Source organism: Eufriesea mexicana, unplaced genomic scaffold (genome assembly GCF_001483705.2).
Source record: "Eufriesea mexicana isolate 0111107269 unplaced genomic scaffold, ASM148370v2 scaffold9634, whole genome shotgun sequence".
Taxonomy (NCBI): Eukaryota; Metazoa; Arthropoda; class Insecta; order Hymenoptera; family Apidae; genus Eufriesea; species Eufriesea mexicana.
In genome coordinates this window covers 222,014-293,840 of record NW_016917345.1, presented here as the reverse complement: position 1 = coordinate 293,840, position 71,827 = coordinate 222,014, and the positions used below count along the sequence as shown (strand labels likewise).

The 71,827-nt window shown below is 44.6% G+C and overlaps 3 protein-coding genes across 3 annotated transcripts; 1 reads left to right on the top strand and 2 right to left on the bottom strand.

Moving 5' to 3' along the window:
* Positions 1-16,912: 16,912 nt before the first annotated feature.
* Positions 16,913-20,431, top strand: LOC108553252 (peptidyl-alpha-hydroxyglycine alpha-amidating lyase 1). The gene is made up of 6 exons (XM_017908078.1): positions 16,913-17,005; positions 17,242-17,422; positions 17,496-18,125; positions 18,206-18,616; positions 18,699-18,905; positions 20,223-20,431. The coding sequence occupies exons 1-6, from the start codon at positions 16,913-16,915 to the stop codon at positions 20,429-20,431; spliced, it is 1,731 nt and encodes a 576-aa protein (XP_017763567.1).
* Positions 20,432-25,142: 4,711 nt separating this feature from the next.
* otp (orthopedia homeobox) lies at positions 25,143-46,150 on the bottom strand. Its single transcript, XM_017908070.1, has 6 exons — positions 46,105-46,150; positions 41,116-41,256; positions 40,651-40,832; positions 28,993-29,173; positions 28,372-28,548; positions 25,143-25,468 (listed from the first exon to the last, which is right to left on the bottom strand). Exons 1-6 carry the CDS (start codon positions 46,148-46,150, stop codon positions 25,143-25,145), a joined length of 1,053 nt encoding a protein of 350 aa, XP_017763559.1.
* A 17,968-nt stretch (positions 46,151-64,118) lies between these two features.
* LOC108553247 (kynurenine/alpha-aminoadipate aminotransferase, mitochondrial) lies at positions 64,119-69,266 on the bottom strand. The gene is made up of 8 exons (XM_017908073.1): positions 68,842-69,266; positions 68,437-68,624; positions 67,639-67,809; positions 66,984-67,247; positions 66,206-66,385; positions 65,197-65,323; positions 64,743-64,951; positions 64,119-64,650 (listed from the first exon to the last, which is right to left on the bottom strand). The coding sequence occupies exons 1-8, from the start codon at positions 68,933-68,935 to the stop codon at positions 64,567-64,569; spliced, it is 1,317 nt and encodes a 438-aa protein (XP_017763562.1). The 5' UTR covers positions 68,936-69,266; the 3' UTR covers positions 64,119-64,566.
* Positions 69,267-71,827: the final 2,561 nt, after the last annotated feature.

The following is a 71,827-nucleotide window of genomic DNA, read 5'->3' as shown; positions in this document are numbered from 1 at the left end:
ACTTACATAATTTAAATATTTAATCATTTATTTATTGATTTATACTTAACTTTCAATTATTCATTTCATTTATTTATTTAATTATTTTCAATCTTGAATAATTCATTTCAATCATTTATTTTTAAATTTTAATAATTCATTTCAATCATTTATTTTTAACTTTTAATAATTCATTTCAATCATTTATTTTTAATTTTTAATAAAATTCATTTCATTTATTCATTTTCAACATTTAATAATTTACTTGCTTAATTTATTTACTTTAATTTTTAACTGTTCATTTAATTATTTCATCAATTTGTTATCTATTTAATACCGAAATTCGAATTTTATGTATAATTTTTTTAATATCATTACCGTGCGTGGACATTAAATATTACTATAAGAATTAAATTATTATCGTGCTTCTATTAAATCGTTTACGTTCGTATGCGTTTGCACGCGATATTTTTCCTCGATTCCGGCCGGAACAAGTTCGTACGTGGTCGCGACATCGCGAGTGTGTTTTGAAAGTGTTCCAAGAAGCGAAGAAGGAATTACAAGCAATGTTGACAACGCTACATTGACGACGTCGCGAGGGTAGGATACAGCGATGCTGATGCCAGGACGAAGGCGACAGTTAATCCAGAGCTGCTTTGATACGGAGAAGTGGTCAACGACCGGTGAGTCGCATGTTTACGATTCCTCTGGTTACCCATCATGTCGTAGGACGAATGGTCCGAAATGGCACGGGTGACTGGTTGTATTTTATTATTTTCTTAGCGAGCATAGTAACCACAAGTGCTAATGTACTAATGTACAATAGCACTTGTGCCATACACATTCCTTAATATATTTGTTGGATATCAGGCTAGGACTTTCTTGTACATCGCGTATTAGAGTTTCGATTGAACGAATTTCTAATTTCTATTTTAAATAGAAATTTAGAAATTTCTGGTTGTTCATTTCGTTCATTGCCATAATTATTTCACGCGACTTACGAAATACAAGTACAAGAAAGCCTTCCCCTTGGAGTAATTTCCAAAATCAAAGTAACAATTGCAATGTTTTGAAATTATTAGAGGTGTTACAATGATTTTGGAAACTACTCGTATTTTTAGTCCAATACAGTTTTTCCCCTTTCATTTCTATTTTTTTTTTATAAATTCATGCTCCTTCGTTGACATGAATTTTGGTCGAGTCAATCGAAAAGTAGAGTCACCCCCAGTATCTTAGCTACCATGTATCTCGATTTTTAATTAGGATTTTCAGAAGGTTACAAGTATTTCTTATATTATTTTCAATATTATTTTTGTTACTATGCTCGCTACTTTGTCTCATTATATCTTGTATGAATGTACTACTTTTGCACATTTGCACGGTATTACTGTGCATAATGCACATACTGTGCGCATAGTATTCGGGGGGTAGTTGAAATCTCTTAAAATTCCATATATGGGAATTAAAAATTTACCCCTTTTTAATATAACATCGAAGAAACCAAAGAAAGAAGCATCGCGAATAATATTATAATGCCGTATGTGACTGCCCGCGTGCATTTTTCCACTATTATAATTTTTAAAACGACACAAATGGCAGCGGATATACCGTTTTTAACAAAGTATTTACCATTTCATTATACTTATACTACTATCAATTCTCCCTCTTAATTTATTACTTCCGTGTCATTATTAATTGCCCTTCCTTTGTTACAGATGTTAAGCATTTTTCAATTTATTCAGAAATTTACTTTGTAATTTATTTTGTAACCAATTTTGTATTATATTCTGTATTCCTTTTAGCATTATATTTTCCAATTTATTTCCTATGTTATTTTATATTTCATTTTGCGGTTTATTTTCCTTGATATTTAATTCTACGTTTTGTTTCCTGCTTTGTACTACATGATTGTAGTATTTTCAGGTACGGGTCTCGATCGTGTAGCCACCTCCACGTGGTGAGACCTGGTAATTGACATCGTTTGTCAAAGATATATTTCCATATTCGTTTGAATAAATTTCATCTGGTAATTTTCGGAATATTCTATAAATTCATCTGTGACAAACGATGCCAAGCTAAGAGCTACGCAGTACTCGCGATTCCAGTCTAGCCTCTGAAAGGCTACCTTCTGGTACCTAGGAGGCTAGACTGAAATTGCGAGTACCACTTTATTTGCCCCCTCGCAAGGGGCACCGTGGGACATCGCTGGGCATTCTTGGACATTGTGGGTCATGGCAGGACACTATTGGACATGGTGGGCTGCGTGTACTTTAGGTTCAATTTATTCTACGTGCTAACATACCGTGTCTCATTAGAACGAAAATTTTACACGTTTCTTTCTCATTCGTCTTCTTGTTCCTTTCACGATTCGATTCGATAGGGTTCTGATAGTATAAAAATTCGAAAAACCCTTTGAATAATTTCAAAAACGCGACTGTAGTTTCACTCCTCTGCTTTCGTTGCAAATGAAACATGCCTTTGTTTGTTACAGGACGCTGCGAGTATGGTCGCCTTTATTGTTTAGTTTATTGCTGTAATTTCCTTTCTATTTTATTTTATCACATATGTTGTAACACATCCTTTATGCCTTTTTCTAATTCATACTGAAATTCCATTTGCAATTTAGAATTTGTTCAGGATTTTCAATAAATCCAACCGGATTTGCGCAAACACCATTTTATTTCATAAATGTCTCTTTACAATAGAATACAGGTTGCGAATATCGTTCCAAATTTGGCTTTCCAATTGGAGCACTCATAGGACTACGTTCATTATAATTGAACGGTGTATAATACAATGAAGTCCATCACCTAGTACTCCCTCAAATTCGGCAAAGCTTCAAATTCCTTTTTCGCGATATGTTTCTAGATAAAGCCACTTTTGAATACTTTGTTACCATTTATTCGAATGCCATTATCTACGAAATCTCACGGATTCTAGTAAATTTGATTTGCAAAATTTTATATCTTCAACTTAAACACCAATTTATTAACACGTTCCGTGCCACGTATACCATTTGTGGTACACGTTAAACTTGATCTGCAGGCCATAAATGGTACATGCAGACACATGTATTTAATCTGCTGAAGACATGTTTTATGACAAATTTAATTCTGAAAAAAATATACTTTTACTAAGAGAATGAGGCATTATACAAAATGGGGTATAGAACAAAGCACATAAATTTTTTTAATTGTTATATATAAAATAATTATTAATTATATGTAATGGTTGCTATTGCTGCAAATCGTCACGGACTCTTCTAATGCTTTCTATTAGTGGAAAATTTTCGAACTGACTGACTTTTACAGTAACCATAGTACACCATAAAAGGTAAACGATGTGATAACTACTCTAAACAAGCTAATTACATATGGATTAATGATGTAATAATATATTGTGCAATAATATGTCAATTTTTAGCCAAAACAACAAATGGCCTGAAGATGATGGGCAAAAATGGCTTGGCACGGAATGTGTTAACCCTTTGCACTCGAGGGGTGATCTTCAGTCACCATTTCATAAAATTTGCAAGATCGATATTAATTAATATATCAAATTTAATGTAATGTAACAGTGTGCGAGGTATCGAAATCAAATAATTCTACAATTCTATTATTACACAATTCTTTATTTACTGCTCAGAAAAGTATCCTCAATTTTTTAGTAAAGAATCTTTGAATTTCTACTCTTCTCTAGCCAAAAAGTCGTCGAGTGCAAAGGGTTAATAAAATTAATAGCTTTTATTAATAAAATTGATAAGGAGAAACTCGGAAACGATTTAAATGTTTATTTGAAATTTGTAAAATACTAGAATAAGGTACACACATGCGACGTCAGCTGAGAAACGTGTTTTGCCGCATTTGGCCGCATTGGCTCCACTGTGCGTCGGGACGAAGAAGATTTATTCATCGCAATGTCGATTCGTCGCGAAAACGCGAGTTTCTTCTAGACTTTTAATCACGAGCAGAGGGTCTATCGAGAAATTCAGGGGGTTGTTCGATGTATACCTATATTTTTCTTCCTTGTCTGGGTTGCAAATTCACGCGGATGGCCGGAAGAAAGTTGGGAAAACTCGGCGGGATACCGGGCCAAGACTAATTCGAACTTTCGCCAGAAGTCTCCGCTGACAAATTATCCCCCGACGAAAATGGAGTGTCGCTCAGGGTTCAACGAGAGATTTGATTACGTTACGTCAGTGCGTAAGTGCCGGGCCGGTGGTGAATCGGTCGGGGGTTGGGGTCGCGTGTACGCGTTACGTGGAACCGGTGGTGTTTGGATGAAAAATGAAAGCTTTAACGACGACACAGAAACGTCCTAACGTGCAAATGAATTTGCAGCAACGTAACAGCCAATAATGTCACGCGCAAACATCGTTACTTCGCGCTGCATTTGTCGTTACGCGACACTTTATGGAAGAGCGCGAACTGTTACACAAATATTTTCGTTTCAAATGAAAATTAATGTTTCCCCGTTAACGTTTCGTCGTTCATCGAACGCACAATTTCCCCATCCGTGCATATGTTTTTCTCTGTTTTATTTTTTTCCCCCGTTTTTCCCCTTTTTTCTTATGAATAGGAGCGAGAGGGCTGGGAGTAGCATTGAACGATTCGTTCATAACGCAAAATGCGATTATTGAATTTAACGCATGAAACATATCTCGGTACTGATGCAGGATTGTCGAATAAATTCTTTTTATCGTTCGTTCCCTACAATATCGCGATTATTCGAGGAATAGACCCGATTCTGAAGCGAAATAACGCCCGATAAGCCTGTTATAGGAATTTCATCCGGAACCGGAAGGTAGTTTGGAAGTTAAATTAATTTCGGTATAAATATGCAGGTCCGTGTTGTCGTATAACATTGTCGTATAACGTTGATTGGCGAACCGTCGAGTAATTTGTCGGAAACTTTTGCCAAATATCAGCGGCGTTATTCGTACCGTTAATTATACGGTTTGTAACTTTCGACCTTCTTCGACGGAGAGAGGAAGTCAGGGCAATTTTATTATCAAAGGCCTTTCAGCGGAGATATTTAATCTATAAGGGAGGTGAAACGAATTAACCGGCGGCTTTTTCTTCCGACCGCAACTCGTTCCTTCGCGGAAACTTTGCGAACAAAAGAATTACGATGTTCGTTTGCAAAGAAATGGAAATTCGAGCCGTGAAATATGAAAGAGACGATCGCGACACGGGTGTATCTTCGAGTGAAACCGGTTTCTACGAACCGCAGCCGGGAGTCGCGGCACGAAGCGATCACGGAGATCGGTAGAATCGAGTTCGGGACTGACAGTAACTGTCATCGCGAAATTCCGTAAATGAGCCGAGGCTGATAAGTCGTCGTCTGATCGAATACCTCGTTCGACATGCACATCTCGCGTCGAATCATATTCGCGACGCTTTTGACGTTTACTCGCATCCCTTGCGAGTAACCACTTTTCGCGGTGGTTGGTCTTCCGGTTAAATTGCAGGCAGAGAGCGAGGAAGGATGGACAGCGAGGAGGAAAAATGAATCGGGAGAGTGGCGGAATAATCGGAACAACAAGGCGAATCGATAAAGGCAGAGGTGAAAGAACGGAAAGAAAGTTAAAGAGCCAAAAGGATTGGGTCGTAGGGGTGGTCGAAACGGTGGGCGATCGCGATGGGAAAATCACTTGGCCGTTTGGAAACGAAAACTGGTCATGCCGCAGAGCAGTTTTCGGGTTAAAGATCTCGTTGGAACCGTGGCAAAAAGTCGTAGCGAGTGGTGGATCGATGCCACAGCAGCGACAGCGTGGCTCCAGCCAGCAGACGTCGTCGTCCCGTACCACCGCATATATACACCCGTACACACCCCCATACCCCCTATCCGCCCCATTGCCATTCCCATTCCAACGATCTCCTCATCTCCATCGCCATCTACGCTCATCCCCCTTTCACGTTCCACTCCTTTACCTCCGGGCTCTGAGGGCGTCCTCGTTGCCCTCTCTCGCTACCCTCCTCTCTCTCTCTCTTCAAACCATCCCCTTCCTCCTTTTCTAACCACTTCCTCTCCTCAACCCCCTCATCGTACGCCCGTGGGCGCTCTAATACGGCTACGAAGCGCCACGACTGTACTTATGAGAATGTAACCCACATTTCGACCTAACGTTACTTCCGGTTTGCTCGGCAAACCCATTGTGAGTTATACTCAATGCCGTTTCGATATCTGTCACCGATAATGACATCGCTGGAGATCGCGTTGCAACGGTCAAGCGAGAAAGTTCTCGGTACACCGGATAGAAAGAAAAAGCAACGCGTTGGACGTGATTTAAATTCAATTTGCGAATGTTACGAATAATTCTCGCGTTTGATCGTCTTTTTCAACCACGTCGCGATGTTATTCGTCGATGCGCGAATCAATGGGGTTCCTCGGCGACGACGCGTCTAGGTGACGGAGTTTCAAAGGATACGGGACGCGCGACGATTTCACAGCGTCGCTCCGTATAGTTCTGTAATCCGATCTACATTAGCCCGATGTCTGCACAGGCGTCGCTTAATTTCCCAACACGTAAACGTGTCCCACCTCAGAGTGATGGCTCCGAATACCGTTCGAAATTTCATCTCTTCCTGGCTACTCTATTACGACTCTATCGCGAACAGATAGAGAATGGCGTCGCAGTCCGCGTTCCGGAATATCGCATTCATCCTTCGCTTCACCTTCTTACGACCGGTGTTACCTTTCGCATGGTAATACGAAATTATGCGAAATTATGCGAAATTATACGAAATTATGAAATCGATCGGAAGCGAAAAAGCATCGCCGGAAGAGCAAATACTCTTCTCGTTTAATGGCGACCACCGAAGATTTATCGACCCCCCCGTAACACCACGTGTCAGGGAAATTATACACAGCTGTAACTACATTTAGGTTTCTTAAATTTTACGTTGAAAATAAGATACGTTTTATCGTATCGAATATACAAAAATTAATCCGTCAAGAGAAATTGATATATCTTTAAACTATGCGTCGAAGAGGTTCCGGGAATGAGTAAAGTGTTTATTTTACGCGTTAGATAAAAATTAGGGGACCGGGACGAGCTGCAATCGCATACCCCTTTGCGGATTTGGTTTTATTAGTGCGAATGCAAATGTGTGAGGTCGAGTAATGGCACGAATGTAGATATATATGTTTTTAGAAGTGCGAGTAGAAGATCTACAATGCGTGATGTTGTGCAGTTGCTATGGATCAGAGTTGATATGTTATAAGAAAGTTCAGTTTGTTAAAAGAAGCGTGAGAGTGAAGAATTACGTTATAAGAGGTGTATAATTTATAATTTTTTAATAAATATACGATTGTTATACAACAAACTCACACCCTTTTGTCCTCACTCTAGATTTGACTCTCTGCTAGAATAGACATACCTTTCTTGAGAGAAATAATAAAGAACATTATAATATAACATAACTATTTCTTTTACCCATAATCCCAATATTTTACTTGGTAACTTTATCACTAAACCGTTGCATTTCATCGATGCGTCGTTGTACAGAGATCAAACGATTTTTTCACGGCAATTATCCACTTTCGTGGCTGAGGAAATGCAACGAGGTTATGGAGATGGAGAAACAAGATCGTAAAGAATTTTGATCGAAAACTCGGCGAATTTCTCGGAGAAATCGAGGTAATAGAATGACGATACCAAAGGAGCCGTGACACAACGCGGCCATCTTGAACGAGAAATAAAACGCCGTGGAGATGACTCTCCGGCAATATATCGACAATCCATTTCTTAAATCTACGTGATTTGTTCCGCGAAAGAATACAACCTAATAGCGGGGGCATTTATCGAAGAATGCGGCTCGTTCCAAGGATCTTGTCTCCCCGTTTCTACTCGACCCATTCACGTCTCCCGCCACCCCCGCGACCTTTCTCCTTTTGTAACCAGCGTCTATGTCACTCACCCCTGCGTAATGCGGTCGTAGTACGTGTTAGGAAGTATTCCACGAAGAAAAATGTAACCCACATTCTGCTCGGGACGTTATTTCAGAGACCGATAGCGAGTGCCAGCGAAACGGGGGAGGGAAACGGGATTCGAAATTAACGAGCGAGGAATGACGACTGAATACGCAACGAGACAGTAGCCGATAAGTAAAATTCTCTGTCACGGACGAACGCGAATCGATCACTTTGTTTAACGCTCGAACGGTTAAACAATCGATTATACGTTTAAGCGCAACGAGCGCTAATTAGTACCAATCTCGTATCAACACAGAGATTCCACCCCTTCGTGCCGGATCGCGAAGGGCGGAGAAAAAGAGGAGAAGAAACGTATTTAATTAAAGTAAGAACAGCGGGAAGAAAAGTGGGAAGCTCCGAACGAAGAAAAATCCCGAAGCTCGTTTTACGTGCTTCGTTTAAAAGTCCGACGAGCTTTAGGCGACGTTTGCACTGCTGTAACGTTATTTCGGTAATTCTTCCCGGAGAATTAGAACCCCCTTTGAAGTTTAACGAACCCGTCGAGGACAAAAACTCGTCGGATCCTCGAGCCGTTCGATCCTTCCTCGGGCTAGAAATTTCTCGCGGACTAAGTATCACGAAAGTCTGCGAACCATAAGGTCTGCTATCCAAGATTATGAATCCTACGAGAGTACCCGCGAAACCCGAATCCTCCGGCCCCAAGTTCGCAGTCATTGCTATCGGATTTCGGGCGTGGGGGGCGAAGTTATCGAGTCAAAGTTCTGGCACGACGAGGGTTGCAGCGATGCGAAGAAGCCTTTAAGGTATCGCGGATGCGGAACAACTGCTTTAGAAGCGGCTGAAGATCTCGATGCGTCGTTTCGGAAAAAATTCGCTAACATTGGCTAGCTCGTAACAATGCCGTCCTCCGGCAACCCTTAGCGGCTATCGCCATTCGTACCACGTTAAGGATCTTTTTCCCGCGAACCTCGCGCACGTGTGGAGCAATTCGAGCGTTACTCGGATCTCGATTGCACGCACGTAACGGCAACGACCCGCGAAACGTTCCACGAGAGCGTAATACAACGCGTAAGACACGAGAGAGATTGTAATGGCGCTGTCTTCCACCCCTCGCTGCGCCATAAGTACGCCGGCTTCACGGCCTCGGTGTCCTGGCACGAACTTCATCGGCGTAAAGAGTTCCTTCGGTGCAACGATAATCTCTTTCGCAGCTCTCTTCCTTCTCTTTTTCCTTCTTCTTTTCCTCTTTTCCTCTTTTCCTCTTTTCCTCTTTTCTTTTCCCCTTGCCCGCTCTAAACGCGTGTTCCCTCGTCGCGGGGAGCAACGGGGAGTTCGTAATTAATTTTCACCGGCGGTGGCTACGTAATATCAACCCCTCCAGTCGAGAGTGTTCTTCGTTAATCTACCACGAGCGGAGGGAGAGAAATTTTTGACCTTCGCGTTTATCACGCTAACCCGTGTACCGAAAGTCCTCTCTCGCTTTATTACGTACAACCCGTTTAGAGAGCAAAGGAATTTACGTGTCTCGAGAGAAGTTGCCCGTGACCCGTCGATTTAACGATAGATTCGTTAAGAGGGAAATAGCTTCTTGAGTGCTTGCTGCGTCGATCGTGGCTAATTCGCGGAACTGGTTTAAAGCTACACCGGGGAAAAATGAAGTTATGCCCTGGATCCGCGAGCGTATCGGCGCGGGACGATTAACGGGGATTTTATTGCGAATTTTTCGTATCAAGCACACGAGGTACGCGGAATTTTGCCGGGGTACTTTATCGAACGAGAAAATAAATTATTATTTCCGTTGAATTATCGCGCGGCCTCTAATCGTGGAAAAAGAGTCGTTTAAATCGGGCACGACACGAGCTACAAAATGGATTCCTTTATCGGCACGTTCCCTTAAAATAATGAATGGAAGGGAGATTTAAAGAAGACGGAGGAGGTGAGAAGACGAGAAGCAAATAGAAATCCCACGGTAATCTTAGCATGTTCTAGCTCGGTGACGTTATCTAGCAGGATCGCTATTTCGCGCCTCGCTCACGGATAATTTATTATCGCAGCCCCTGTATAGCATGTGTTATCGATCGACGTTGCTGCATTTAACCTACGATCGAACGTAAGATTCCGTTCTCTCGATTCTTTTCACCTCCCTCGTTCCTTTCTTCCTTTTCGTCCTTTAATTTCCCTGCCGGATCGATTAGGGAGGAAATTTGGAATTTCCCGCGTGTCACCGCGAAAGTTCCGCGCGATTTATTCGCGAAGCGCGTGAAAGCGAGAAATGTATGGGGCAAGAAATCGATTAGCGTAACGCAGAAACGGTGCTGCACTTATCAGCGCGGCGAGAAACGAATTACGCCAAGTGCGTCGACGAGAATAGTTTAATTGGTCAGAATCACGCAAAGCTGAACATAGCGTTAGAACATAGTAAGATCGCACTAAGTAACCCCTTTTCTACGAGTTCGATCGCTGGATTGACGAAAGATACCTAATATACACGACGTGGAATTAGATTAACCCTGAATGAACACTGTCAACTCAACTCGCTGAACTTTGACGGAAGGCACCCCCTTTTTATAGTGATCAGCCTCGATTGTTCTTTGCCCGAACATACTAGTAGGTCCTGCATTTTCCTTTTTAGCAACCTTAGGAACGTGACAGTGCAGTTCCTTGCTAGGCCTCGCCGCCATATCAGTTTATACAAAATATATAATCAGCTGCATAAATATTCGTCCACCTATCACAATCGGTGTATGCATAGAGAAAAGAATGGAAAGATACGCGTAAAATTAAAATAAAAGATATACAAATTAATCTTTATTTTCTTATTTTAATTTTACGTGCACCTGCACTTTCTTTTCCCTATACATATACCGATAGCGATAAGTGAACGAATACTTATTACGCTTATTATGCAGCCGACTGTATATTCTTTTATTTGAAACCAGCCAAATTTATGTTTTCCCTTTTTTCTTTTTCCTATAATTTTTACAATTCCGGAAATTGCAAATCCCCGCTCAAATATTCTGCAAGATGCTGGATTACTATTTTCCGGAAGTTACAGTTCGCTCTTGTTACTGGTACAGGGTGGATATGAGACACTCGTGACAATATCTTGTATAAAATTGTACAAAAATTCAGCCAACACTCGCTCCGCTTTTGTCCATTAATCGATCATTTCCATCCAACGCCGATACTCGCTTTAGAGAGCTAAACTTTTGCTCTCCCTATTATCATTCACGAAGCACGTTTGCTTATCCTCCGACTCCACTTCTACCCCCTTGTTCGACACCCTTTCTCCATGGCGTGTACGCAAAAGCGTGAAATCGTCCTCCCGTTGTATTTCGTCGCAATCACGGACACGAATGCCCACGGTTCTTTTACGCGAATGTTTTAATGAACGCGGTTCCTCTGATGCGCGTGCTTTCCCTTTCTCGACCCCTTCGCCGCGCACCGCGCTTATTTTCCGCGTTTTTCGAGGAAGAAACGGGCAAACGTAGAGATGGAAGAGGGACAAAGAAAGAGGAACAGGCGGAAAAGAGGGGAAACAGCGACGATTCTTTCAGCAACCACGGCTGAAAGGTTAAAAAGCGCAAAACCAAAACTCGATAAGCGTGCAGGTAGCTGTGTGAACATCTGTCACAGATACGCGTCGAACGACGGACGAGATTAAAGAATCTCGTTGCATCGTTGCATCGTTTCCTCTTTTTTTTCCCTCTGTGGCACACTTTTCCCTGTTTCTACCCCTATACGCGTACACACGCAGATTCCCTTTATTTCTTTTATTTCGTCTTCTCGCCGGGTTTCACCTGACTGTGGAAAAATCGAGGGAACGAGCGGAGTGCCGCGGTTGAATATTCCTCGTCGATCCCAAAGTGGTAATAGCGAACGGTTGCCAAGGTTCGTCGCGGCTCGATCGTGCGGATTTATGGAATGTAAAAAAAGGAAGCGTCGCGACGTCGGAGGAGCAACGGGATCGCGGATTTCGATCGTGAAAGTCGCGGAGGATTATCGGCCGCGTTTCCCTTCGTTTCATAACGCCGGAAATTTCACGCGAAGCGAAATCGTCCCGCTGGAAAATTCGCGCGGAACGATACACGCTTGGCCTGTCAGCGCGTCGTCGACGGCGCCGATCGGAAAGTTTCGAACGAGCGGAGCGCGAAATTTTCGCGGGGGAAAATCTCGCGCGAAAACACGTCGGAAATCGGATCGAACTTTTTGCTAAAACGTCGTTCGCGTCGAATTTCCCGCTTATTCCTCCGGCCTCGATTTTACGGGATTATCCGCGGGAGAAATTCGTGGACATAGGCAAAGCAGTACGCGCGATCTCTCGACGAAAGAAAAATCGAAGAAGCACACGTCCGGGGTGTGAAGATAAAGGATTCTGCCGAGTGGGTGTCAACTCTTTTCCCTTGGACTACCTCGAGGAGGCCTCGCGACGTTCGACGTTAAGTACGATCCGCGTTGACTATACGTTACGCTGACTGGCGTTGGCTTTCGTTTATTTTCGTTCGGTAATTGTGCTCGTACAACAATACAGGAATCACTGTCGTCTGCAGCGTAAGACGAGAAGGAAGCTCGGGGAGAGGACGTGTCGATTAGAACAAAATCGAATACGCAACCCTTCCAGTCGAGGCAAAGGATAAGCACCATTGTCGAGCCTCGACGGTGCCGCTTGAGCCCCGTCAGGGCCGAATATAACGACAGGAGTGTCAAAATTCAAGGCTCCACGGCGACGAGTATATAATGGCACAATGACGAGGAAGGAGCCTGCCTTTGTACCAAACAGCTGGAAACCATCAATTTTTGTTGAACGAACCGAGAGGTTTATCGAATTCCTTCCGGCCCCGTGATTGGTATATTCATCGAACGAATATTTATTTTTATTGCAATTATGGGTTTTAACTGTAAAATAACTACGATATATATATACTGTATATATTATCTATTAAAGTCAATTAACCCTTTGCACTCGAGAGGTGATCTTCAGTCACCATTTCATAAAATTTGCAAGATCGATATCAATTAATATATCAAATTTTGAAGTAATGTAACAGTGTGCGAGATATCGAAATCAAATAATTCTACAATGCTTTATTTACTACTCAGAAAAGTATCGTCAATTTTTTAGTAGAGAATCTTTGAATTTCTACTCTTCTCTAGCCAAGAGGTCGTCGAGTGCAGAGGGTATATAACCTAACCATCGACTACTCGACCGATCGAGAAGTAGCATCAGAATTATTAGAACGTGACAGATATCAACGAGGATCGTTTTTCCATACGTTCCCTTAAATTCCCAAAGAGCCTTCCATATATAGAGCATTTTTCCATACGTTTCCTTAAATTCCCAAACATCCTTCAGAACCTTCGATCCAAATAACACTACCACTTTAACGAACCATTGGGATATATAGGTTCTAACTGTAAAATAAGTACGATATATATAGACCGTATATATTATCTATTAAAATCATTTATACCATGGACTACCCGACCGATCGAGAAGTAGGATCAGAATAATTAGATCGTGACAGATATCAACGAGGATTATTTTCGATATGTTCCCTTAAATTCCAAAAATTCCTCGGAACCTTTGTCCAGATAACGCTAGGTTAAAGAACCATTGGGATATACAGATTCTAATTGTAAAATAACTACGATATATATATACTGTATATATTCTGTATTAAAATCATTTATACCATCGGCTACCCGACCGATCGAGAAGTAAAATGAAAATTATTAGAACGTGACAGATATCAATGAGGATCATTTTCGATACGTTCCTTCAACACTAGAACTACCGATCTTTAATAGGTACCTAACTATAACGTGCACAGATTATAGTAATTTCAACGATACGATGAATATGAGTGAACATATTGATTACAGTTCTTTCTTAATCTGAGTTGATACCAATTTTATTCTTAAAGCAGGTGTGTGTTCGGTGATTGCAAAAAGGAAAATTCTGGGACCAGTCATTTTGACTGGATTACAATGAAGTTCTAGTGTTAAATTCCCAAAACTCCCTCGGAACCTTCGATCCAGATAACGCTAACTTAACGAACCATTGGAATATATAGATTCTAATTGTAAAATAAGTACCATATACATATTCTCTGTTAAAGTCTTTTATTACTCAAGGAAGGTATATGTGCCTCTGAGTGCTTCTCTAGAGAGGCTGACCGACTCGTGAGAGAATGTCAAGAGGGTACGTGACGCGGTTCGCCTAACCCCCAATTCTTATCCAATATTTATATAAACATTCTTCCTCGGAATATAGATTTTATACTCTATTTATTCATACCGTATATCCTAAATTAATTTTTATACGTGTACGACCAAACTTATCTTTTCAACAATTTTCACGATGACTCGAAAGAAGAGGAAATTACTAAGAGAAGTTCCAGGCAGGAATTACTATGTTCGAATGTTTGAAATAAAAAATAGAGCCAAAGAGAATAGCGTTTCACTTCTGAGCCAGTTCCGTGTCAATGGAAGGATTCTGACAACGCGATATATGATTTCGAGGAAGAGCATTTGAAGAATATTGTTATCTGATTACTCCAGCGAGTAGTTCATTCGTCAGCTCGCTCTAGGGATCCATTAGACGCTCGCGATGATTCACAGTTTCGGACAATAAAACTTGGCAACCCTTTTGGGCTACGTGGCTTTAAGAATGGAACATTTGATCGAAACGAGTCTCGTAGGTGCGTAATATATCTATGTCCGAGGCAACAATGTGATACGAACGGTGAAAAGCTACGCGTGTCGAATGCGTCGAGTCAAAATCTCTCCAAAGGTGAAAAGATATCGACGATATATAACGTTAAAGCGTTGTACGAAGAGGGAACCTTGCGAGTCTGTAACCGGTTAAAAAGATTTTCATCTATCTACGACAGGGGAGGTAATTGTTGAAGAAAGTAAAATACAAGCTAATCGGTTTTCGGTTTACATTAACCGCCCGCGGTTCTTAACAGGGCGGTAAGATCGTTTGCGCGTGTATTTAAGCGATGGGCAAGATTCATTTGTAAAACAGCGGGGATGTTATTTCAGTGGAAATTTTAAGACAACGTTACGTTCCACTTGCTAGATGAAATTAATTTCATCGACGAATTCAAATTCATCTGATAAAACAGATAGACAGTCAGACGTAATTGTTATAATAAAAAATGAAATTTGAAATTTGTTCGAATTTGAAACTAAAGGTACTCGTAGTGCCTTGCTGCGGCAAGCAGGTACAATACCTAGCGTCGAAATAACACGTCGATATAGTAGGAGCGGGACTTTATCGACACGCTTGAGTATGCAAAGCACAACACGTAAAAAATACTGGCCTGGAAAATAAAATGTAGAATACGAATTTGATGAAAGAACATAGCAATTTCGAAAGAATATACCAATTGTTTTGAAAAAGATTCGCGAGTGAATTTGAAGCTTGGCTCCTAGTTTGACATCGCTTTTCAAAGATCTTCCGAAGAAGAATATTTTTGGGAAAACGATATCGATTACCACGTCTCGCTGCGTAGAAGGAACTGTGGAATGAGACCAGGTCTTAAAGACCATAATACATTGATCGTCCCAGTGGCACTCTTTTGTATCAAAGATACGTTTCTCTAACTCGCGGATAGAGGAAGAAAATGGAGCAGACGTTTTATCAGAAATATAGCAATGCTTTGGTACTTTCGTCCAATTGGTCCCCGCCTAACTCGAGTCACTGATTATCTCGACATGACTCATACGAGAAGATGTAGAGATGTGATGATGTAACGATGTAACGCCTACGAATCAAAGATATTCGCGAAGACGAGCAATCCTGGCAAGACTGCAAGATCCTGCTGCCTCATGGGGTTGAAGCCAATAATGGACCATCCCGTGAGATCTAATCGCAGACACGTTATGCGCGTCCAAAGTACAAGACTATTACCCCAGTTTGCCCAAGGCCGCATAATCCTCGACTTGACATCGAATGCAACATCAGATGGCCTAATGAACGTCGCATGTCGGTGGTCAAGAGTGACTCGTCGAACAATCGCGAGAACGATTATGTTGCAATTTAATGAGCAAGAAAATGAAAGAAGCATAATTTATTTTTAATTCCAAATTAAGTAGAGTACTTCAATGTAGAAAGCTACTGCACAATAGGCTAACCGTAGACATAGCCTAGATACTTATCGTATTACGAAGAATTAAAATACATGCATCCAGCAACATCTAATTACGTTTGATACACAAAATTTTCGAGACAGATGCACTGTTTATTCCAATCAAATCTCGCACTCGGTAATTTTGCAAATTATAACTAAATTTGCACTCTCCCTGCATTGTTTTCCACGAAATATTAAATTCTTCTCTATTTTGTTATGCTTCTATGCTCTATGTGCTCCTTTCGCGTATCTATAATTTTTAGATATGCAGTAAAAATGCTATTATCTATGTTAGAGAGCTTTTCTTCATTTATACACTTATCTATTAATCAACGATAGGATATGTATTGAAATTAAGAGATACATTACTAATCTTCGTAGAAACTAATCAATACATTATGTACTGACGAAAAGAAAAGTTTCACGTTTTGGAAGCATATTTTACGGGTACGAATTGTTTTAATTTTTCAGTTATATAATATACATATCTTATATATATATTAGTATTACTTCTAAAATATGCATTTCAGAAGTGTCTTGTGCCGTGCAAAACACCATAAATGATAAGATAAGAGAAAATGTACATTAACAAATCTTTATAGACGTACAATCTAGTTTACGGTGTGTATTTCGATAAATTGCCATCAGATGGCCATTCACGTTCACTGTTGCATACGTCAGTGACCATACGCGTGGTGTGAAGAAGCTTTGTAAGTTCGAAATGGTACCTGTCTATTAAATCGCTGCTTTCTTAAAATTGTATTATGCGACGTAACCGATGCTTAAGCGCATAATAAATAATATTTTTATTCAAATACATTGAGAATACGAAAATCTAATGATCGCGTTGCCTAAGAATGATGCATCTACATGACATTGCCTGTTGCATTTCAGTTTTATTTATTTTAACTCCTATCAAAGCGGATTACCAGAATTATTTAAACCTCGAGGTAAGCGAAACAATTGAATGTGAACTATAAAAATTGATCGATAATATTGTTTGTTGTAATAACATAGAAAAATATGTAATAATTTAGAATCTAAGAAAATTAATATTTAATCCTTAATTATAGTAATTTTTTAAACCATTTTTGAAGTGAAGATAACATACATATCGATTAAATAGATTAGCATATACTCATACCCTTTACTTACTTTTATTTAATGATCATCTTTAATATTACAGCATAGACCAATACATCTACCTGATCAAAAGTTTAGCTTTAGTGAATATTCAGAGTATTCTGATAATGATGAAAGGGATAGAGGATCTATAGGGAATCAAATGCCAGTATTGTATTCCAATGAACATGCACCGAAGACTACAACTGATACAGAACGACATACCTCAGATACATTTGTCAAAAGTTGGTAAAATATTTTTGAAAGTTCAGTTTAAAATATGATACATTTGCTTATATGTATTTGTTTTTTAAATAGATATTATATGGGATTCTCAATGGGCCAAAAATATCAAATTTGGCCAGATATCGGCAGTGTCTATAGATCCAAATGGAAACATTGGAATATTTCATAGAGGGTCACGAACATGGGGTGCAACTACATTTGATAGAAATAATAGATTTGATAGAAATAAAGGACCAATTCGAGAAAACACTGTAATTCTCTTAGATAAATTTGGGAAAAAGTTATTTGAATGGGGTGCAAATATGTTTTATTTACCACATGGTTTAACAATAGACATGGATGGAAATTATTGGATTACAGATGTAGCCTTACATCAAGTATTTAAATTCAATAGTGAAGATATATCAAGAATGAAAGATCTAGCAAAAGTAAGAAAAAGGCAATACAATGAAGAAACAATGTTTATTAATAATCACAATCCTGATACTCTGATTGAAACTTATATACCTAAACCTTCATTGATTCTTGGAGAAGCTTTTGAACCTGGTAATGATGGACAACACTTTTGCAAACCAACAGCAGTTGCTGTAGAAAGTAATGGTGACTTTTTTGTCAGTGATGGTTACTGTAATTCTAGAATTCTTAAATTCAATGCTAAAGGAAACCAAATTTTACAATGGGGTCGACGCTGGAGAATGGATGGTATTTACATTTATATTTGATTCATTCTATTATATAATTTAAATTTAGTTAAACCTTAATCGATATACTTTATATTGTAGGAAGCATGTATCTGCAGAGTCCTCCAGAAAATGCATTTTATATACCTCATGCTTTAGCACTTGCTAGTGAACTAAATTTAATTTTTGTCGCTGACAGAGAGAATGGTAGAGTTTCATCTTTCTTTGTAACCAATGGAACATTCCATAAAGAATACAAGCATCCTATTATTGGTACAAAAGTATATAGCGTAGCATATGCCAAAAGAAAACTTTATCTGGTTAATGGTCCTGATGTAACTCCTAATAACCATGTCCGAGGATTTGTTCTCGATGTAGATACGGGAAATATATTATCTCAATTTGGTCCAGGACAAGATATGAAGAGACCACATGATATAGCCGTAACCGACGATGGATCAGAGATATACGTAGTAGAATTGGACTTACAGACTGCTTATAAATTTTTGCAGGGTAAGATGATAACTACTGATAATTAAGTAAAATATAAAACCTATCTACATTTAAAGAAACACCTATATCATTTTCTCCATAGATACAAATGCATCGATCCAAACTGGAAATTCTGTGGCACATGTAAACCCTCATCATGAACCAGCACCTTTAACGGGTAGTGATATTTACTATTCTTCTGGAGGTACTACAACAGCAACATTAGTCTTATCCCTTGTTACAGCAGCAGTCATTTTTATTGCCCTCTGTGTAGCAATTGCTGCAGTTGTAGCAAGATGTCAAAAAAGAGGTAGATTGTTTCAGTATGATGAATCCGCTGTCGAATTCTCAAAACTAGTCGAATAAGAATATTCATTTGACTGATTTTGGGTTGTTGAATAATAGCTGTGCACGCATGTCAAATTAGTTTTGCCGAGGTCAAACATTCAGTAGTGATTTTATAGAAAGTAGTTATCTAGTAAAATGCCACATAATATTTAGTAAAATACCATTTTGGTGATTAAAGAGTAAAATACCATTAGTTTTACAAATTTGACATCACAAATTTTTTATTTTATATTTAGTTGGTTTTTTTATTTTTTACATTAAACTTTTTACTGCATACAATTTAACAAACTTTTGTACTGGTGATGCATAACTTTCATTATATTGTTAAAAAAATTATACTTATAAGAAAAGGAAATAATATTTGTGTATCAAATTTGAACACTGTAGAAATGTTAGAATGTTATATTCGTGTTTTAAAACTACACCAGTACAAGAGAGCTGTATATAAATGTATAATTTAGATGACTGATTAAAGTTTTGATCATTATTTTTATTTCAATTGTATTTATGATTTTTAGAAGTATTATACAAATTATTATCGTGGTACTATATTGATATTTAACCCACCTATTCTACAAAGAAAGCGTTCCACTTTTTATATTTTATTAGTAGGATTCTCATAGCTTATAATTAGAAAGATAAATTTCATTCACTTAACATTCCATTAACATATCGCTTGACTTCTATAAGACTTCCATTTACACAATAGAATATTTAATAATTTATGTACTTATTGTGTAAATATTGTTTAAAACTTTCTGTGATTGCACAAATGTATAAATATCTTTGATTTATAGTCTTATTATTGAACTTTGTATTGTATCCGAAACTAAAGTATAGCGAACTCTCAACTGAATCTAAGGTTCTTTTTATGAATTATTTGCGCGTACCCAATTTTGAGAAATTACATTTTTTATTTTCTACCTCTTGTATATGATCATTTATTTATTTTAAATGTCCACATCTTGTAAAAGAAAATATATATGTTTTCATTTTAACAAAGTTTTTCGTTATTCCCCTACGCGTTATCCTATTTAACTTCAATAATTTTCGACAAATTATGTAAGTATCGAATAGTGCACGATGCTTAAAAATACGTAGCGATTAAATTTTGACGGTATTTTGTACTATTTACATAATCGCATTTTTGGTTAAGGTTATACAACATATTGGATTGGAAATGACAGTAAAAGATCGCGACGCCATTATTATCAAATACGAGTAAAAGATGTAATTGATTTTTCAGAAATTTTCTAATGTCGTATATTTTTATAAACAGGATGTTTGTTAATAATGCGCAAACGAATGCGCTGGGAAGCCGAGAGACGAGAAAACTTTAAACTCTCTAATCTCTTGGAAAACAGAAGAGGCAAAAATTTCAAGATAATGAAGAAACGACCAAATACGCGAGACTTTAGTAAATTGAACACAGAACCAGAAACCTCGGAGGATGAATATCCAGAGAACAGTTTTACAAATATCATTTAATAGTGCTTTAATCGATCAATTATATGATTTTAGGGCACTTACCTTTGTGAAGAAACGTGTCCTTCCTTCCATTTATGCTTCTTGCGTGTATATTTGAATCTGGGTCTCCATGACACGAATTTTACGAAGACCATATTCAAATTGCGAGATATTCCAATTAATGCCTCAGGATTGTTGCCTTCTCACATAAGATCACTTAATTATCACACACTGAGTTAAGTATATGTAATTACTTCACCGTATTGTTCAAAAAGGTGTCGAAATTATTACTTAGAAGTTCACCGTTAACGAACGTCGTTCCCGCCTATACGCAGTAACCGAACGTCGTTCCCGCCTATACGCAGAAACCGGAATTAACCGAAGAGAACCGAAGATACCCGAATATAAAGGATCACGCGATTATTTGAATCTAGTATCTCGTTAGTCGTGTATTTCAACTTGATCGATTTAATTTAATATAAACTACTATCCTATGTGTCTTAAATAATAATAACACTCGAAGAAAGTATTAAAATGTTTTATTTATATTTGAGAGACGAAATGCGATATATATTAATATAAATATCTGTGTTCGTGTGTGTGCGCGCGCATTATAATATGATATTTAAGATTGAACCGCGTTTAACCGATTAATCGAATATTGAATTCAATAGTATCTGTGTTCTCTTTGACTGCTGTGTAATCAGTGTTTCCAAATAACTGCAGACATTTTTAGATTTTTTGTTTTTTGAGTCAAAGTTTTGATTTAGTTCGAATAGTTACGATAGTTTATATATACATAGTAATAAGTTTGTGAATGGTGAAAATAATTCCTACAAAATATGCAACAGACGAAGAGTAGCCATCGGACGCTTTAAAGGTTAGAAATTTTATTATTCCGAACACATTTGATTTTACGTTAAATTATTTCTTATAACGTTAGAGTCTATATTAATAGCCAATATATTCTGTATATTCGAAATAAAGTAAAAAAAGTTCAATATCTCTAATATATATATATATGTGTGTGTGTGTATATTACGTATATTGCGTATTACGTATAATTATACGTATATTACACATATATATGTATATCGAGATTCAAAGAAATTTAAGAGTATTAATCTCAGTATTATAACTTACCTGATAATAATGGCCTTGCAAATGACACTTGAGAAGTGACCAAACTTGTGCTGTATGTATTAAATGTCAATATCTATTTACAAATTATACCATGTAACAATGTATTACAAATTATTGACATATCCCTTTTAAAGATACAGGAAAGAGGAGATAAAGTATCTGTATTATGTCTGTATTAATGTAATTGTAATTTTATCCTTATATATTTTATGAATATCGTACGTTCGAAATTTTTACGTTCAATCGATATCTGCAAATTTTTACACGTTCAAATGTGTTCGATAGAAAACAGCATTTTTCTAGTACCTGAAACCAACTGCATTTACTACTTTTAAATGTATCGAAATTTATTATACCAGTATTCAACTTGCTTTATATTTCATTTCTTCTATTTACCAGTTAGGCGTCTATTAACTTTGTACCGAGTCTATTTTCCCTTAATAGCTACGAATATATATTTATGTAGTACGTAGAATTGCCGCAAACCTATTGTACGAATTCATGAATATGAAAGTGTATATTTTCAAATAAAAATGGTGTTTATACTATTGAAAGTAATTCAGTCAAGGTATTCTGCATTGTTTCTCGGGATTCATTCGGTGTGGTTATTAAAGATATATATGTATATACATTAAAAAAAGTGTGACTTTTTGATAATGATTTATTTTACACGCTTAGTTGTCTTCTATACACAACTATACAACGATAAAAATTAAAATTTTTCTATTTATCACTAATTAAGGTCATTGACGATAATGATTTGTGTTAAAGATGCATAAAGTCAGTCCACTCTTTTGCGACACGTTCTATCAAATATGTTTCATTGCTTACAAAACGTGCGGGCCGGGAAAAGAAACGAACGTTCGTGTGAAATATGTAATCGATCGTGTCGTTGCAAAATATTCACGCAATTACTAGCAAGCACGACATTTCGACAGACTCGATCCGTGAAATAATCATTTTAACCACTCACGCAGCTGATAAATAAATATTATTACATCTTTCGCATATTCAACGAGAAATATGACGTGATTCCACGGGGTACTTTGACAAATGCCATCTACGCGGGCATATAATCTTATTTAAATATGTATAAAAATGTGCAAGTCGGTAGCATAGAAAATATTCCGATAAGAAAGAAAAAGGAACAGAGAACAAAGAGGAAACAAGAGAATCGCGCTAGGGGTCAGTTCGAGTATAAGTTATTTCATCCCGAACACAAATCGTACCAGCAGGATGAAATTTCAGAAAAACATCGTCGTCTCGCGGCTATACTTTTTTTTTTTTTTTTGTACATTAAAAATCGTATACGTTTCGTAGTAATACACTGACAACTGCATATCGTTCATTTCATATTTATCACTAACTTTTACCTAAGACTACCATAAATTCGTAACTAGAATAATCGACGTTCGTCGTCGTAGTCGTCGTAGTCGTCGTAGTCGTCGTCGTCTTCGTCATCGTCGGCGTGATTTTCGTCGTCATCTTCGTCGTTCGCGATTACTACAGTAGTACCGCTTATCCTTCTTGCAATATCATGTACACGGCGCGTCGCTGTCGAAAAAAAGGGAACAGCGGGCCTAAAATATCACAATGTCCAAGTATACTCGCATACGTTCGTTCGTAAATGGGATGCCGTGTTCGCTTATAATACTCAATTATTATTAATATTAGACGTATACTCTATTTACAAAACTTACGCTCCGGTGTAGAAGAAAAGAAACAATCTATATTTGTAGCGTTTTAGGAGATTATTCGGGAAATGCAATATGCAACAGTGCTAACTTGCATTTTAGTTACGCAAAGTATTGTTCCTCTCATGCAACATTCAACGTTACACACACACATACCGGTCTTCTCGAAGCATGTGAAATACCTTGTTTAATGCACGTCGTCATCTCTCGAGCATTTACTTACATCATGACGCGTGAGGAATGAAACCAGTCTGTGTTCGAATTATGGAAAGCCGAACGGAGAAAGACTAGCCTATTTTCCTTTTACGATTTAACTTATACGAATCTGTCGCGTTTAATTATTAAAGCTTAGAGGGATCGTTGAACGGGCTCCATTTTTTTTTCTTTTCTTTACTTATTTCGCTTAAACTAAGATCAAGTGTCGGGTGATGAAACAACGGGTTTTGCGGAAAATCATGTGAAAGTAATATTCTTCCTTTGGTTCGTGAAGGTAGGTTTGTAAAGGGAACCGTAAGCAAACTGAACTAGGCTTTTCCAGAAAGTTATCAGTGATATTACTAAATATAATAATTATAATTGATCATAGTTGTTACGCCAATCTTTTACTATATTTACAATGCCACACGTAATACTATAATAACTTGTCGTATACTTTTTCGTTACACCGTGCTACGGCGTGAGAATTTATTATTTATGATTCGCAAGATTCCTTTGAAAGAACACGCAGTAGAAAATAATATTTCGTAACGTCGAGACAGACTCTCGTTTAAATAACTCGTTTAGTCTTTGACTAAATAAATCCACCGGATCTCGTACAACGTAATTCGCGAGGAAGTCAACGAAATAAACGCGAAGTATAATCGTAAAATACGGGGAAAATTAAACGTACCCGTTCCAATTGTAGCAACGATGGAATTATACGCGCGTAAAATTTGAAATTTCGAATTAATCACGATAGAAATGCATGGAACGTAGCAAATCGTTCGACGAGCATCGGTGATTGAGTTTATTCGTGTATATATCAAGTAACCATCGCGTCTTCTCGGCGTTGCACAGCTTCAATGTGTCACGAATCCTCCCGAAGAAGTCACCGATGCGTTACATTTTTAATCGGCCAAGCCATTTTCTCTTATTCTTCCACGCTTTCGCCGTTAACACCCTCCAGGAGCTTCTCGATGTTTCTTCGTTCAGTCTATAAACTCACTTTTCTCATTGCTCGAGTATCACGATCACGCGTATCGTTGACAGAAGAGACAGGCAGTGGCACGACTCACTGCCACTGTTGAAATCGATAGAAATTCTATGGTCGCTCGAACCGCTATCCGTGATTACGAGTTCACCAGCCAAGCAAGGACAAACTCGACGTGTTCTATCACCATTACAGGGACAACTAAAATTCGTTGTTATCGCAGTTTACTTCTCCCATGACTTAATTTCTATCAGTGGCGAATTTGTCGTATATTTCCATCGTCCAAGTACTCGAACGTATCGTTCTCCATATCGGTGTACGGCCAGTGCCGGTAACTCAAACAACAAAATCCATCGTCCAATTCCTTCTTCGGCCGTGTCGAAGTTCGAGAACGGGAAATAACGTAACAACAAACGGTTCGTCCGTCGTCGGGAACGTCTCGACGGAGAAAATCGCGTGCCGTGGTGCTTGTTCATCGTTGAAATCGCTGAAAATTGGAAGCGTGCATCTGCCACGGCGAAGGATGTAGATGCACAGCTCCGTAGCGAGAATCACGGGGCAGAGAGAAACACCCTTCCTCCGCGTCGCGCGTTACTTCGATCTGCTACCCTGCACGTTGACCACTCGGAACCATCCACGAGGGGAATCCTTGGAATATCTCCCCGATAGGATTTATCGTAGAGTTAATCGCGAAGCTCGCTGGACCTCAGTAACCGGCATTGTACTCCATGTCCTGAGCATACTGAGGGGGTCCTGCTGGTGGTGGCGGTGGTTGTGGGCTGTACTGCTGCGATGCATCCGAGGCACGACGCCTGAGCGCCGCGATGCTGTGAGCACCTCTCCAATCCGACGCCTCGGTTGCGTTCACGTCGGCAGCCACGCAGGAAACGCCGCCGCCACCTCCGCTGCCGGAAGTCGTGCCTGGCGAGCCCTGGCCGCAGTTCAAGGCCGATCCCAGCCCGCCACCCTGACCGCCGCCCACGCTGGAACCTCCTGGAGGCGAGCCCCGGGATGCTGACACGTGAACACCCCCTGAAAGTTACCACATGAGACTCTCCGCTGTCATCGCTCTCTCGTCATTCGCGCCGTGAAGCTCTCTCTCTCTCTCTCTCTCGGTGGTCTCTATAGTCTCGCGTCGAACAGTCAGTCTAGGATAGGCCAAGATAGCCGGGTCAGGTAGCGCGAGGTAGCAATTTACAGGTGCGATACCGCAGGTGCACGGGGGAGAACGTTGTTTCCTTTCTTCGCAGCAGATATTAATACGGTAGGCTCACAAAGTGCGTGGGGTGCGCTACCGGGTGTCGTAAAGTCGTTTCCGCCTTTTCTTGCGCCACGTTGGTGGGCCCGGGCGAGAGACAACGGGGAAAAGGGATCTTTTTATGGCGGTATTGCGGCGAGAGTACGAGTTTGCGAAGGACTACGGGTCCGCCCCTTTTAGCAACGAAGAATGGAATAGCTAATGGCATCGACGCGCGTGATCTTGCAACGTCTCTTTGTAGACTCGCGCAACGCCATTCCATCCGATGGCACCGTGAAGCGTCTTCGTTACTCGCTCGCGAGTGTTTCTCGTTATCAAACGACGAAGGAAAAAAGAAGCTATTCTGTTCTCGGTTACGACCGAAGGAAGGGGGAACGATTTAAAAAGCAAATCTCGTTCGTGGATACAGCTCGTTGGTGTGTCCCGACTCTGAAAGGACTCAGGGGGTCGCGCGTGACTCGAAAATCGGGCATTTTCGGCCACGTTAATTCACACCTCATAGACGTTCTTTCGCCCACTGCTGGTAGACGAGAATAAACAAAATAGAGCTCCGTAATCGACTCGAAAACCGGCAAACTTCGACCACGCTACCGTTCGATGCTAATCATCATCGAAAACCGAAAAAATAAGACGTTTCACTAAAAGGTGTTTGCCCTAGGTATTACCGACGAGTAAAAGCGGATAACTGACTGCGGTCAGGCTCAGTCTCGAGTATTGGCATCCACCTTAAACCGAGATCACACGAATCACACGGACGTTGAATTATGCCTGTGGAACGGCATTTTTTCTTCTCCTTTTGGTTGTCGCTACCTGCCCCGCGGCGATAATACGTGATAATTGACACCTTGTACGTGTTACGTATGTACACAGGTACGTGTTCGCGTTTCAGACACGCTCACATTAGTGCGGACATTGTGAAATTGTGCTACACCCAAAGGCAGTTTCGCCATGTAGTTTACCCCTTGCCTTTCCAATAGGATATCGTCGCCTCGATGAAATCTCGCCTTAACCGAATAGCTAATCCCGGGAATGATAGGGCGAGAAAACGTTGGCCGTCGAATAGAGCGAAACGAGCGAAAAGATTACTACTCGGTTTGCCGAACCATTCCTTTTTCTCTCCTCCTTTCGTTATTGATCTTTTCGAATTAGAATGCACGAAGTTTCCTTTTATCGCAAATATTGCTTTTCAATTATCGCCCGGTCGCCGAGGAAGTAATTATGAACGAGCTTTCTGGAACGATAGTTGATATTCGAGGAACAGCAGAATCGTCTACGGGCTAGTGAAAAAATCTATACGGCAAAAGGCAACTCTAAAAGTTGTTGACCTCGAGAAACCACGGTGCAGGTATATCCGTCGGAATTAATCCATTTATACCTGTCAATATGTGTTTCGTGACAACCGTACTCGATATGATACATTTAAGTATGAATTATTGAGCGAATTAGGAAGACGAAAAATCGGAGAAAACACCTGGACAGAGTGGAACGTCTTTAACGATTTATGAAGAACGATAATTTTACCCGCGGATAGTCTTCTTTTGGAATTTTTAGAAAAGTCAAAGCCCCTTAATGAGCTCTAATCATAAGAAATAACCCTTACTTCTTTATGTACATTTTCTAAACCTTTTTCCTTTCTTTCCTTCTTTCTTACTCAATCACACCGTGTACCCCAACGAAACTAACAGGGAACTGGTCGATCATTCAACTTGCCTTCCCATTTCTTTAACTTCTTCGCGCCTATATTCTCTTAAAACGTTTCGACTGTATCAGGCGTGTATTGGAAGGAGAGAAAGAGAGAGGAGAGAGGGTAAGAGAGAGAGAGAGAGAGAGAGAGCGAACTCGTACGATGGGTAGAATTTGGTGAGACAAAGAATTTCACACACGTCTCGTCTTCCGAAGCACCTTCGAAGGTACAAGGTCTCTGGATAAGCCGAAGCGTAACTCAACCAAGACAGGTTGCATCGGGATGTTATGGTAAACATACAGCGAAAGATCTCGCACCTAGGTGCGAGACCAGGCTCGAAGTTTGCCTGCGTAAACAGACGAGAGGACGGAGTTTATGTTTCTGTCTCAAATTCCTTACATGCAGGCGCATAACCCCTTCGAGCGATAATGCACCGTAACGTTTAACGACTTCGTCAAAGAGGTACCGGGTTCCTCGATACTGTTTGCACATCGTCTTTTTTAGAGGGCCACGGTCCAAAAGTTTGGCAAGACGATTATCGAACCGCCTATAAGCGTCTGCGTTTGTCCGGCACGTTAATATTCCGCCTTTTTCGGGATAGGAAATATTCCTCTCTCGGCAGATACGTTTGCGATCGCAGTCTAAATCACGGTTTAAAGACTAACACATAAAACTTTATTATCCCTAGAATAACGTATCCAATCACCTCGTAGAATCACGCGTTGTAAAACGTTGAGTCGTCGTTTAAAGTTGCACAAACACCGATTACTATAAGCATCGATGTAGCATCGTATAAACGTATACAAGTATTCGATGTTAATCGTCTCTGCGGCTGATTTCTGTTTCCAACGCGTAGCAGTTAGCCTGCTACCTGTGATACGCGATAATTAGTTTCTTCAAATCGCACGACAAGCTTGTAAACCAGCAACGACACGGTCCAAAGAATCCTCTTTGGGTTACAGTTTGACTAATCTACGTATAGGATTAACTCACCGAGGGAATTCAGCCCATAAGTAGCTTGATAGACGGCCTGCGACGGACTACTGATCGGGAGTCCGGAATTACCAAGACCCAAGCTGGAGCCAAGGCTCCCCGTACTTTGCTGACCAAGTTGTAAACTTTGGCCGAAACCGCCCATTCCCATGCCTCCTTGTCCCAATTGCCCAAGGCCTGTGAAACAAGCGGTTTCGATTAAACAAGTGCGACGCGACTCGGAATCTGGACAGGGTACACGGGAAAAAGTTCGCGACGGAGGACGAAGAGTAGTATCGTTCGATGGTAGAAGACAACGTTTTACGAGTCTAGCACGATGGACACGTGAAATTAAATTAGAAACTGTCGAGATTTTGTTCTACTATTTAAGCCACCTCGTACCTTCCTCGTAACCAAGTGTGAAACGCCGATAATATGATTACGCATACGCGAGATGACACGCGGAATTGAACGTAATTAATGTAAAATTGGGCAATTTGTTGCGATGAAATAATCCGCATCCGTTTATTCATCGTGCAACATCTGGGCGACTTTAATTTCGAGATCGGGTATACCGATAAGATTTATTTTCATCGTGGCCACGAGATGCACGACCGATGCGCGGAATCATCGATGACTGACCTGTCCCCATGGTCCATCTTTCGGGAGGCCCACTGAACATCCCGGCACCGCAGAGATCGGAGCTCATCGGTCCAAACGGGGGCAAGCTATGCGATGGCAGCAGCGGACCCGGCTGGGAGCGAAAACCTGGGCTGCACTTCTTCTTTTTTTTCCACTTTGCCCGGCGATTTTGAAACCATACCTGGAAACGAGCAAACGGCTATAGACTCCGTCGGATGGTCGGTGAGGAACTATCAGCGCGCCCGCTCTTCGATCCGAGCGAAAATCGAACGACCCTTAGCCATCTGCAATTACAAAACGACTCGGGTATTGTAGGTTAGGTTGGTTCTTTTCTGCCGCGATCTTTTCACGACCGCGCGAAAGCAAATTCGACGGAAGACGTTAAGATGTCCCTGGGCGTTACGACAATATCTTCGACCCCACGGCGAGTAGCTATTAGCCGACGTTATGAGCTGTTGATTCTGGCCACGTAGTGGCCCCCTAAGCTGCCGGGGTCCCGGGGACTTGATTTATTGATATCGCATGCAAAGCCCACCCCTGTGCTCTCCGATATACCCTCGTCCTACATCCCCACCAGCCATCCTCCGCCCTGTTCCACGGACTACAGTCCCTTTCCTGGCACGGTAAAGCGCGCTATAGCCATCTCATATGTGCCCATAAATTAGTACTTTAGCATTAGAGCACGATGCGCGCTTGCGCCTCCGACGCACACGTAGCAACGCGTTACCTGCGGGAGCAACCGAGGCTGCTTCCGGGGGCAACAGAGAACGAAATAGCCAGCCAGCCCGAGGGGTGGAGACACCCTCTGCTAACATGTAGGGATTATACGAATCTAATTGGATATATGGGATTTACACGGTCCAGTGTACTCCAGGTATTGCCAGAAAGCGATCGCCGGATTTCTCCAACGAAGGCGGTTTATTATGAGCCGCTAAGTTTCGGGACAGAACGAAAACCGCCGGTATCGTGTTGGTCCTGTTAGGCTCGGCTGTGAACTTCGCAAGATGTTGGTCTCTCGTTAGGGAGAGCTAATAGTCAGACGTATGCGAACTTTGAAATAAGTAGGTACGAACGCGAGGTGCAAAGTTGGAGGATTCGCTGGAGGATTCGGTAACGGTGTACCGTGTACCGTGGTCCGTATGGAATCGTGTTTGCTATCGTTTCATTTTCTTATTTTCCTCTCTCTCTCTCTCTCTCTCTCTCTTCGTTCGAGATCTATCGCGTAGGAATATCTCGCTTCGTTCGGCGAAGCTTAGGAACATCTGGCACGTCTGTTGCGACTCAAGGATGATCGTGACGAGAGGATAGCATTAGAGCTGGATGGGTGTTAAGTGCATTGGGATCGAATCCAGTGTCTATAGATCACCCATTGGCGCCGCGTTCGACCAAGTCGGTGTCCATCTAGATCTCGCGCGATGCAATCCTCCTACGAAACTGAAAAGATTCCTCTCTAGGTCGGACGAGTCGCCGTTACGAATACGCAAAATCCGTGCCCCCTTTTGTCGGATCCATTTCGTCTCGCAACGACGTGAGCGTTTCTTGCGGCATTCGTGGGTGTGGTTGCGCCGATTTCACGGTACGACTACGGCAGGACCACGGCTAAAAGCCCATGGATAATTTGCCGTTACACGCCACGTGAGCATCGACGATACAAACTAAAAGAGGGAAAAAGCACAAGGGACCGTCCACGTATATATCGCGCATTATCGCGTACCCCTCTTCATACCCCACCCCTTACGCATGGCTGATGCATCCTGCACGTACGTGCGCCAGAACTTCCGTTAATTAACGCAGGTGAATGCTAATGACTCCTGTTACGAAATAACTGCACGCGAAACGAGAGCTTTCGTCGACGATATTGGGTGCCGAGCGTCGGCCGATCGCCAAGCTACTCGCTCGCGTCGTCTAAACCGATTCCGCGTCGTTTCATCCTCCTCGCTGGTCATCCGGATGATGCCAACAACGTCTCGTTCGCGACTTCTTGTCAAATTCTACGAAACGTGAACGTTTCGCGATCCCTTCCCCCGTAACGACTGGATACGAGCGATTTGTCTTCGGATCCACGGATTTACGACGGATCGTCGTGATCTCGATGCCCCGTTTCATAGCTCTCGAGTGATAACGCAATCGTTTTCGAGTTTTGCACGAATTTTACCCGAACGCGATAAAACACTATCGTGCCATTGTTAATAATCGTCATCATCGAATCGTTCCACGTCCATGTAAAGCACACCCGCTTTGATGATCACCGGTGATCACGGATATCTATGAAATTGTGTTAATTACACATATCACGATACGGGCTGCGCTATGACAGGAATGAAACTATCGCTCTGTATGACGATACGCGGACAAAGGTGGTTAGTGCGAATGTTCCCGCACTAATTGCATACCTAGTATGATAGATCAGCGATCATTAAATTCGTGTACCTTAAAAATCGTGCACTATGGTTATCGAAGAACGTCAAACCGATGATATTATAGTTGAACTCGACATACTATAACGTGATCCTGGAATAGTCGTCGAATGGTCGACCACTCGAAAAGCCCTATGGTGCAGACGCGCGAAACCTCGATGATGGTAAAATCGAGAGAAATTTACGTGGAAGGAATTAACGAGAAAGACAGGTCGATCGATCGTTAACGCACGCATACGGAGAGCAGCGAATGGCAAAGGGTATCGGAGGATATCGTATAGATCGAATAACGGAACACACCTTTCGATGACTAAGGTTGCTCGACCGATGCCTTTCGTGGCCATAATACCTCTGTCCGAAACGGGCCGGCGGGTCAATTAGGAACATTGCTTTTTAAAAATTGATCAATCACCGCATCGTCGTTGCGGAGGCGCGTGCGCCACGGCAGCTGTTCCCGGAACGCACCTGGAATCACGGCGAGGGTGGAAACAAACACAAACGCTGGCCAAATAATCAGTATCAGTCGCGACGATCACCGAGGCCGATATTCGAAAAGAACGTACAGTCGAAAACGCTATACGAAAACGTTAAATAGGAAAAGACCGAGTCGCCTTCCCGATTTCTAGCATTTTCCGCGTGGAAATTTCCCGGAAATTTACATCGTTCGTTACATTCTACCGATGCCGAATGAATTTACCCGACGGTCCAACTGCCTACCAAGTTGACACCGAATTTGCATAAACGATTACCCTTGTTCCGGATTCGTCGCGTGCACGTGGATTCGCGAAAGAGAAATCGACCCTCGGAAACTTCGTCTTTATCGATGGAAACGCGATCTGAAATGTGGTCAAATAGCAGGAGGAATATTTCGCAGGGAAATTCAAATGTCGTCGCGTTGGACCAGCAGCGATTTTCTCCTCTCTCGACCCGTGGATTCCATCCGTGCAATCGCGAATAGCTTAGTTTAACCCGAGAAAAGAGTTTTCGAGGTCTCAGGGGGTTCGGAAGGTGGGATGAAGCAGCAAGGTCTGGCCAGGCGAGTCAGGGGTGGCTTGAGGTTAGGGTGAGGTTTAGGAGGTGGTAGAGGCGGCGAGACCTCGTAAAGGGGGTTTCAACGGACGCTGATATAAATTGAGCTTGCCATCAAGGCAAGCGGCGGGATCTGCCCAAGACCCCAAGATATATAGAAGTAGCTTTCAGCACGCCATTGAAGAATAGTTCGACTCGCTTCGCGGAAAAATGCCCGGAATCGCCGCAAAGCGAGATAACGTTTTTCTTTCCAGACTTTCCACCGTCCGACGAGGGCTGAAGCGTTTCCGCGATGAAAACTTAATTTATCGCCCGTCGTTTTCTCCTCCCTCCGCGATGGATCCTCGCGGCTCGGTCGGACGATAAGACGAATCGCGAATTTTCTTACCCCCTCGTGGTCGCGTTCGCGTCGCCAAGTGGAATCGGATAATCACCAATTAAGGAGCTCGAGTCTAACGCGGCGAATTACCAATGATACCGCTATTTTGGAAACGATCCATGTCTTCCTGCCAAGTTGGACATAATGAAATTAATCGGAATATCGGAAATCGAAACCTCGATCACGGAATACGATTAGTAATCGAAAGTGTTCCACGAGCGCTATCGCGATGAAGAAACTCGTCATGAAATTTGAATACTCGCTTTCGGTTTCGCTTCCCCTCTGCTTTCGGATTCGAGCAGGTATCGCGCGACGGTAGTGTCAAATTTCCATTCGATATCATTCTGAACGATATTATCGAAGAAACGAAACGAAGAAACGCTTCCTGTATGGTACGAGAGAAGAAAAGAATAGCGGATGGTGCGAGCGACTAATATTTAATGAAAATAAATACTACATAAGTTGGTGCGATGCGAGCCTGATTGATGACGGTGGTCGGGCTGCTGTCCGAGGGTGGCAAGACGCATTACCCGGACCTCCTACTGTTTCATGCGGCGTTACGTCGTCAGGAGGGACATTTTCGTTGGGCCATTAGTGGGTCGTCGTGATCTAACGTGACGCGGAATTAAAATTCGAGAATTTACCCACGAAGCCCGTACGAAGTCGATTTTTCGCTGCAGATTCACCGGGGGTGCGATTCAGGCAGCGCCGTGGACGAAGAAATTCTATTATACCGACATGTTTATCCACGCGAATTCCGGGCATACTTCTCCCGCGGCGTTTCGAGATACAGGCAGTAAGGTTAAAGTAAAGAGATGCACATCCTTCCTCGTAGTGCGAGCAACCTCATAAAGGTTGCGGAACTACCGATAAAATGCATACTCGCAGCTCTCGCATGCACGATGAGCCGTAAACTTGATCCATTTATGCTTTATTATTATTTCACGGATGCAATATAGCTGGCTTAAGATGCCTGTCGTGAAATTAGCCGGAACTGTTCGCGGAACTGGCTTTATCCTTTGAAGTAAGTGCGCTCGCAGGAATCTATGTAGCGTCGTACGTTCGCGAGCGAACGATCTATCAATCGCATCGTATTAAATCCCAACCGCCATTGGATCTGAACCACCGTTTACCACGGTGCACCCCGTTTAACCCCTTGATTACGGCAGACTTTGATACGCAGTGGCCATGCCATACGGCAGGAATTGAGTTACGACGTGCACCATTTTTGTGAAAACAAGCGCCCTTCGTGTCAGAAAGCAAAATTCCGTCGAGCACCTATAAACGCCCTTCGTGTCACGAACGCAAAATTTCTAAGCGCCTATGGGCGCCCACAGTAGCCAAGGGGTTAAACTCGAGAGAATTTTTGGCCTTTGAGAGAATCCGAGATCGCGATAGGAGGATGATCGACGAAATCTCAGATCGTAGAGCCAGTGGTAACGCAGGTACGTTTCACGGCTCACGGCCGGCGTTGAACGGTGAAAATCGAGATTCCGAGGGGTGGCGATCGGTTTCGCCCCCAACGGTGCGTTGTATTTTCGCGGGTGTGAAATTATTCAGGGCTGGTAGACGTCATAACAAAATGGGCGTTAGACGATGCTCCCTAGGGTCATCGCGACGACATAGTTTATCCATTGAGAACCCCAATCCTCCTCCATACCTAGCAGCCGCATATGTACACGGGGATGCTTTTCTCTGCGCGTGTTCGTACGAGCGGTCCTCGATGGTGTGCGGGTGCACGGCCTGTGTGCGTGTGCAGTACCCGGCGTGATATTTTTCGGTCGGCGACACGTAAGAGCTAATATCGCGGTCTATGCATATTTATACGGCATTAAAAATCACCCCTCCCTTAAAATGCATAGGCTGCTGCATAGCAGAGGCGCTGAATCTTCGTCGAGTCGCGTAGGCTGAAGCGTTTGTCACGTTGGGGGTGGCTAGTAGACGGAATCTCGTTCCCTTTGAACTTTTACTATTTCATCCGTTCGTTTCCACCAACGTCGCTCATCCTCGGTCTTCGTCCGTATGTCGCGCGTTTGTCGCGACCAGGCCGTGGTAATCGTGCCAATATCACGGCACGGCTGACGTCGAGATAGAGATACCTCGCGCGAATTGCGAATCCAAATAGAAGCCTGTATTTTTGCCGCGCGGAAAGGAGCTCGTAGTTTATATTCCACCGGAGCTTCCATCATACTCGCCTATCCTGTTACGCGGTAATATATTTGAAGATGTTCGATAGGGAAGCGGAATATATTTCACGTTTAATATTAGACTAATGTTAGACTAATGTCTGTCATGCCAGTGTATTCTTATTCCGGCTGGACGTTGATTTATTTTCCACGCTCGTCTCGCCACCGGGGCGTATTCGATATTCGTTCGATGACGTTCATACGTTACAGACGGGCCAGAAACAATGTGGCAGTGATTTAACACAGGACAGAACCGTGATCGAGAGTGATTCGCGTTCCGACGAAACTTGACGCGCGCATGTTTGATGCGCCATCGTAAAACACTCGATTGCCGCGTACACGTGTCTGGTTATACGCTGGACGCATCCACGTAAATGATCAGTGATAGTTTACGGGCGGAAATTTTGCAGATGGAAATTGCATATCGATCATACCTGGCTTTCGATACTCGATTCAATGCCCGACAATGCGAGACCATAATTCCATATTGGCCTTCCGCCTTTTTTTTTTTATTTTCTTTCCGATCCGCTTTTTCTCGCCATCCCTCTCTTTTTCCAACGCGTGTCAAGCGAAATTAATCGAACGCGGTAATCGTATATTCGGATCCTCGCGTGTTCAACATAGATTTATCGCCAGGGTTGGAATCGTTAGCGCGAATCGTAAGTTTCGCCTGGGTGCGAACCAAAGAAACTTCGGTCTCGAGCGTCGCGGGCTTTTCACGCTCCTGCGAGTGTACACTGAAACCATTTCCCATATCTCAGGACAAGACAATAACGAACTACATTTACCCTCGGTGCAGTCACTTGTTTGTCCCTGAGGATGGTCGAATGACACCGCCATTCGTCCAGCTCCCGTGGGATACTTTGAAAGCAATACCCAACATCCGCCACCACGGACCGTCCCTCGGAACGGCATATGTGACTTTCAGCCAACACGGACACAGATTCGAACTTCCATCATTTCCAAAATGAACCGGGCTAAGAAAGTTCATTGTCGATCTTCGCTTTCCCCGCAGTCTGCGCGAGTTTGTCCAAGTTACGCGAACGTTGCGTCGAAAATATCGATGCGATTAACATCGCAAAAATCGTTGCAAGCTTTTCTCGGTATGCAATAATTTTTCTTACCATTCGGGCCTAAAGACAGACGCGTACGCGTAATGCGTAATGCGTAATGGACGTCTAATCGCGGAGAGTTGTCGAGGAGTTCTCTCATCGGAGAATACGCGGAGGTCGACTCGCATGAGGAATTTTCCAGCGGAAGTGGTGGATTCAAGATGGAAACGATTCTCCGACGCGAGATTCGCATGATCGCCGTGCAGCGATAGCGTTAATCCGCGTTAAAGAGATTCGGATACAATTTCGGCAGATGACGAGGTGGAAGGACGGAGGACGGAAAGCGACCAGTGCACCGAGTAATTCGGAGACAGCGCTTCACCCTCTACCACCCACCCTCTGCTTCTTCGTTTTTTCCCTTTTTTACTTTTCGTCGCGAAGCTTTCGCACGGATTGCGGCCATCGGCGGAAGATCGTGCCCCATAAAATTTCCGGGCAGTAGTAATCGAAAGGACCCTTCAGCCTAGAAACGAGCAGTTACCTGAGGCAGTTAAGTTAAATGCCTGTTAGCAGACGTTAACTGCCCGCCGCTATGGGTTCTATTCCGTGGACGATTGCAATTTTAATCGCCTCTTCATTATGATTAAATTTAAATCGGCTGTGTGCAGGTCTAATAAAGCTCGTTCCACGGCGGCCGCTCTGGAAACAGAAAATGTCTCCTGGGCGGATTAAAATACGCGTAATTAAAACCGTAAAGCGCCAATACGTGTTCCCGAAAATAGACTGTCGGCTTCGCGATAAATGTCTGGCTGAAAAAAGCTTTTTGTCTGAATGTGAGCGCTCGCGCGCGCGCGTACGATCACACGCTGGCGGACACAAGCTCTCGTCGCTGAACCGTCGGATGATTGAGCTTTATTTGAAGCATCGAGATCGGTTAATTAATATTCTAGAAATGATTGACGGTAAGGAACGGCGCGATCCTGCATACCTTTCTAAAATCGTGCATCCAAACGCGAGCACGAGCACAAGCGCGAGAGAGAGTGCGCGCGCGCGCGCGCGAAAAAGAGAGCCATTGACCCCTGCGAGCGAACAGAGGGTTTCGAGAAGGGATGGAAAAAAAAAAACCCTTGGACGTCCCCGGCTGATGGTATTTTTTCGCGCATCCGCGAGCGCCGCGAAATTATTTATGGCCGTCGAATCGGCGTTTTGCGACGAATAATTTTCGAATATCGCCAGACTTTTGTCCACGATGCGACCTTTTTACTCTGCCACGCGTCACGCGCTCGTTAGCCATCGACGATTTTATTATTTCGAATAATACTCGTTAAATCGAGGCAAACGACGAGAGGGGGCTGGATCGACGACGACGAGTTGACGAGGAACGAAATCGCGAAGCGAGTAAATAGTTATTTTCTCCATGTGTCGCTCTCTGTTCCCATCCCGGTTGGTTCGCGGTTCGGTTCTCGCGTGCGATTATGCGAAACGTCGTCGCCGGGGGTAGTTCGTGGCGACGCGGGACGGGGGAACGAACGCGGAAATAAATAAGCGTGGAAAAAAAGAAGCGGGCGGAAGAAAGAATAAATAGAGCGTGTATTTATATTTTATTCGAAATAATAAAAGTCGGTCTAATGTAAAATTCATTATATCCATTACTACTAATTAAACCAAGTGAAAGGTCAGCGGATGGGCGCGTGAATTTTTCAACGTTAAAGTTGGAGGCTTTTGATTATTTTATTCCGGCTGATTGAGGCGGCTTTTCATACCGGACCGCGTTCGCCTTCATTAAATTTCTGATTATCGCGATAAAAATTGCACGTCGATTTGCGTCTCAGATCGAGCCGACTGTCTGACCGGTAGCCACGTTAAACGAGTGCCACAATTGAAAACGCTATTACATTAAAGCGTAATTGAATGCCTCGCGTAACTCCGGATCAGCTACGTGATGCGGCATCGAAGTATTTGTTGATTGTAAAGCAGTTCCGACGAATGCGTTATCGTGCAAGCAATATAATAGTTGTTAATTAACAGCAATTAGAGACGGAGCGGCAATTACATCTCTTTTCAAGTAGTAATAAATTACGGCAGATCGATAAATCGTAATATTTCATTACGCTATTTGAAGTATTTTGTTGGTAATTAGAAACGCTTCCTGTGGCACTCTTCTCTCCGCTAACGCTATCATCGCATTAAAACCGGTAGTTGGTTAATTTTTAGCTGCACCTACACGCCGTTCCCCTGATCCATTCCGTAGCCTCGAAACTACGTTCCCGCCCACTCTTTCGCTCGATTAAAAACTCCCGATTGTTCGCGCGGAAAATTCTGCAAACTTCTCGAGAGTAGCATCCTTTCGACGATTCTAGATATCGCTGATTATACGCTGAAAAACCTAATTTAATAACTATCGCGTCTTTCGATTCTCGCGCCCGTTATTCCATTCGCCCCTTTTTTCCCCCCATTTTCATCGCCCGCGAAACGCTTCTTCGTTCGACCGAACGATTACGCGTATCCGATGGGATTTTTGACAATACCGGCTAGTATTTTTCTCCGTTTCCAATTGATTACGAGAATTTTAACGACGTCCACGTTAGGAATGTCTCCGCTTCCCTGCTGCAATATCGACATCCACGATTCCCTTCTTTCGTTCTATATAAATTTAAACAAAATATTGAGAGAGTCGTCGCTGCATCGATTTCCAAGTATATTCTAGGCAGTAGCGATCGTACCGAAAGGACATAGGAAAGAAGAAACGTCAGAGTGGTTGGAAGTAACTAGAAATAAGAAATTTGGCATTAAAAGATCAGGAAAAACGTTCGTCGGAAGCTGACCGGTTTCAATTTCATAACGGAGAAGTAAAACATAGCGAAAGCGACGATACGCGATTATTGGCAGGCAGTGCGAGGTATCTCGCGATGCACAGGGTGCAGAGGATCCACGTGTGCACGCGGCACCGAGGTCCGATACATCTACGGGGGTGGCCCAGCCCTCGTAAAAATGTTGAGCGGCGGGTCCGCCATGGCGAGTCAAGAAATCTTTGATAGCGACGCTCGATAGTATAGCGACGCTGGGCGCCGGCGCCTTTCCCTAGCAGCCCCATTGGTGCCTGAGGCCCTCTCCACACGAGAGCCCGCCGCCGGGTTTCCTTGGAAACGCTTCGTTCGCTCTGATGTCTACCCTCGCCCACGGAAAACCTCTTTCAATTAGGCAACCAGCCACCCCGTACACCGACCGACGGATCCCTCTCCACCCTCTCGCCCTCTCCCTTCCTCCCTTTCCGTCTCATTTCTCCCTTTTCTCCCTTTTCTCTCCTCGGCCACGCTGCTCTTCGTACGCGCACCTACCCTACGAGTCTCGAAGAGAGCTTCGCGACGAGCTCTCGTTCGCATCGACGACTTCTACCCTCCCCCCCCCCCCCCCTGTCGTAACGTTTCTCGAGTGGCGGAGGGATGACGAGAGAGGTACAGGGAAGATGTTCGGGTAAAATGGAAGGACGTATCGCGCGATCGGGAAAACCGCGAGACGGATGAGCGTTTGATGGGAAAGAGGAAAATTGCCGGACGAAAATAAACGGGATTTAGGATCCGTCTGAGGATTTAAACGAGCGGAATGCACCGCTGTATTTTTGGAGCACGTCGATCGCGGTGTCGCCGACAACGCGGGATTAACATTCGGAGATAGCCGCGGACGAATTTTCTCGGAACCGTGGTGGCGCATATGAAAAATATGTGGAATCCGGTAGGAGCAGTCGCACACATGCCGCGTGCACGCGTGTGTGTCGACACGGGGAAAGAAGACGAGCGAAACTATTTGATATGCAGCGCGACGCCCGGCTTGACTGACGCTTCCGAGTTGCGAATAAAATTTTCATGAATTTCTATTAGCTTCGTTTTTTTAGACGTGCCCCGGAGGCTTAAAAAAGCTCCAGCCAGTTGATAGCCGGGGGAAGTAAGAGCATCGATTACTCGCTGGTCAAAACTCGGTTATCGGTTTTATCAATTTCCGATTTCAACCGCGGTTGACGCTCGAGAGCCTTTATCTCTTAATCCGACTTTCAAGAATTCGTAAACGTTTCGTCGATCTAATACCGTATTTATAGATTCATCGTTCCAGGCTACCGAATGTTATGTTACCATCTACCTGAATATGAATGCCGGTTATAAATAGTCAGGGAATGTTTAAGAATCGATGAAAATATCATCGACGTGCCGTCTCTTCTCGATACGTCACGGTTCAGACCGGTGATCTTTGCACCCGGTGTACACGCACACCGTGACAGGGAAAGTTTCCGGAAAGTTTCGCGGTTGCCCCACGGCAAGTCTCGGAGTCCAGCAAAATTCGAGACCCCGTAGGGTGAAAGCTTAACGCTACTCCAAGTTTCGCTTTAATCCGAAAAGCCGCGGTAGGCCGGCGAAATTGATTTCGAGACACTCGCGGTAACACCTAGTTACGCCTGTTAAACGCGTCTCTCGTTGTCCAAACAGCGCGGCGCGGAATTAAGCGAGCGAGTCTTTGCTCGGCACGTTAAACGAAACTACTCGGAGCAGTTTGAATTATTCGAGAATCGGAACGAAAGGCGAAGAATCGTTTGCGAGACTTACCTGAACTCGACTCTCCGTGAGGCCAATCTTCAGAGCGATCTCCTCCCTGAGGAAGATGTCCGGATAGTGGGTCCGATTGAAACAACTTTCCAACTCGTTCAGCTGAGCTGGCGAGAATCTCGTTCGATGCCGTTTCTGCTTCGCAGGCTTGTCATCTCCTTGTCCGATTGCTGCCGCGTTCCCTGCAGCGAGAGGATCAGGGGATGAAGAAGACTCTAGCGAGTCGCGATAAACTTCTATTGCCCCGACTGAATTTCTTTTCCCCGATTCGCGTTATCCGAATTCTCTCTGCAGACACCGGCCATCGTCAACGGGAACGATCTTCCGGACAGGGATGAGAAGCGGGACAGAGAAATTTCTGATTTACGTTGGAACGAAACGACACGGAGGGCGTGGATGGGAAGCAAGCGTGACACGGAGCAGAAGAAAAAGACCGGGAACATTGGAACACGATAAAACGCTTACCCGTGCTAGGCATGGTCATGATTAATTCCTGATGAAGCGTGAGGCCACCGCCGGCAGACAATCCGGTGCCCAAATTCACTCCCAGCACGCCGTCCAACTTCGCGTGCCTCTTCAGGTCCTGCGCATGGAGATCCTTTACTCCTGCGAACGCGAAACGCGAAAAAAACCAGCCATTACAGTTTTCTGTTACCCCGTGGCAGTCACCGGCCCCTCTTCTCGCTCACTCCCTTTTCTGCTCTATGTAGTTTAAATTTGTATAGGAGCAGAAGCTGAGTGGCCGGTGGTGAGGGGAGCACGGACCACTTAGCACGGAGGTGCGAGAATCGTCACCGGCCTCCGGCTTCTAGGCGAGCAAACACACACATTCAGCCCTGGTATCGTGCACGCACGAACACGTGCTCGCGCGCGCGGCCAGTCACGGCTACGTGGTCGTAGAAAATTTCTAGAATGCGTGGGAGGAGAACGGCTGAAGCCGCCTGTTCCGGGGAACCGGTGATCGCGCCGCCATCGCGCAGCCATCGCGCGTCGTTGTGCTTTGTCAAACCTGCTTACGTAATCGAGTAAACTAGTTCCTCTGGCCTACAGCCCGCTCATCTAGGGAATTCTTACCGGTCCCGGTGATCCGACGCCGCGACGCACCGCGGACCAACCGGGGACCAACCGGGGACCAACCGGGGACCGGAAGTCGTCCGGCACTCGCCGAGCGAATCGCGATAAAGTCCTATTCGAGCGCGTAAATACGATACAAAATGCAGCATGGTAAGGAGTTTCCAAGACTCGCGAAGATCGCGATATCGAGGAAAGAACGCTCGAGATCGGGAAGCTTTTGCTACGCCATTGCACATCGAGTAATTCGGGGAATTAATTAGAAATTTGCGCGAGGATTCGGGTATTTTTAAAACAGCCGGCTGGATAGTTATCGGGATCATCGTCGCAATCGGTACATTTCTCTCGATATCTGGGCGGCCGTTAATTAAGCGTCGGGTCGTACATCAAGCGTTATGAAGTCACACGCGTTGCAACGAAACGATAATATAGTAACCAAGGAATTTTATTGGTTTCATAAACACGCTGACCGGACCGGCAGTTTTGTATCGATATTTTATAATCCGGTTTGCTAATAGTGATTCATTTCGCGCGTCTGGCCGAGCGCGTATCTAAAATGCTTAATGCGACCACACGTGCATAATAACGTTAATAGTCTGGAATTTGAGCGGCGCCGGTAGCATAGCGGAAATAGTTGGAAAATTTCGACCCCGCGTATTTTCCCTACGAAACGAACGCCGCTGCTTTTCGCTAAGTTATGCGAATGCCTGAAAATTCGATCCTTTTTTATCCAACCGATGCCCGTGTATGCGTGCGTCGTGGACGAGTTAAGGTAATTCCTACGTTTGACGAATATCGAAATTCTGCCACGATTTTCCAAGTTTCTCGTCTTTCCTCGTGGATTATTCGCGTTGGAATTCTATCCGAAATCTTGCCTTTCGTTCGTGGAAATTCGAACACGGGGGTGGAAACGACGATAGGAAGCGACGGAAAATCGGATAAGACCGAGAAGAAGACGATTCGCGAAAACGCGACGCGATGGCGAATAAAAATTGGACGCAATTAGCGAATGGAAATGATCGTAAAACTGCGAGAAGGATGTTGACGGTGTCGAAGAGCGTGATTGCTTGGAAGAAAGGACACGGTGCTCGGGGACCACCAGCGTGCAGCAACCGTTTACTCAATGGAAACTCCGTATGAATGAACTTTATGACTGGTCTTTATTTTCGTTTTATTTTTATGGGTCTTGATGATTTTATTTCGATTTTACTGGGCGAGCCCCGGTATTTATGAGCACCCTCGCTCGCCGGTCCGGAATTCGGTAGATTCCTTTGATCTCTTCAACGTGGTTTTCTGTTTCTGCCAAAAGAGAGGTGAAAAGAAGAAGAGAGACAATGGGAATAAACGAGAGAAAGGGAGAACGCGGATATAGAATTTTTCCATGAATTTTCCAGCAATTTTTGTTCCACAGCTGCGAAGCTTCCGCTGAAAAAGAGCGTGTCGAATTGAATTGTCACTATGTGATCCGCGGCATGACCCGTGTAATTTAATTCGTCTCGATCAAGATCAATTTGAACGGGCGACAAAAAAAAGAGCGTGTTTTATATGAAGAACGAAACGGTACGTGTTCCAAAAGTCGCCAACTGGCCGTCCTTTGACGCGCGGCACCGTAAATGCCGGTTTTCATCCTTTTAAACGTGAAAAGTATTAAACCGGAAAACAAAGACGGGCAAATAAATATTAAATTTATACTCGAGCTGGCAAATTCAATTCGCTTAATGCTCGAGGCGAGGTTTGATAAAAATTGGCGAACGGGATATGATTAGTGCGAACTCGCCGCTTCGCGAGGATTAGTTCGCTGCAACCTTTTGTTTGCCTCGCAGCCGTTTGCCTCTCATTAACGACAAGAATCATTCTTTAATCCTGTAGCACCTGCTCGGATTATCGGATTATTTAATCGAATTAAAAGGATCGCGCCTAAGACATCCTACCCTCCTGCGCACGATTATTTCCTCCTCTTCGTACTCCTGAAACGTCTGCGTGCTCTTTTCTTTGCTCCTCCATGTCGCGTATTCGATATTTCATCGACTTCATCAGAGATATTGATGAAACCGCGACATCCAGCGAATCGATGGCTATTTTAAAAATCCGTCGTCGACAGCAGCTCGAAGATGTCCGATTAATAAATTCGCAATCCGCATTAGTGAATCGGGAAACTACATGACAGACGCATTCGTTCGAACATCGGGAATCGCGAACCGGTGCATCGTCTCGGTGCATCGATGTTGTACCGATTGTAATTAACGCTTTTAATTGAATTACTTCGTCGCCGTCGCGGTCCTCGATGGCGAATCAAACGTTACGAAATCGGGCGAACTCGGTGTGATTTTCGAAAGGAAAAACGAAAGAGTTCTTCGAAATTCTAGCCACTAGGTGGTGAAAAATATAGCACGTTTTCGGAGGAGAGATAATTGTAACAGTGGAAAAATTAATTCTCGAGCAAGATTGGTTACAGCGACAAAAATCGGCAGTTAATTAATCTCTAATTGAACCGATACGTCGCGCTTTTGCTCGGTTTCTACTACTAGTCCCAACTCTAAATCGTTCCTTAACTTCCCGCCTAATGTAATCAGCGTTGAAGTAATTAAGGTCATCAAACTCGAGAAGCGGTTTCCTTGGGCGGGAGAGAAGCGAACAGGCGTCCGCCACGTGTTATCGGACCAAAGTTTTTCTTTTTATCGTTTCACCAACTTTTCCCTTCTATCTCGCGTACGTGCGACGTGACTCTCGACAGGGAAAACTGAGTAACTGTAACGTTCCACGCACGCCACGTATACTTTCCGCATCATCTCTGTTGATGGGGATGAATGGTAATGGCTATTCTATCTTGCGCATCTTTGTTACCTCCCCATTTTTCCAATGGTTTGTAAAAAATATAAACGTTGACTAATACGCGAGCGTTTAGAAACCGAGTAAAATACGGATGGCGTTTTCGATTTTGATCTCGCAATTTTAATTCGATATTTTATTCGTTCACGGTGAACCAGAGAATTCCATAGCATATCCGAATGTACACCTAGTGAATTTTCTTGCATAATTCGCGCCTAATTTGCTCCGGTTAAATGAAAATAACGAGAGTAATTGAAATTTCGCTCGGACGATAAAAATTCTCGATAGATGGTTGAAGTTAGGTTATTGTCACGGTTAGAGTACCTGGTAAATTTACAAAGGATATTTTGGATACAGAAGAACAGGTGCCGTCGGATAGTGCTTGCTCATTGCTCGCCTGCAATTCCGCGGTAAAAATAAACAATCGAATGAATATATTATTATCCGAGAAATTTATAAATATTATTTACAGTTTATTATTCAAGTTAAAGTAACGAATAAAATATATTTCGCAAGTATAATTGCTTAACCGTGACAGCTATTGCGCGTTTCCGGCTACTCGCTATCAAAAGCGCGAAATTATTTATTTTTTAACAGATTTTTAGTAGTTAGTATTATATGAATCGTCCTTTCATAATTAACTACCCTTTAAACGTAAACGGCCATATTATTTGTGACGTTTTCATGTTTGCAGTTAATGTTACTCTTTAAATGTTAATAAAACCACATTTCCATGCGGAAAAAGGAAGATAATCCCGACTTATAGTGCCGGTATTTCAACGATCTCTTAAAATCGAACTTATCCCCCGGAGAGGAGAAATTTTCACCCCTTAAAGGAATATTCGCGATAAAATTTTTTCCAAGAAAACACGGGTTTAGGACTTCGTTGCAGAATCTTCGAACAAATGCGCAATCGAGTATAGCGAAATTTGAATAAAAGGAACAGGAAGTTTCAAAAGAAATTTCTCGTGCACCGTCGCTAGGGAATTCCGATACGTTCTCAAATCCATTTAACCCTCTAATGGAATAAAATCACTCTTCTTTGACACTTTTCAATCGCTTACGAACATTCATAGTACACCCTTCGATTTCTCCGTCTACCCCGACGAATCATAGTACCCGCGATGGAACGTCTATCCAATCGAAAAGGATCTATACAGAGTCGACGAAGAATCTCTGTGATATTTCGTGACAGAGGCCATAAAGTTACCCTGCAACGAATTACTACGAGCACGGAAACCAAGCGTTTTCGTTACTCGATGTACGAAAAGCGGAAGAATGTTTACCAAGGCAGTTTCAACCCCTTCACAGCACAGCGAACGTTCTCCTCCACTTTTCACATTCGAACCACAAACAACGAAGGAACAAACCGCGACAAACGCTCAAAGGTGCCTAGCCGACGTTATCCGAGGAAGGTCCGGGAAACTGCACCGGTGGAAGTACGGAAATCGCGCGAATCTCGTGGAGATTCCTTCGAGATACTTGAAAAGCAAACCGCGCGAGGTCCGTCGAGGAATGAAAAGGGGGTGGTTGCACGTTACAGTCGCTACTTACCGGGAATACCGTGTACAGACCCGCCGGCGGAGATGTTATTGAGCATGCCGTTCCCGGGGAAAGCAACCCCCGACACAGACAGGACGCGGCTACCAAAAATCCGCGTGTCACCGCGAGCCACCCTCGAAAGTTGCGTGCTACAGGCGATGTAGCACCGATGGATACAGCGAATATCTCGGGATTATAGCGCGAAAATCTGCGATCGCAGCCGTGAAGACGTACAGATACTCGAGGAACGGCCCGTGCCCCAGCAAGGCAAACAGCGGACTGCCTAGCTGCCATATCCGAGCTCCCCCACCGCCGAGGATAGCCGCGGATGGCCCTCTCTCTGTCTCGCGAAACACCCTCTCGCGCGTCTCTCCTTCACCCCCGTTGCACGCGCCAGCCCGCTCTCACTCCTGCGCCCGGTTTGTGGGCGTGATATTAAGTCGCTGCCGTGCTTCAGACTCGACGCCGCCGCCGCCAGGAGCGTAGCTAGGAACGGTAACCTGGAAACCGCGCGTGAACCCGCTGAAACAACCTTCGCGACTCTGCCAATGTTCCACGGTCCAAGTTCCGCGTTTCCGAGGAATTAAGAATACTCGGGCTAGCTCGTTACCCTCGTCGGATGACACAGCGACGATCGGATGCATGGACGAGGAGGGTGGAGAACAGGTACGATCGCATCGGGACGTATTCCCATAGTTTACCCCGTGTACCGATGGTTATCCGAGCGTAACGGAGTCGAGGAGTCAGAGGTATCGGGAAATCGGGAATATCGGTCTCCTCGAGGAACTCTGGCAGGTTCATAAAGCTCGGCGGACGAGTCGACGAAACGGGACGGGGGTGAAATCGGCGTACTTCCGGTGGCGCTTCACGAGGGAAGGTTAGGTGACTGGAGAACCGATACGGACGGATCTAGGGGGCAAAAATCCGAGGGAAACGTAAGGAAAGGTAACAGCGAACTGCGAGGAAGAGGAAGAAGAGGAAGCAGAAGACGAAGAAAGGAGGAAAGAAGAGCGTACTTGCCGCGAGTCGCGCGAATGAAGAGGGGGATGAAGGAGAGAGGAAAAAAGGGGAAAAATGCGATAGAAAGAAATCGAGAAGCGGTAGTGGCAGAGTTTTGCTCGCGGACTACGATGGTTGGCGGGGCTGTCCATATCCGAGGTAAACTCTATCCAGGTTACCGTAGTCTAGCTGTCTCTGTTTTGCGGTAGGCGGTAACCGCCACGGTCGCAGCTCCAATGAGCGAGTAGCCCGCCCTCTGGATGCCCCACTAGCTTACCCTCTGCCGGAGATTTATTGAAATTTTATTTTTATGGCCGGTAAGCACGGCGTCCGGTGGATGCAGGGGGTTGCAGGGTGCGCGACGAGGCCAGACGGCACGAAGGAGAGAAGAGGATTCCTTCTCGTTTCCTCCAACTTTTTTTCCACCTTTCCTCCATCCTCGTTTCGCCACAGCGACAGCCATTCTTTCCCTCTAGCCTGCCTCTACGCGGCAGCGTAGCCCGGCCGCTTTATTCGCTACGTCCTTTTAATTCAATAGCTACCCTTTTTTATAAGGTGGCGGCCGTCGAGCGAAGACGAAAGTCGGCTGTGCCGCTTCCAACGTCAGCCACGGACGATATGCCAGCCAACACTTTCCTCGGATATTGACACGAGCTTCTTCCCGGCTTTGATATTCTCTTCCTCCCACGCCAACGGACCACCGGTTTCCCAGTAGATCGTCCGACCTATTCTCGTCCACCAGTCCAATAAAATCCCCGACAGCGCGATCGTTTTATGAACATTCCGGGAAATATTATCACGCGGTGAGCGATCGGCGCAGCGTTAAGGGCAAGTAGTACGACTCTATTATAGTTCCGCGTTACTACGTATCGATTAGCATCCGCACATATCTTCGCGGTACAGTGCGACATAATGCTCCGCGTTACACGTATTCTGGCGAATCAATTAGATACCGTCGTTATCTAGAGAACTAGCTATCCGTTTCGTTTCACGCGACCTTGCGTGCCGCGCGATAACGAGGGTACGGTAATGTCGTAGAAATTTGAATAAATAATCCACAATTGTCGTGACAACTGCTCCGGATGGAAAAATAATTAACAGACATTGAAAGGGGAATAAAACGAATTTGCAGATGCAAATTAATATTCGGTTCCCTCCGTTCGTTACGTTCCTCTGTCTTATCCGCGTGTCACGATACTTCATCGAGTAAACGATTGTAGACGAAATATTTAATTGCCGCGTTTGTTCTGCGAATGCTGCCCAGCGAAGAGAAAAGGAAGGGAGGATACGGTTTATTTGGCAATCGTACCAAATCGAAGCGAAAATTCGTACTTGTCCAGCAGAGTGCGTCACCATTGCGGGAACTATTAATCCGGTGTAAAGATAAATTCGTAATGAACGTTGAAATATTACGCGCCGACAAATAACCGAAATTCGTTTTTCTCGGGTTAATGGTGGCTGTTCGCGTGGACGACGATACGCGGGACTTGCCGATGTACAGAAATTCACTGCCCTCGATGGGAATCGTTCGGCACGGCTGAGCGAAAATTTCGAAATTACCGCTTCTCGAAGGAGACACAGATCTTTCAGAAATGCCACGCGTAGATACTACGCAAGAGGCCATATTGCCTCCGCAAGGGGCGGAGTTCAAAGAAATTTAATAAACACGACAGGAACGCTTCGTTATTCGACTGTTCGACATTCTTGAATTAATATGAAAATAATTTACAGCGTGGAGTTAATATTTCAGACATGGCGCTTTCAAAGCTGCTCTACGACGAGCCAAACATGCAAACAAAAATTAGGTATTAAAATTATCCTACCGATCCGGGTTTCCGATTTCCTTTACGCGTAACAGGTAGGCGTGCGCCTTAATTTCCTCGTTCTTTATACGAAAATATTCGGGTCAGCGTATGCATATACATGGGCAATCGTATTAAGGATAATTAACGTAGTTTGTCCACAGCATTCGATCACCGGCCGAGCGGCAGCGACGAGAAATTTTCGAGCGTATCGCGTGGCAATATGCCCGGCTGAACGAACGCTCACGGTCTATGGAAAATGGTGTAACCAGTGGTTTCTCTCCGTTCCTACGCTGCCAAAAATGCGTTGGAATTCTCCGGTTTAATGAAACAGACATAACCAGAGAATGCACGGTACGATTTGCGCGTGTACCACAAGAATCCGACTACGATGCAGCCGTGTATTTCGAATATTCCTCGCTGCCACTTTTTATTCCTTTTTATTCTCTTTTATTCCCTACAATTCGCTCTCCGCGACTAATCCATCGCCGTTAATTGTCTTTATAATCGTAGCCTAGATCGGTCGAGTTCGACGCATTCCTGACGGCAAAAATTCGCAAGAAAAATTCGAAAAGAGAGGGAACTCGTAACGAAGCAAAAGCCCTTTCCGGGAAGTCCAAAGAGTTAAATTCAGCGAGCAAAAATTCGCGAGGAAAATTCGAAAAGAGAGGGAACTCGTGACGAAGCAAAAGTCCTTTCCGGAAAGTCGAAAGAATTAAATTCAGATCCGATGGAACGAAAAATTCGAATACCTTTGATCGTTCGGATCACATAAATTGTTACGTTCGATCAGTTCGGCTAGCAATATTGTGTGTTTTCTCCACTTTTTTTTTTATCTTTGAATTTTTATTAAGAGAGACGAATGGCGGCAACGAAACACTTTGGCGGAAGCACGCAGAGGCATATGTGCCTGTACGCGATCGATTTTAAACAGGCGAGACGAGCAGAGGCAAATTGACAATGTGTCGAATGCAGACAACCGATGCCTCTGGCTAAAACTACCCTTCCGTGTTGCGAGACCGAGGTCCGTTCTCGGAGTAACGCGACTCGCGTTCCCCGGAAGTCCTCCGTGTCGCGGGTTCCTCGCGATTTTCGGCCCGGTGTCTTATCTCTGTCGGTAAACCGAGATGGAAATTCCACGATGGCAATTATCCCGAGAGGGTAATCTATCGATTCGTCTCACGGTCCACTTTCGGACATCGATTACGCACGAAGTAGTATATCCGATCGATTCCGCGACACCTCGAAGCCATCTTCGAATTCGACTTGGAAATGGAAATTAGCGAAGGGACGAGGCACGGTGCTTGGCTTCGCTTCGCCCTCGCAGCTCTCTGTCTAGTTAATTTTTCCATCGCTGAACTTGCGTGTAATTTCGTCCTCCGAATATTCGACGAATCAGAGAACGGATACTCAAGCTCACCCTCCTGGGCCTGCACGCTGGCAGAAGTAATACCACTTTCGCAGCGCACCGTGTGCCCCGCCTGTTCGAATTGGAACAACGTGCACAGGCAACAGGCGACACACAGGTAGACAGGAATTTCTGATATTACATACCAGAAACCGGAATGCCCCCATAACAATCCCGAGGGAGTGTACGAGGTTCTCCACATACGCCAGACATATTCCGCGTCTAGCACGCTTCCCCGACTCCTGTCAGTGTCTCCTGTTCGCTACAAATAGGGAACTGTTCCGCGTCTATCTCTCCCTCTCCAACCCTTACCTCGTCCACCCTCTCTATCTCTCGATCTTATCATCCGCGTCTTCCCTTCCACTCTCTTTCTCCCCCGTTCGATTTCGATCCTTCACGATCGTTCTCCTCCGACTCGACGCGTCTTTAACGCTGGAGGAGCCACTCCAATAAAAGGCCTCCTTTCGATCACAGTGGAGAGGGTAGAGAAGAAAGTTTCTATCGGAGTTGGAAGATGCTTCGTGCTACCTGAGAGGTACCTAGCGAATGTCGCTTGGATTCGGCCGACGATGAACGGTGGTCGCTTACGAGTCGTTTTAAAGTATTAGCATCGCGTCCGTTACGGGTGCCCGGCATAACCAGCAGTGTCTACAACGGCGAACGCTTTACATGCGATTACCGTAACCGGTCTGCCGGCCGACGGGGTATAATCAGTTTAAGTAATTCCGTTTTATTACAACGAAGAAAAATGCACGCTCCGTTTGCGAACGGTACGCGGAAAAGGAGAACGAATACGCGTATCGTTCGATATTTAAACGCCGGCGTCGGATGACTCGGCAGGCGGAACACGCGTTCGAAAGCAGCTCGGGCGCGATGGACGCTTTATCACGATTACAGGGGGGAAGATCGAATTCCGCGGGATTCAACGAGACACGCGAGAACTCGGGGCGCTTCTTTCCCTTGCCCCGAGAAATCGTCGACGGCGAGCTAATCGCGATTTGTCAAACGCGAGTGTTCGAAACGCACGAAATCTGCTCGCTTATCACGAAAATAGGCTGCGTGTTGAGATAGGTCGTTCCACAAGGATTTAGTGCCTTCGTTAAGCCGTAAGCTTCATTCAATTTTCTCCAATTTGTGGCAATTTGTGCTTACAGCACCCACATGCTCTCGTGCCCCCACCCTTTAACACCGAGCCACGGACGAGAGTGCGAACGCGCGCGCACACACGCGAGCTGACACACACACACACACGCGCGCGCGGGCGAGTGTACACGTACATAAACACAGAGGAATGGTCCTCGAACGAAATTCATTCTACGCGCGCACTTCTCCAGCTGGAACTCTTGAAAACTCTTTTCAGCGCCGGCTTTTCGAATTGCCTGCCCGCCAACACACACGATTACAGTTGATCGCTAAAAGCTTTTGCTCGATAGATTTTCATGAAATCGATGCCCGATTATATTACCGCCGCGTGCAACTCGAAAAACTACTTGTTCCGCCCTCCTTGTCGCGCTTTTATTTTTTCCTCCCGGATATTCATTGGATTTCCGTGCCCTCCCATACGATATTCCGTATCCTCCATTCGTTATTATTTCGAATAACCGGGATGATCTTCCCCTCTATCCTTTCTCCGTTCCCGAATTTCCATCGCCGATATAATATCGCCGTAATTATCGATACGCGAACGCCGACGCCGTCGATTCGCAATTGTAATTATCACCGTCATCATCATCATCATCATCATCGCGATACACATGCAAGATCGCGATATTTCGGTCGACGAATAAATTACGTTACACCGATTGAGCGTTGCGCAATTTCGCGAAACGTGCACCGCGGTATTATAAAGGAGTATTTCCGTGGGTTAGATGCGGCGGTGGGGTTAGAAGCGTTGAAGGGGTGGTTTTGCGATTTCGTCGAAATCGTGGAGGCCGCGTTTAATTTCAATCGGGTCGGAAGAATTTCCGTGACGGACGGTATTAAGCGACGGAAACAGAGGCGGGAACAACTGCGGGAGATAGGCGGAATTAGCGGGGAAACGAACCAGGTCGAAGTGCAAATTTTGATTTCGCCGGCTGGTCTTCGCCCTTTCGGCTGGCCAGGTTGCCCGGCGTAGCGAGTTCGCCCGCTAACGAAATCAACGCGTTGCGAAAGCGGCGCGTCCCGAGTACGGATTATCGAATGAACTTTTTAATAAATCGTCTATACGCGGCGGCGGCGATGCAGGGTCGTGCGCGCCACGAGCGGATTCTGGCGAACGACGAGAGCGCGCGATTCCGAATAGCTGCACGCGTGCTTATACCTTTGTTGCGGAGAGAAGTACGGCCTCTCTCTCAAGTACCATTCCGAAATTATTACATTCTAGTGGGGTGGATATTAGCTCCGCGCGTATGCTTTCATTAGACGTTACCTTCGAGCGTTTCAATTTAACGCGGAAACCACCCCTCAGCCTCGTTCACAGGTCTATAATATCCGACCAGGCACTTGCCGACTCTCTAGCGTGCTTCATTTGGACGTCGATCGAGTTCCAGCCATATCTCACATTCCAGTTACGGCATCCAACGAGTTTCCGAACGGCGATGCCACGTTTCTGCAAATATTTTGCCACTCCACGCGGCCGGCTTTTGCTTAATTGTCGGATTTCCTGGCTACGCGATTACGCCGTCGCTTTTCGCCCAACAAAGCTGCCTCCGTCCAGCGTCTTCTCGATACCTCCGGGGGTCGTCGCAGGAACCGGCTTCCAGTTCTCCAGCCAGCCGAATTGCGCTCCGTTTCGCGTTTGCGTTTCATCTCATCTGCCTGCTTCCATTTTTATGCGGATTGAATCGAGTAATCGTCGGATTTTCTTGCTACGCGTTTATGCCGTCGCTTTTCGTCCTACAACGCTGTCTCCATTGACATTCTTCTCGATACCTGCGGGAGTCGTCGACGGAACCAACTTCCAGTTCTCCAGCCAGCCGAATTGCGCTCCGTTTCGCGTTTGCGTTTCATCTCATCTGCCTGCTTCCATTTTTATGCGGATTGAATCGAGTAATCGTCGGATTTTCTTGCTACGCGTTTATGCCGTCGCTTTTCGTCCAACAACGCTGTCTCCATTGACATTCTTCTCGATACCTGCGGGGGTCGTCGACGGAACCAACTTCCAGTTCTCCGTTCAGTCGAACTGCGCTCCGTTTCGCGTTCGCGTTTCACTTCATCTACCTGCTTTAATATTTGTAGGGATTGAATCGAGTAATCGTCGGATTTCCTGGCAACGCGTTGACACCATCCCTTTTCAACCAATCACATTGCGTCCGTCTAGCGTCTTCTCGATACCTCGACGGGTCGTCAACGAAACCGACTTCCGTTTCTCCATCTAGCCACGCTGCGCCTCGTTTCGCGTTCGCCTCGTTCCGCGTTCGCCTTCCTGCTCCCATTTTTATACGGATGGAGTCGAGTAATCGTTGGATTTCCTGCCTACGTATTGTCACCGTTGCTTCTCGCCCATTCGCGTTGCCTCCGTCCAGCGTCTTCTCGATACCTCCGGGGGTCGTCGTTGGAACCGACTTCCGGTTCTCCATCTAGCCACGCCGTGCCTAGTTTCGCGTTCGCGTTTCACCTCATCCGCCTCCTCCCATTTTTATACGAATGGAATCGAGTAATCACCGGATTTTCTTGCTACGCGTTTACGTCATTGCTTTTTACCCAACAATGCGCTGTCTCCATTGTGCGTCTTCTCGATACCTCCAAGGATCGTCGGTAAAGCCGACTTCCGGTTCCCCATTCAATCGAGCCGCGCTCCGTTTCGCGTTCGCGTTTCACCTCATCTGCCTGCTCCCATTTTTATACGGATTTAATCGAGTGGCCGGATCGTTGATCCAGTGGATCGTTGTTTAAAGGCAAACCGATAAATTGACCGAACGAACGATTTTGTTTATACGCGCTGCGAGTTGGCAGCGAAAATCGTCGAATATTATAGATTTTCATTAAGAAGATTTTCATTTCTCGCGTTTTTACCAGACCAGTTACAACGTCCGATCTGTAACACGAACAACGATCGACCTGTTTTTCTTTCGCACGTGGAAGGTTTCCATTCGATCAGGTGTCGAATTAAGGTATTCGTACACGACGAGTAATTTTGGTTAAGACTTCCGTTCAAAAGTCCCCGGCAAATTTTCACTCGCCACGACCCTCTGCCGCTCTTTTCCTCCGCGGTGATTGCACATCGAGGATGTTAGCGAAAACGTGCCGACAGCCTGATTATTTCAACCCCGTAATTGCATTTGCCCGTAGCCTTCAGCTGCAAGCATTTTTGCGAAGGAGAACTCCGCTTGCTTAATCCACCCCTGAGAACCGTTCGAAGGAAACTTGTGGTCGGGCCTCTTCTTGTGTATGTCCAAAGTTTAATTAGTTTTTAGAATGTATTGAGCGACGGAGGGACAGGTTAAGTTTAGTGCAAGTTCTAGTGGCGGGACAATTTTACCGGGAAGTTTTTCAATTTTCCCGACTCACGGACTATTCCCGGGAAAGGATCGGGGATGTCTCGACGTTTCTCTCGTTATCCTGCATTTGTTTATCGTTGTCTCAAAGAATCCGAGAGATCGTTTAAATTTTCCGAGAAACCTTGCGCTTTTCCGAGTAACTTTTATTTTCGCTGATTTTCCTTCCGATTCGAATTTTACGGCGTTGATCGATTAAATTTTATTTTTCCATAAAATTCGTAATAGTTTAACGAAAATACGATAGCCTCTGAAATAGATAAAATTATTTTCTAGGACACGTTGAAATTTGAAAATATAGGGTGACGAATTTTCTACGACTCGTGGTAAGAAACTGGAGCCTAATATTTTCGGTGCTTTCGGATAAAAGCGCGTGGAACTCGATTACGGTACAGCCTCTTTAGATTTGTCTCCCGTCTCTCGGCTTTTCTTTATCTCCATTTCACCTTTCGTTTCCCTCATCCACGCCCTACGCTGCTTCCCGCTCTCTTTCTCGACCTCTCCGTCTAACTAAGCCAAGACTTCGTTAATGGAAATTGATTACCGCAAGAAGACGATATCTAAATCACGTTGTTCTCTCTTCTAGTCCGTCCAAACTTTCTCTCCCACCCCCATCGGCTGCTCGCAATTCTTTATCCGACAATTTTCTTTCGCGATAATCACCCGACGTTCCAGACGGATTTTCATCCGGCCATTTTTAGTATATCCGAATTCTCTATTCGAGATCGAAATAATCGATTAATCTGCGTACGATTGAAAAACAATTTATTACATTCTAAATGACATAATTATTGATCTAATTGTGGTATGCAATATCGAGCCGGAGCGCGATATTAATGCAAATTTAACGATGCGAATTATCTTGTTTTATTCGACTGTGATTTACTGCGAAACTTGTTCCGGCTATTTGTTGTAAAATATAATCAGCGTATTTTAACCACCGTAACAGGATATTTCCGACAATGCGTACGCGAATCGAGCATATTACAGGAAACTACTCGAACTTTCCTCGAATCTCCAAACGTTCCGCAAATTCTCGTATTTTTCTCTCGTTTTCGAGTTCCACTCGATCGATCCAAAGATTACAAATTTTTTCCTCCCTTGGATCCTATTCGAAGACGAGGTAAACTTTAAGAGATTCCCGCTAACGAGTTGCGTTCGCAGAGCTATAGAAGCACGAATTGCGTGCATGTATGGCGGATTAAGGGCGAGACACATCAGTATGGGCGATAGAGTCGATTTTAAACTCGTCACAAGTGGATTTAGCACCTTTCCTGGACTACGCAGCCGCCGACGTCGCCGAGACCATGCAAGCTGTTATCCAGCAAGTCGGTATTCTTGATCCCTTTCCACGGTGAGCTCTGGACTTACTGCTAAAACGTGGGAAGATTTACTTCGAAACTTAAGTCCCGGCTAAAGATTTATTACTGGCCTCTCGTATCTTCGAATTCTTGACTACTGCCGCGCACACCGATACAATGTGCCGCATTTTGATGCTTCCTCGCAGCCGCCATCGCACCCCAGTCGTATCAGTCGGTAAGACTGTCTCTCAGTCGACGACAATAATTTTAACCAAAAATCCGTATCTATCCATTTCGTTTTCACCTATCCAACGTCAAACATGTATCTCCAAAGTTAGCCCAGAGTTTGACATGCAATTAATGCGATATCTTCTTTATTCAGAGTAAAGTGACGAAACTCGAAGGTTTCTTCCTGTCTAATAATCGGTTTTCAAACACCACGTTCGTCCCCAGCTGTTGGTTCCCATCTCTCAGTCGACGACAATAATTTTAACCAAAAATCCGCATCTATCTATCTCGTTTTCACCTATCCAACGCCAAACACGAATCTCCAAAATTAGCCCAGTGTTTGACATACAATTGATGCGATATCTTCTTTATTCAGAGTAAAGTGACGAAACTCGAAGGTTTCCTCCTGTCTAATAATCGGTTTTCAAACACCACGTTCGTTCCCAGTCCGAGAAGCCGGAGTTGCCTTCCGGCCGTTCAACTTGACCACTCATCGCGTGAATCTGCCGCGAAGTATATCTATTCATACGCGATCCGTCCGACTGTGTTTGCCTTTACAGACACGTAAGTCACGCGTCAAGGGATGATTCCGCGTTGCGTGCGTTTCACAGGGCAAACAATGGGCCAACCCCGGTCAGGGTGCGCCCTGCAAACACGCGGCAGCTGGCAAAGTGATGTCAAGGCCCGTCGACCGATTTCCAGCAGCGATGGCGAGTCAATAGATCCGCCGTGTCTGGGACGGGTCAGTCATTCTACTTAATTGGGGCTCCGGGCGTGAAATGTTCACAAAGTCAAGTCGGAGGAAGCGACAGTGCCTAGGAAAGCAGCCTGTAGGATCATCCGCGTTCTAGCTGTCATGGGAAAAGCGTTGTATCGCGATGTACGATCACGTAGAGAGGGTTAATCGCTCTGCGAGAGCTTTCGAACAGCTCTCGAAGATTCGGTTGAATTTTCGATCCAACGAAACCTTTCGGGGAACCTTTGCGAGTCGAGATTGTCAAAAATCTTTGATCGAACGATTTGGACCCGTGTGATTTGCCTTTAAACGCTTTATACCGGAAACCTAGAATTTTCGACGATTCTCGGGACACCTCGAAGCTTCGGAAGATAAGAGATAAACATTAGGGAAATAAATTTTCTCATTTTGTTGGCCCATTTAGGGGGAATCGGAGGAGTTGCGGTTCCTCGATACGCGACCGAGGTTAAACTTCGATTCCGCTCGAATTCGCTATGTGCGTCCCAGTATTATAGGGCGGCCAGCTACCCCATTGGATTAGGAGACCCCATAGAGGGAAAAATGTAATATAAAAGGCTTACCGGCTAAGCTGTTAATATGTTGTAGGACGATGTGTCCGAGCGGGAACTATGTATATATTACGCTACTCAAACATATGTCTTTTCTGATCGTGTTTGCGTAGGGAATATAGAGATTGCGGCCGCGTTACGGATCGTTCGACTTCTTGATTCTACGTCTTGAATAAGACGTAGACACAATAGCAGTGTTTCTGATACAAAAGTTGATCAAAAATTGACCAATACGAGAATCAAAAACGACACGTTCCTTCGTTATACCGTGCTCGCTATTATTTTTAGGTAATTCCGTCTGGCACAAATTGGATCAAAGCATCGATGCTATCAACGTTGATACCGACTACCACATGGATTCACGGGTGCTTTGATTCGATGAAACGAAACGTGTCCTCGCGATTCGTGCTACTCAAACATATGTCTTTTCTGATCGTGTTTGCGTAGGGAATATAGTAGAGATTGCGACTACGTTATGGATCATTTGATTTCTTGATTCTACGCCTTAACACTAGATTTACGGAACCCGTCAATTTGCCGGAAGGGTTGCTCCAATCGTACGATGGTAACAGATTTAGTTAACTTATATTAAGACTGTTAATATAATATATAATTGTTTTTAAATTAAACTAATCGTTAAAAAACATGGCACGTGGTTTCCTTTACCTGTCAATTTGACAGGTGCCTTTAGAAATAGGTATACAGATAGCCTCCGTGAGCCTAGTGTTAAATAAGGCGTAGACACAGTAGCAATGTTTCTGATACAAAAATTGGTCAAAAATTGACCAATACATGTGTTAATGGTGGATGAAATTTAATAACAATAAGAACAATTACAGGCAGCCCTCCTACAATACGGCATCCTATAACACGGTTTCGCTCTAACACTATAAGAAAATTGCAAAAACCTTTGTACAACATTGTACTTCTATATAAGCAGTGACGACGAAGAAATTTATTAAATTAAACTTGCGTTAAATTAAAATAATATTTTTGTTTTCTTCTAGTTTTGTGTTGTACATACGTTTATATTTTTAATAAAAATTAAGTTGTTTATGTAGAATTAAGAAACAAATTTGTTTTTAGTAAATTTTCGAAACGTAACCCCCCTTTTTGTACTGCCTCTGGGCCTCATACAACACGGTTTCACACAACACGGCATTTTCAAGGAACCTATCTACCGTGTTATAGGAGGGTTACCTGTATTTATTTAATTACAAACATTTCAAACGCAAATATTGGGTTGAAATATAATTATTTTATCACCATCGCATGCTCACACGTCTTCTCTCTATTAATATTCATATTCCAACTGACATATGCCAAATCACTCTCTTTTTCCTTTCTTCTTTCACATATTACATTAACATACACAATTCACGCAACACCTCAATCATTACACGCATACTCATTTATCATAATAACCTGAATTCATTAGATATTTCCATCCCATGCATACTTGTTCCATTCATTTCAATACATATATATATTTAAAAATCTATGTAACCATTACCACACAACATAAATCCAAAAAGACACGTTTCTTCGTTATACCGTGCTCGCTATTATTTTTGGGTAATTTCGTCTGGTACAAACTGGATCAAAGCACCGATGCTATCAACGTTGATATACCGCAAGGATCCACGGGTGCTTTAATTCGATGAAACGAAACGTGTCCTCGCGATCCGTGCTCGTGGTGTCGCGTCCGATCGAAGCGCGAGATGCTTATCGAGCTAAACGAAACAGACAGACTAAAACGGCGGCTCGGTGTAGACATCGCTTAATATATTTGCGTTTGAATTACGCCCCTGCCTACGGCGGCGAAGAAGCAAAAGGGGACACAGGGGCGAGCTGCGGGACCAACGTTCGCCCACGTGCCGCCACGTGGCCGAAAAACTAATTGAGATATGAAATTTATTTGGCACCGCGTTGTCAGCTTCGAATATTCCCGATGAAAATTTCGCAACGCGAGCGATAGCTTCGAAACTTTTGCCCCGCGTGCAGAATAATCGCCGGTTATCCGTTCATTACGTTCTCCGGTGCTTTTTCGGGATCTCGAAACGAGATCAGGTTAATCGCATTTCAGATTTTTTCTGACACGCCTCCTCCGTTCAAGCGTTTCACCAGCGAATAGCGAATTCGGATTTCGTCCCTCGCGAGAGCCGCGGCGAATCGATTTTTTGGAAATATTTCCGCCGGAAAGAAGGGCGGAAGGAGAATGGAAGGAGGGCAGGAGAAACGCAGAAACGAAGTTGGAACGGCAAATCCGTCGAAGCTGGTGTACAAAGACGCGAGGAGGAACCAGCATCGACGGAGAGAAGACGAAACCGGAATATTCCTCGAAGTTTGCACCCCCTCGCGAAAGCGCCATCGAGCAACGATAAATAACAATACGGGGTTGGTCGCGTTGCTCATAAAGCTCTGGCGATTCTTTGCTCCTCGACTAAGGGCGACGAAAACCTCGACGGATGAACCGTCCCCTGGTTAAACGATGAAAAATTCACGTCGCGATTAAAAGGAGAGCCCGACGGTGCTCGGTATCGACAACCCCTCGTTCTGCCAACTCGATCACCTTTCGCACCAGGTGACAAGACAGCGTAGCCATCGAAACGATCACGCGTCGCTGCGTGCATGTGCGAGTACGGTGTGGCAGACAGGGAAGAACGGGAGGGAAAAAGAGAGAAACGGAAGAGGCGGGTGATACCGGTGGCTATTTTGGCGCGCGAAATTAATCGTCGCCGCTCTGTCATTTCGATTTTGATCTTAACGGGCGAGAGCAGCGAGGCGTTATACGAGGCCGCTCGATATAGGTAGCAATCCGGCAGTCTGCAGTTAATTTAGAGGCCATTTCCTCTGTAAATAGCCAATAAAAGCACGATGCGCGCTCGCGCTGCGACTCGCTCGCGCCCACGGACGCGCGCGCGCGCCCCGCCGCTGCCAAGGGGTAGCTAGGTGCACGGCGACCAGAGGGGTCGATGTCGAGGAGGGACGGGAGCGAGACGGGACGCAATATTATAAAATTTAATGTCTTGGTTTACGGGCCGCGGAGCCGGCTATAACCTCGCCCCGATATTTACTGGGCAATCGCCAGGCTATATTGTACGCCGATCCAAACCCCTCTGCCACCCCCTCGCCCGTTTTTCGCCACGTTGTGCCACGTTGTTCCGCGTTGTTTCGCGCTCCACCTTTTCCGATCGGATTTTCGATTAGGCCTCCTCCCGGTCAACGCCGCTCTTTTCGCCCTGGAAATCCCACTTTTACATCTAGGTGTGGCTATACAGATCTAGGCTGACGCGAAGTTGCGCTTAAGTCGGATCGAGATGTCCCGAGGAGTTTCGAGCAGTCAGCGGCCAAGGCAAAAGTTGCCGCTCCGTTTGATCCTCGATGGACCGAGGTATTTAGGGAAACGCGACGACTTCTTGCAACATCCAAGTCCTTCCTGGCTTCGTCGTAATTTAATCACGTTAGTTCCATTCTCTCGCAAATTTCCAATTATTCGTACCTCGGAAATTTCGTCGCATTTGCTCGTGAATCGCTTGCGAAGTATTCGCTTATGAATTCTTCGATACCGAGGAAGTTTCCCGATCGAATATTCCAAAGCACGAATCAACCGCATCCTGGAGGCAAATTCGCAGCGATTCTCGGTAAATCAGTCGCCACTGGGTGGGATATAAACGAAGAAACGAACAAAGAGGCTTTCGTAATCCGCCTTAGAAAACTAACGTCAGGGTTGGATAAGAGATAGCGACAGCGAGGAGAAACAGGTAGCAACCGGTCTTCGAGTTTGGCCCTCGCTGCTTCTCCCTCGGGCCGTGGAAATTTTTTTACTCGATTGAACCTGTGTTATGGGGTAATTTCCAAAGGAAAGAGGCAAACGAAGTCGGGGTAACTCTGCGATTAACGATTCGCGAGGATCAAATGCACAGAGGATGCATCCTCGGTCTCGAGCCCGATGCTGATCCGAAACGATATTCGGCAGCCGGGGTGAGCAACTTTCGAAACCTACTCAGTCGATCAATCGCGGCCGAACGAACTTTCTTCCGCGCGCAGTGTCCGCGCGAGACGCGAGCGGATTCATTATCGGTCATTTAGTTGGTCAGCTGGCCGGCGCGAGGGAAAGCTGTGCGCCTCGCGGAGGGAAAAGTTGGCCGATGCCAGAGTCCCTTAATTTTTTATTATCCCGGTGTAACGCTGGTTTCGGGAGGCTGAGATGTTTACCGTGATATAATGGCCGGTGGAAAGGGTTTTTCCGCGTAACGCGCGCGCGCGTGATACGCGAGGTACGGACGATATACGTTGTAGGTAGGGCGCGCGGAAGGATCTATCTCTGCCGGATAGTCCGGGTGGCTGCTCTTTCTCCGTATCAGGATGGGCTGCTAGGTGGATGGGTGTGGGCCCGGCACATAGAAACGGCAAAACACAAGACACTACGAAACGACGGCGGAGGAGAAGGCGGGAGGAAGGGGGAAAGGGCAGCCGAGGTAGCGACGTCACCACGGAAATCAAGAGTAATGCCAACACGAAACTGCACTACCCCTCGCACACCCTTGCCAACCTCTCTCCTTTCTCGCTCCATTCGTTCCGTGCCTTTCTCCTTCCACCCCCGTCACACCCCGCGCTCCTCTCTATCTTTCCTTTCGCCTACTCCTTTTCCCGTCTTTCTCCCTTTCCCACCCCCTTTCTCTTACACCCTCTCTCTCTGTTTCCTTCCTCCTCTCCTTCTTCTGCCCACTACCGACACGCTGCTCTTCCCTTGCTCCAGCCACCCTCCGCCGCCTCCGCGTCTCGCCGCCCGATCTCGGCTACCCCCGGGGAATAACCCCCTTACCGTTGCTGCTATATGGAGCGGCAGCGGCGAATGGAAGAGCGACAGAAAGCGTACCGAGCGCTATATACGAGCGTGAGCCCGCGACTAAGGCTACGCTCGAATACGAGAATTCCGCTGCTTTCCGTTTTTCTTCTCCTTTTTCCCTTTTCCGCCTGCTCCCGTCCTCTTCCTCCGCTTCCCGCCGCGCGATCCGCGAGCTACGTGTATCGCGAGGAGTAACGCGCGCATCCTTGAAAGCCCGCTGACGGTGACTAGGTTCCGGGGTTCCGGCTAGATTTGTAAAAATAACGTCTCGTCTTCACTGCCAGAGGAAACCAGGACTCGGTGAGAGCACGGGTTTCGTGGGATATCGTTTCGCGGATCGGTCGATTTTCACGAGAGGCTACTTTATTATACCGACCTGGCTGTCGCCAGGCGAATCGGGGGATGAAAATTTCCTACCGTTCTGGGCTACGTTTCTACGCGTTCACGGAGGTAACGGATGATCGTGAGGTAGTCGAACTGACCTCGATGATGGCAGGTAGAGAAAACGAAAGTGAGCCGATTTCTCGCCGAAATCCCACTCGCGAAAATGCGCCCATTCGTATGATCGGCCGTATCCGTGCATCCCCTATAACGGCTGCCAGAAACGTCTTTTAATATACACTATATCTTCCAAGGGCACGGGGATTTCCCTCCGTTTCCCCGCCAGGGAAAATACACCAGTCTCTCGTCTTAAATCCGTCGTTACCTTCGCGTTAACCTCGTGTTTATCTCGATGACCGATCTCGCTACTGAAGACAGGCTGCTCGATTTTTATCCCATTTACCCCTATCTACCCCTGTTTTATCAATCGGTAATAATTAGAAAATGCCTCAAACTAATGCCAATAACGAAATACGAGATTTAATTAATTAATTAATTATTTTGGAGGAAATTTTTTCCATACGGAATGGCGACTTTTCCACGTTACGTTATTTTAAATTATATTTGTGTTAAATTATAGCGATATTTTAATTTCGAAAATATTCGAAAATATTCGGGAATATTCTTCGCGGAAAATGGAAATCGGTCGTGATCAACCGCTGGAAGTAAATTTTTTAGTTATTCCTGCCGACTCCGCGAATAGTCGCGATAGGATATGAAAAATATGGTACGATATGGATCGTATTTGTCGGAAAAATTAATAGGGTTGACGGATTATTTTTGACGCTGCTTAATTTGCCCAGAGGTAAACACGAATTGGAAGCTTTTGGGAGGAAGATGAACCAACAAACGCGCGAACCACAGGACGGATCCACTTCGGCTTATATCGCGGCAGATTAAATTAATTTTGTTCAATTAATTGGTAGTTAAGATGTTTAGCGTTAAGCGAAAGAGTCTAGTCTCTGGCTTTCACCCCTGTCTCTCGATTCTATGGCGGTCTACCTCTCTCCCCTTCGCGATCCTGTTCCTTCCATTCTTGCATCCCCTGTTCATCCTACCCTCTTGTGTCAACAAATTTCTAATCGACTGGCGAATTTCCGAAACCGTATTTGTACGTGTATGTTACCTGGAGCAATTGTTGTAACGAGAAGGGGTAGAAAATGTGAAAAGCGACAAGTAGAGTAATTTCGTTTTATTTAGAAAGCAGTAATTTTTGTACAAAATATTTTCAATTAATACTTTGCCGATCCACGATAAATACACGATCGAAAAATTTACGTCTACGAATTCCTACGGTAATTAAATACACGCGATATTTGTACCAATCGGTGAAAAATGATGAAATATCATTTTTACGGCATAAACTAAGATACTGACAGCTTTAAGAGAAGATGAGATACGAAATGATCACAGCCCGAATGAACCGTTTCGTATTATACGAAACTTAATACGAGATTATAAATATTAACGCGAAACGGGAAATATGATCCTACGGTCCTCTGGTAGATAAATCGAGAAATATATTGGTGAGACATTCCAGGAATCAACACCAGAAATGCCCTTTCTACCTTGATATCAATCGAAAAGTTCCCTATACTAGGTACGAAGGTATCTACTATACCGACATTCGATACGAGACTATCACGAGATATCGTTGTCATTGGTATTCAACTAAATTGTAAAAAATTATTCAGCTAAAAGCACAAAATTGCGAATTATACTAATTGATGTACGTATTGCCGTTCGCGTACAAGTAATTATCCTCCTGCTGGTCCCTGATCAACTTAGCCAACCTTATCAGAGCCTGCGAACAGAAGAAAATTTCTCGATGTACCGACTCATGGCAATTATCTACGACTCAACCGATATCAAATTTCTCTCGTTATTAAAACTTACCAGTTCGATATCTTCGTAAGAAGCTTTCGCGAAGCTTGCCCTGATAGCGTTGCAGGGTTTGCTAGGGTCCTTCATGAAGGCTCCTCCAGGCGCCATTATGACACCTTCCTTGATTCCACGCTGCATCAGCATCTTCCAAGTATCCTCGATACCTCGTACGTTTATCCACAGGAAGAAACCACCCCTTGGTATCTTGAAATCTGCCAACCCTGCAAGACGAACGTTTATCGTTATTCCACCCGCAGATCTAACTTCGAATAAACAAATTCGTTGATTGCAATTATTCAGCGATCCAGCAAAGAGATTTATCGTAAGCAAACATTTATAGCTAGTTCTATTACAATGTCCAAACGACCCTGTGACATAGACGAGAAGCAACGAAGACCTTCCAACATAATCACGTTATCGCGCGATAACGATTATCCACGATTTACCAATAGCAGTGTGCTCATACCGTTCAAGTGTTTCTCAGCCAGGCACACGGTCTCGTCCCTGCGTTGCTTGTAGAAACGCTTGATCCCCGTGAAATGTCTCATCATCCCGTCGTATCCCCATAGTTTCATCAGCCTGTAGAGTATCACCTATAAGCAACGGGCAATCGTGAAGGAACCGACCCTCTAATCGTTCGCGGCCGTCGACAACGGCTGATCTATGTTTACATTTGATAAAAGCCGACACGCGCCACGGCTGGTACACCATAGGCTCGCGCACGTCCGCCGATAACAGCGCGAAGCGTGCGAACGGATCCCGATATTTCTCGCTCGGTTTCATCATTCCGAAGGAATAATATTTACGTCTACACCACGACACTTGACCGTCGACCGTGTATCATCGCGAGACGTGCAGTCGCATGCGATTTATCGACCATTGCAACGCTATTGATGCGCGATTCTCGCTGCCGATCCCCCCGACGTCTCGGGCCAGGCTTGACATCGTCAAGAAACTTTGCATCAGCTGTCCGATTATCGCCGTTACGTAGCCTGTTGTCACGTCAGAGTTATCGATCGCTGGCGAAAAATCCAGCCGCGATCTTTTCCTCCGTTTTCAAGGAAAGTTCATCAGACTCGTGCAACCGGACGCTCCTTGGCCCCGCGTTACGAACGGTCCGTAAAAATCTCGGGGAAGAAAGATCGCGCTGAAAATTTGTTCAGAGATAACTCGGAGGTCAGGCTGATTAATCTCTCTGTCGGCGAACGGTCGCAGATGTTGCGTTCAGACGACCGTCAGACGACCGTCGATAGGAGCTTGGAAATTTTTCGGAATCGTCGCGAATTTCTGCTTCACACGCGATCCAAGGTGCGTAGCTTATCGAGAGTCGATAACATCGAAGTCGCGAGGGTAGCTTAGGGTTCGATGATGGAAGATTCGCGGATTTGGGGTCTTTTGGTTCGGGGGTTGTACCGACCGCGGGCTAAGTCGTTGAGGGGTGAAATTGGCCGCGAGTCAACGAGCCTGGTACCAACCTGGGATAACGTAGGGGCGTGAAGATGGCTGCTCTGCAAGTGCAGCTCTATGCTGGCTATCAGCGGAGCCGCTGCAGTGATGAAACCCAGTCTGAGGCCGCTGCTGAGCACTTTGGAGAAGGAGTCCAACCTGATCACTCGGCCTTCCGTGTCCAACGACAGGAAAGACTTTAGCTCTACCTGTGCACGCGAACGGAACACGTCACGGACTATTAAAAATTAGCAGCCGACCGGTAGCAGTCCCCGCGACTGCTATTAAAGGCAGTCGAACGTGGAATAACATTTGGTATGATTAATTTTGAAGCTAAATGATATTCCGCGTAATTGGTCGAAACGATGATTGATTTTCATTCGACGAATTTATGGTTTCGACGATTTCGCCGAATATTTCGGCAGAAATTGAAATGCTCTACGAATTTATACCGGTCAAAGTAATTAAAAAATTGTATAAACCACGCGATTCGATGTTCCCCCCTTTTTCCCCGATTTTTCTTGCCTCTGAACGATATCCGCGACGTTTCGGAACTCGCGAATAACAATGTTCCGTGATAATCTCGTGACGTCACTTATTTATCCGCGGATGTGCTGGAATTTATCGTTCTCGCGAATGAGAATCTCGATCGACTCGTGTCAGCTCGCGCGATCTTTTTATTGCCTTCGAGGCGAAGAAAAATTTGAAAGATAACGAGGAGAAAAGAAGAAAACAAAACGGAATGGAAACGAGAGGAGTGAAGAACGAGGGTGTTAAAGATGGAGGAAGAAGAGAAATGTTAATCACCTCGTCGTCGTAGTACAAGCAGAAATACGGGTCATCGTCCAGGATCAGGAAATTGTACTCGCATGCTATCCTGTAGATCTCCTTCCGCCTTTCCAACGGGATAACAGTGCCTGTGGGATTCAATCCGGTCGCGTTTATGTACATTATTTTTGGCATTTTCTTCCCAGACAGCTCCCTGTTCCTCAACGTTTCCCTGAGAATCTTTGGGTCTACGCCGTGCTCATCCTGAGGGATTGGGATCAGCTCCGCCTTGTGCGGCGAAACCTGTAATCGAAACACGATTTGCCTCGAATCTTCGCTGAGCTGTGCAAACGCGACGATACTCTAAATTACACCTCGATTATAGTTATTTTAGTTGCGTCATCTACTGATTATATCAATAACGCTATTCTTCGAGTAACGCGATCGTTCTTCTCAGGATCCTTGCATGTAGATCAACCTTTCTCTTTTCTCTCTTCCTTTTTGTAAAACGGAAAAATAGACGATTGAACCGAAATTTAAAAATTGCACTGTTCCGATACGACCACGAATGATTCCCGTCAATTTGATGAGGAAACTTTGCTTCAAACTCGAGTCGTAATTTGCCCAGCAAGTAGAAAAGGCACCGCGGCCAGGATAGAAAAGGGCGAGTGAAAAGGAGTGGCTGATTACTGACCACGACTTCCACGCCCGGATAAAACGGATCGTGCACCAGCAGCGGATCACCGGGTCCGATTATGGCCTCGAGAGTTTTGCTTAATCCGTCCTGAGCTCCGGAGACGATCACGATGTCACGGCTGTCCCACAAGGGAGGTGCGTGCAGCTTTCTCTGGTACTCCCTCAGGCTCTGAAACCAATTTAATATCCAATGTCGTTAAACATGTTAGAGCCAATTGCATTATCTCGAAGCCCGGGAAAAAAGGCGCGAAAGGATCGGCTTAACGCACGATCTTCTCGCGCGTTTCCGAGAAACGCGATCGAGCATGATTCGCCGATTCCTTTCCACGTTTCATCGAGTATTGCGATTTCGTCTAGATTTCATCTGGATTTGATCTGAATTTCATCCCGCTTGTACGAGAGCAATAAACATGTAACTAGTAAAATTATTAATTAAAGTTAGTACGAGTAATGATAATAAATCGTACTAAACGACACTTTCTCGACGCGAAACGGCGTTAATTCAAAATGAAAGAGTCGTGTATCTTCCGAGACCGGAAATCGGCAAAATTTTCCGACATTTTCATTCATCTTTCAATCTTCGTCACCGCGCCGATCTCGACGTCGCAACGCTTTCTTTTCGCGTGACGCGCCATTTTATTCCCACGAAGCTCGCGGCGGGATAACGTAATTTTGCGAAAAGAGAAATTCTTTTGGAAATTTTATAATTTAATGATTTCACCGGGTCGGAATTGCACCGCGTGTAGCTTTAATTCGCGAAAGGAATTGCAGCGATGCGATGGAATTTTCGAGTTACCCGAAGAAGCGGCGGGTAGCCCTGACTGGGGATATACTGCAAGGCTGCGCCCAATTCTTGATCGTCAAGGGTGAAAGACGATCCGTCCTTAAGTTTGATGGAGATCTCCGTGAAAGGGAAGGTTTCTTCGTTCGGCATACCCTCCGCCAGCGAGATCACGTGGTTCGGCGCCGAGTACGCTATTTTCGCTGAAAGATGCGCAAAATAACGACGTTAGGAAACCATTTCCCATATTTCCTCCCTTTTCCTCGTCTTTTTCTTTTGTCTTTTCTCACCGACGCTCGCGGATAAATTCGTTACGCTTTTATTACGACCGTTCTTTTCTCTCTCTCTCTCTCTCTCTTCCTTTCTCTCTCGCGCGCGCGCGTTCACCGATAAGTAGTGTTTACTTGGGTGAAGTCTTACTCAATTCTCTGGTGGTCGCCGATCTCCTACTTTTCGAGACCTCCGTCTTGAACGACGTGTAATCCATCTCGAAGCTATCTTTCGTCTTGTGCATCCTCGATCGTTCGATGACAGCCTTTCCACTGTGCCACCTCTGCCGAATTCGACCCGAATGCCCCGAGTGCCGCGATTTCGGTTATCCGGCTAATCGACAAACGAAGCGGAACGAGGGAAAACAGCAAGGGAAGCTACGAGAGAAAAATATGATTCCTGTTTTCCTCTCCTCTCTTTCCCCTCTATTTTTTTTTTTTTTTTTTTCTATTTTCCCCGCGAGAAATCCCGATATGCTTGTAAACACGGCCCGTGGCAGAGCGACAGAGAACAAGCGAGCGAGAAAAAAAATGAAAAGTCGATCGTTTAAAGACACATTCTTTTTCATGGAACACCGGCGCTACTGCCAACAACACTGTCAGCGCGCCTCGTTTACCCGGCTTTTATATTTAGCGATAGCTTTGGTTGCGTCAGATAGCATTAACATATCCAGAAAGGAATACACCGTTCGCGTATTTAGATACTAGTAACTGTCTCGACTATTCACCACTACTATCAACGCAATGACGGTTGCGGCAGAGGTATCTTTTAGGATGATGAAAACGCTTAGAGCGTCGCGAAACTTTTACAGTTCTATGGAAGATGTCGAAGAAAACAACGAGATTACCGAGATTCCCGATGTTTAGACGTATTTTTCGAGTTTCCTTCGGATTTTCCAGCCAACGATCCATCTCGCGCACGTGTTGACACATTTTAGGGTAACCGAGGATCGGCAAGATCGCCGAGTGACGATTCAGGGATCGTTGTTTCCTCGTACAAACGGTGGTCTTCGTTCCTAGGGTTCGGTCGAATTATTCGTAGGGACGCGAAGGGAATTTCGGACATTCCGAATATTTGTTTACAAAGAAAGTCAGATGAAAGGGGAATGCTCGGTGGGAAAATCGGATTTTCCGGTCATGCGTCGCGGTCATGCGGCTTCAGGGACTTCTGACGAAAGATTTGCGGTATCTGTTTATCATGATGTAACAAAGATCCGTGTTTTATGTGCGTGATCGAATGACGAGTGAAATGACAATGAAATTGACCCGGTTCTCCACGGCCGCGATTAATGTTCCTAGGTCAATTACCGATCCCGAAAGCAGCCACGCCAAAACTGCAATTATCGTTTCTGTAACACCATGATTGCAATCGAACTGTCCAAAAAAGGCCGGGCTGAAACTGTATTACTGCACGACAAACGGGAGAAAAAAAAAGAGAGAGAGAGACTAATCAAATCGAACTAGCCATTTGTTACTAAAACTCCAATATCGGGATAAAATCCAATATCGTCGTAAGTAAAATCGAACAAAACACCGAAGTTTCGCGTAAACCTTTTTCTATGTCTAACGACATAGTCGACCGATCATTTCGCGACGGGATTAATCGATCTGATCCTCGATTACCCGTCGAGTCCTCGAAGACTCGGGCCCGATCCTGCGAAGAAAGCTGAAAGAACGCATCGTGCCTCGACGGTTTCCCCTGGAACTCGTTAGACGAGAAGCATTGTTTGCCGGGAATCGGCTGCTCGTCGAATTCTATTTTCTCCGCGTCTCCCTTCTACGATCACGCGGAATTCGAAAAACAGCGATACATATGTGGAAAGCCGGGGAAACCTCGATAACTCACGGATGACGTCGGATCTGCGCCGATCCCTCGTCCGTTCGCCACCGATCGCGTTAATCAATGAGCATGAAGGATGACTCTGGCTCTCAACGAACCGTGACATTCGATTGTCGACACTTGTCGGGAAATGAAAGTGATAATTAATCGACCGCGATAAAATTCTTTTCTCTTTCCTCCACTCTAACGGTCCGCTTTGACGTACGCGTGCACATGTGTACCACGGTTCGTATCTTTCTCTCGAAGCGTGCAACTCCCACCAGAGAGTCGCGGCAGCACGCCAGTCTTCTTATTTTTCTCCTGCCGCTAATCCGATGCGCGAAATTTCGTAAGCACTCGTTTCGTTCTGATGCAAGAAACCGCGAGAGTTTGCTTCGATTTCGATGCGTACCCTTCGCGGAAGCAACCACGTAACAGAAAACGCGAGTTCTCTGTTACGAAGTTCTGGAAGCGGCTGCGAGTTCGAGCGAAGGGTGACTTCTTCCCGGTGACTTCGCAAACCTTTCGGGTTTGTGGCGAATTCGGGGGACGAAGTTGAGACGAAAGATGATTCGAGAAACGGGAGATACTCGCGTGGTAACTTCCAAGGGAAGTGGATGGCTCGCGCCGCCATTTTTGCACCTCTTTTTCACCCCTTTTCGCCGGAATTTTCTTTCCATAGCTAAACAATTATAATTAGCTAGGTTAAATAATTATAGCTCCGCGTTATTATGACGAAGTTGACATTGGGATTAAAATTGCTAATCGTTCAGATGACGATAAGTCGACGAATCGAAGAACAAGGATGATTTTTTCGGAGCAGTATTAGGAAAAGAAGCGATTACTTGGAGGCTTGGTCCACGGTGGATAGACGATAGCTTCGTGTCGAATGTAATTTTCGAAATTATTCGATACACGTGAATATCGACTCGCAGCACCGTCAGCGATTTCGCGTTCATAGACACGTGACCGTTGGATTATGCAAAAATCTTTGATAGCATCGCTTTATCTCCGTGGTCACGGATTCACCATACTTTCAGGCGGTTACGTCATACACGGGAAGAAAACAGTGTATCTAATGTGTCATTATAAAAAAGGAGAACAAGATTAGATGAATTCTAAGAAAATAGAACGAGCATTCTTATTTTCGCGAGTTTATCGCCTTTCGCCAGATGTCGCGATGCGCTAAACTACGTCGCGGTTCGCCCGATGCCCGAATTTTCCCGGTTCACGCGAAAATTCCAGGAAATTTCAAGAAAATTCGCAATCGCGCGATAAACCGGTTTCGCAATGTCGCTCCCTTACCGCTTTAGTTCCG

What these genes read in the sequence shown, in the direction of transcription:
- LOC108553252 (XM_017908078.1), top strand. Translation starts at nt 16,913, where the DNA reads ATGATGCATCTACATGACATTGCCTGTTGCATTTCAGTTTTATTTATT. An exon ending in AGAATTATTTAAACCTCGAG is followed by an intron (nt 17,006 to 17,241) that starts GTAAGCGAAACA and finishes TTAATATTACAG; the next exon opens with CATAGACCAATACATCTACC. An exon ending in TGCTTATAAATTTTTGCAGG is followed by an intron (nt 18,617 to 18,698) that starts GTAAGATGATAA and finishes TTTTCTCCATAG; the next exon opens with ATACAAATGCATCGATCCAA.
- otp (XM_017908070.1), bottom strand. Translation starts at nt 46,150, where the DNA reads ATGCTCAATAACATCTCCGCCGGCGGGTCTGTACACGGTATTCCCG. An exon ending in GTCTGTACACGGTATTCCCG is followed by an intron (nt 41,257 to 46,104) that starts GTAAGTAGCGAC and finishes TCGCGTTCGCAG; the next exon opens with GAGTAAAGGATCTCCATGCG. An exon ending in TTATGGGCTGAATTCCCTCG is followed by an intron (nt 25,469 to 28,371) that starts GTGAGTTAATCC and finishes GGTAACTTTCAG; the next exon opens with GGGGTGTTCACGTGTCAGCA.
- LOC108553247 (XM_017908073.1), bottom strand. Translation starts at nt 68,935, where the DNA reads ATGCACAAGACGAAAGATAGCTTCGAGATGGATTACACGTCGTTCAAG. An exon ending in ACGCCCCTACGTTATCCCAG is followed by an intron (nt 65,324 to 66,205) that starts GTTGGTACCAGG and finishes CGTTGCTTATAG; the next exon opens with GTGATACTCTACAGGCTGAT. An exon ending in GGCTGAGAAACACTTGAACG is followed by an intron (nt 64,952 to 65,196) that starts GTATGAGCACAC and finishes TTCGTCTTGCAG; the next exon opens with GGTTGGCAGATTTCAAGATA.